Here is a 72,089-nt window from a genome sequence, read left to right on the forward strand (position 1 = left end):
TCATGGAACTTCAAGCTAAAATATTTACAAAACTATATTCGTTTTATCCTAAATAAGAGAAAAAAAGGAAAGTGCAGCGAATTATTGAGATTTTTATGCTCAACATTCAACAATATGGTCATATAATATGGGTAAAGGAATAAAAGGGGAAAACCCGAATCCACAAGGAAAAGGGTATTAAAATTTAAGTAAATAAAGAAATCAATCTCTTTAAATTTGACCAAAAAAGGACCTTTATTAGACCTAATTATAAAAGGAATGAACATAAAAAAAAGTCATTTTATACTAGTTTTCAAAATAAGTGAAATAGAGTTTAGTTTAAAGCAAAAATAGGCAAATCAGAGAAATGAGGACAGGGTAAGTCACGACCCTGAGCTTCTGCTCTCTCCATGTCAAATATCTTTTTTATAGTTTTACAAAATTGAAAACAAAATGAGGACGAGAGGAATCAAACCTAAGAGCTGTGTACGCTTTGCACACACCCTTCCACTAAACTACTGCTTTATTATTTGGAAGGGTATTCAAAATGTTAGATTTGACATATATATAATGTGGAAACGATTTTCAAGTCATATCTTTTTCCATTTAGTGAAAGATTTAGTCTATAGCCTTTAACATACTTTTTTTTTTAATTTCATATCATTTGAGAGATTTTTATTCTTACACATAAAAAAAGGGAGGGCCAAGAGGTCATCTTTTTCTGTTCAATTTGTAAGTGGATATACAAGTAAATTAGGAACTGAATATATCTGCCAAACAATAGATGAAAGATGCTGACTGCTCTTGCTCTTGCCAAGTCTAATGTTAATGAAAGAATTCCCAGACATCATTACCAATGACATTGAGTTTACACCAATCAAGCCTAATGCTAATATGAAGAAGATACAAGGGAGAAATAGAAACAACTACCAATGCGATAGACTTCACAACATATTGGACATCTTCAACAAGATTTACTCGTAAGATTAAAATTTCATTGCCAGAATATCTTTACAAGAGTAAACACAAGGTTTATCATTTGTATTATCTTGCAAAAGAATACTACCATTCGGTTACTGTACAGAGCTCACTACCATACACAAACCTGCTGAATTGAGTTTAAAAACTACATCTCCAAATAAAAAATGGAGAATCGACGTTCCCAAAATGCTCATTGTAAAACAACCAAGTTTAGACATGCTGGGGACTACTTGCAGCACCGTCATCCTGGAAATGAAACAAAATAAATGAACTCGGAAATAATCTATGTTCAGATTTTAAATAGTACGTAATTAGAATATTCTACGTAGCACCCAATAGATATTTTGGCAGCAATACCTCCACTGCCAATCTGAATTGGAACAAATCAACAAGGCAGCTACCTATTCTACTATTATAACAGCAAAATGAAGTTCACCAGAAGCAGAAAGTGTTAAATCAAAAGCATGCACCGAGTACACGCCATAGTTAAAGGAGCAATGTCAGGGTCAAGGTCACTCCGGGGCTAAGATAGAAATAGGGAGAGAACTCAAAAGAACGGAAAGGGGTGGCAAGTAGATCTGAGAATTCTATTAGTTTGTTTCTATGATAAATTTCTTCGAAGTAATAGTAATTGACAGGACCTTGTTGGTAAGTTCTACAAGATCATGTTATGCCTTCGAAATGAAAAATAATTCCAAGTCCGTCTTTTTCTACAAACAAGAAAGCTAAAATTAATGCAACAATCATATATATATACTATATATATATATTAAAAGTGGAAAATTACAAAGTGCACCGTTGGATTACCATTTTACCCCCTACACTAAATCAAAATCTAATTAACTATCTAAATACAACAACAACAAATACATAGCCAGTGAAATCCCATAAGTGAGGTCCAGTAGAATGTATGTATACCTTAACGCTACCTCGTGAAGGCAGAGACATTGTTTCTAATTAACTATTGAATTAATTAGAAGTCCTATTTTATTTATGCAAAAGATGAATTAATCCGAAACCCCACTATTGTGCTTTAATTATTTAATCATGGCATTATAAGTTCTCTTATTTACTACAGATTATTGCAAATATTATTCACATTCTCTCATGCTCTTTAGTTATATCATTATAAATTACCTTCAGTTATTATTAATTATTTCTATCTTTCATCTTCCCGTATATTAACTTTTTCCAATTAAATTTTAACATTCTTATATCAATGTATATGGAGCATAAAATATTACATAAAATTAATTGCTTTAAATATTAATACATCATGTGTAACACTAACTTCCACAATTCCTATCATTTATCTTTTCATTTTCTTAACTTGGTTTTTCAAATTCTAAGACTTTTCAATCAGTAACCTCTTTGTTAAAATTAAATATAGGTTAAAAGGAATTCCAAAGAACATTAAGAGACACTATATCAAGGCAACAAACAGTTTTCATTTCCCTCAAAGTTGTTTTTCTTAAAAAATCTAGCCTTTCCATTCATTTTCCTTTCTATATTCCTCTCCTTTCTTTTCCCTTAAAGAAAATTTTGTGGGAACTAAAAGGAAGTAGAAGACAGAGAAGTCTTATGTAGATGTCAGAATTGAATAATCACCAAATTCAACTTACTTCAACTTTCACGGGATAATATATGAAGACTACTATCTCCATCAGTAACACTAGCAGAGGATTCATGAGCTAAGAAAAGGAGGAGGTTGGTTTCTTTGGAAAGTTGATTTTGAAATTTTAATTAATTGATTCATTCTTATAGTATTTTGTAATCACAATTTTTATAGATAAAAAGACAATACATACGAGATAATGATGAGGAAGATGGTATGTTAGATCTTAGTTTCTCTATATTTTAAATGGGAAGATTGGCATAAAGTTCATTTATTTGTCAAATCATGCATTTAATGTATACTAGTTTCTTGACATGTGTGTTGCACGTGAATGTCAAATCATGTAATATACTATTTGATATAAGAATAATATCAATACAATTAAAACAAAGCTTTGAATACTCTTCGGGGTGGCTTAGTGGTTTGAGCTTGGGACCTCCATGTTGGAGGTCTCAAGTTCGAAGCCCCTTACCAGCGAAACCATGAGGTTTGCCTTCTGGGTCGAGCTCGTTGCACCAGGCTTGCCTAGTGCGAGTTACCTCTCCTACGTGGTTTACGAGCTATTGCATAGGAGCGGATGTTTTACCATGTGCGCACCAAAGGGTAGCGGCTACGGATTTCCCTTGTCATAAAAAAAAGAAAGCTTTGAATAAATAAATATATATGACAGAATGAATTACAAGTTTCTACGATAGATCAACGTGGATCCTCATATGGTAAATTGTTGTCGAGGTCAAAATGATTAGATATCATTCGAAATTATTAATTCTCTTATCCTAACTGCATTGTGATAATCAAGATGGTTGCAGTGGCACTATGGTTTTTACAACTATCATGAATATTGTCAATTGAATAAGTCATTTTTTGAATCATTACTATGCATTTTTGATAGTCGCACTACTCCCTGACAGTGAATGAGGTTGATATACATATTGTTTGAACCTTATAATGACCTCGTCATTTACCATGAAACAATATTTGGTGCCAAGAGTTTAGCATTAATGATCACTTGACCAATACACTTTACTTATACATTAAGCTTATTCATTTATCAAAACATTTTATATAATGAAAGCTGTAAACCTAGTTAATCCAATAGGAAAGGTAACACTCAATTGACAAATAAGCAGTTGATTTGAATATTTATGCTAATCTGAAATTACATTTGATATTAACCTTCAGATTTCTATCTCTGTTGTCAACAAGAGAAGTAATTGTGATTTTGTGGTAACTTCACTGATAGGCCAATCTGTTGTTAATTCTGCACTCAAACCTTTCATGTTATATGACATTTCAGTTTTTTTTCCCCAACTTCTATCCTTTCTTTGTGCTCATCTTCCAGCTATATGTAAGTGATCACCAATAATGAGAAGGAAATTGAGTAGTATACTTAAGTAGTACTTCAAGATTAATCAAGGTTTTATAATCTCTTTGTAATCCCACTTTCTCTAAATAGACAAGAACTCCATTGCCTACAACTTGTTGAGGCAAAAGATTGTATAGTATTCTAAATATAAACTCAGTAAGAACATAGACACCCACTAGAGAAAGAAGGATGAATCAATTCTTGTGCCATCCAACAATCCCCCCCCCCCCCCCCTTCGAACTTCATGTGTGCTTTAATTGTTCTCATACTCACCTATAATGGGAAGAAATTTGAGTACTATCTCTGCCCCAATTTATAAGACTACTTTCCTTTTTAGTCATTCTCAAAAAGAAAGACATAGTTCTATATTAAGTAACAATTTAAATTTAAAATACCTATTTGACCATTATTGAAATGATCTATAGCTACACAACCATCTATGATTTATTTTAGACCACAAGTTTCAAAAGTCATTCTTTCTTTCTTAAGTCTGTGTCAAGACAAACTAACTCATATAAAATGGGACGGAAGGAGTATTATACTTCAAGATCCAAGGTTTTATAATCTCCCTCTCAATTCCAAGAAAACTATAAATAACTACATTATGTACTTGTTGAGGAAAAAGAATGTAGTTCTAAATATAAACTCAATGAAAAAGTTGTAAAAAAAAACCCTATTGGAAAAAGAGGATGATGAAGTCATCCTTCACACTGTTCTCCCAAATTTTATGAGTGGTTAAATTATATATTAGTCCTCTATCCTTGACATGTATCTCTTCATGCACAAACAGTGTTTTGGGAAGCGAGAAGCGGAAAAAAGTGACGAGGGCTTGCTTCACAGAAGCGTGAAGCGAAGCGCGCGTTTTTTTAAAAAAAACGACATTTAGTATAAAAATAAAAAAATATTAAATAACTAAATAGAGGTAATATAGTCTTAGATTGAAAGAAATTACATAGGCAAAAATACTCATAAGTCATAACATATAAAACAAAAAATCAAAAATATAATTAAATCACAAAGACATGAATGCTTCACACCTAATCAAACCCCAAGTGGTTAAATTATAAAACAAAAAAACTGAATTCACTTGCTCATTTGAGGTTTCAATCATGTTTGGACATCTATTAAATGTTAGGTTAATATGTTTAATCGTACGAAAAAACAAAAGTTGATGCTTGTGGGTTCCTAGAACGACCTCACGTTAATATACAATAATAATTGGATGCATAGTCATATTTACGAATAGAGTTTTTGGTCATAAACATCCTTAAACTATAAACTTAAAGTACATCCTTAAAATATCTTTTAGGCAAAAAAAAATATCCTCGAAATATTTTGAAAGTTAACTTTCATCTTTGAGTTAGATATTGTCAAAAAAAATTAAGGAAATCCTACAAAAACATGTGCAGATTATGTGAGTATCAACAAAAGTTTTCTTGCATAATTTCATTACTTGCTATAAAAAGCATCCGAAAAAAAGAATATAAAAAATATCAAATACCATTACTTCTTGAAACAAAAATGTTTGGAAGATGCACGGTTACATGACCTACTCGTGTTCTCATCTGTCAATGGAAAAAACCTAGAGCTTAATTATCTTTACCTTTTACAAAGTTAAATTGTAGTTGAATCAATAATTTTTTGGGACAGTCTGATATTGAGGTGATCAAAATTCTGATTACGTCTCACATTGAAGTTTCATTCTCCATTACTAGAAGGAAGTCTTCAGCAAACACCACTTCTAGAAGATTCAAATGAGAAGAACCACATTTCAAAATGTGCTCTAACGTGGGAAGTGCGCCAAATCTTATCGACCCAATCTTCTCTCTCCTAAAGTTTGCCATCAACTTTCTCCGATGACTTCTCTCTTTTCTAGATATGGGAGAGAAATTGTTTTTATTGCAGGTGACAAATCTTTTGAGTTATTGAACATTAGTGAAGATTGTGATCGATGGTTCACTCTGATTGAACATGGGAGGAGACTTACTGGCAGTATTAGAATCGATGAAGCAAATCAGCGTTGGGTGTGAAGTGAAGCTCTGCTTGAAGCTTCACAGGAAAGGGGAAACTGATGCAGAAGGTAGGCGAGAAAGAACCAATGCGACTCATACAGGGTAATCCAAAATTTCAGCATCTATGGCTGGTACGTGAGAGTAGAAAATTTGCTTGGGGAGAAAGAAACATCAGAGATTATCCCGGAGAATGACTACAAATGGTGTGGGAAGATAATGCAGGGAAGATCAAAAAGTTTCTGGAGAAGGCTGTAAATCCACGATTTCAGCTTGCAGATTCAAAGGCAAAATCATATTTTCAAGCAACAAAAATTACTAATTGGCCAAATAACTCTGAGAAATCTTCAGAGTCCCAGTCAATAGAAAAGGAGAATTCTCTTGTGAAGTATCTAATTGGCACATTCAACGACTCTTAATATCAGCTCTAATCAAGAGATAATTCAAAAACACAGATGGCAAATCAGTGCAGGGCGTAGAGTCACTCCATAAATCACAACAAATTTCTCTTCAGCTACACTCCAAGCAGGAAGCTATACAAGTCAAAATGGTGATTGATTTTGGAACGAAAGGAGGCTAACTCTCAATTTGGTGGTTAGTGACTGCTGAATCTGAAGCAACACACAGAGACGCAGGTCAGAGATGGGTGAAGGTGTTTGGGAACCCCTTGCATGCTTGAACAACTGAAAATATCAGGAAAATAGGAAATCAGTGTGGGGGATATGTAGACATTGATGAAGACACAAAGAACAGGAATCAACTTATTTGGGCTCGCGTCTGTGTTCACTCCGACATGGAATTTCAAAGGAAGGTGGATTTAGCGGTTAAGGAGCGGAAATTTGACATTTCCATTATGTCCGATTCTGATGTCGTCGCGGGTAAAGTCAAGCATGATGTCTTTACCTCTAGGACTCCTGCAGCTATACCTATAGCTGCACCTGTTTTCCCCAACCCTAGAGAGCAACACGTGAACAACAACATGGTCAACAGAAACCGAACTTTTTAAAAACGGTGGGTCAGGACGAAAATAAGGAGAAGGGACCTTTAATATATGCAGAGACCTAAAGAAGAGGGGAGCAGAGGGTCAGCCAAACAACACAAGATTTGGAGAGCTATTGGGCCAGTCAATAATGCTAGAACGCCTCAAATTAAAGACACTCTGAAGCCTAACCAGTTCTCAGATTGAATTCTGAATCAAACGCAGAGAATAGAGTAGCAGGGAAACAGACAGAGAAGCTGGTGATAAAGCAGAGAACTTTAAGAACATATCACGCCCCATAAATCCCTCTTTATTACCAGAATCAAACAAAGTAACTGCCTCAGATTCTGATTACTCCATTTCCTCGAATAGGGATTTTCTCTCTCCTCTGACATGAAGAAAGCTCTCAAAATCAGCAGTTGCTGGAAAACCCTGTTGAAAACAAGATGACACAGTGCGCAAAGATTGTTATGGCTGAAGCATGGAAGGCCTTTGGGATGAATGCAAATGGGTTTGAGCACGAGATCCTGGAGATGATCTTACGTATGGAGCAGAAGAGAAAATTACAACTTCAGCAACATAGGGAGAAAAAGAAAGATGCAAAAAATTCCAAGAAAAAAGGGGATGGCGAAGTGAAAATTTTGATTTCCTCAGGTAACTATGACAAAGGGGTCCATAATGAGGGAGAAAAAATCATGAAGAGTAGGAAACTCAAAGCACTGTCCGAATAAAGTGAAATCATAAGTTGGAATGTGCGGGGGCTTAATGACAATTAAAAAAAAAGATCATTATATCATTGGTCAAGAAGTGGAAGCCAGATGTTTTATGTCTACAAGAAACAAAAATTGAAGGATGGCCTACGGTTATAGCAACACAGATTTGGGGATCTAGATAGGTCGACTGGATGTAATTAAAAATCATATGGAAAGAGAGGGGGTATCAATAATATTCTGGGAAAAGAGGCAATGGAATTGCATAGATTTTTTGAGAGGCACATGGTTCATCACTGCAATGTTTGAAGGGTTACAGGAGATCTCAGATGGTGCTTTACTGGTGTATATGGGCCACATTCAAATTGGGAAAGAACATATTTTTGGGATGAATTAGCTGATATTAGAATGTAACGGACAGATTACTGGGTAGTGGAGGAGACTTTAATATCTGTAGATTCGAACATGAAAGGTTTAATTGCATTAGAAGATCAAGAGCAATGAGGAACTTTTCAGATCTTGGAGTTGATTGATTTACCTCTTCAGGGTGCTGATTACACTTGGTACAGGGGTGAGGAGGATTCCACTCAAGCCTCCAGAATAGATAGATTCCTGATTTCTACCGAATGAAGTGACAACTTCGGTTAATGAACTTGCGCTTCCCAAAAGTAACTTCTGATCAGACTCAATGTCTTGGAGAGTGCTGACTGGTATGTTAACCCGTCATACTTTAAATTTGAGAATATGTGGCTACAACATGATGGTTTCATTGACAAAGTCAAAGAATGGTGGCAGAGCTATAATGTTAATGGTTCCCCAGATTACATACTAGCTCAAAAACTGAAACACTTGAAAAGGGATATCAGCAAATGGAATAAAGAGGAATATGGCAAAGTGGAAGTCAGGGCAAGCAAAGCGTTGGATGAACTTCTAATACTTGAGCAGGCAACTGAAGGCAGAATGAAGACTCTAGAGGTAAAATATCAGATTTTGAATCTCAAACTAGAAATTCAGAGATCCGCCAGAGCAGAGGAGGCCTCGTGGAGACAAAAGTCCAAATGTTTCTGGTTTAAAGAGGGTGATAGGAATACTAAATTCCTCCAAAGGGTTGCAAGTGACAACAGAAGATACAATAGAATAGACAAATTACTAGTGGAGGAAGAGATAATAAAAGATAAAGAGCTTATAAAGAAGGAAATACTCAGCTTCTCTCAGTCTCTTTACAGAGGAAGAAAACTAGAGACCTAAAACCTCCTTTGAAGGGGATGGGATGCCTAACAACTAGGGGTGTCAAAAATGAACCCAAACATAGGTAACCCACCCAACCCCCCCAGAATTTGAAGGGTTGGACTCAAGATAATTTGAATTGGGCTCAATCTCAACATATTCAAGCTTTAACCCATTTGAAGAGAATTCTCAATTGAGCCCAATTGAATCTCCAATTTCATCCCGTTTTAAAACTTTTTCTTAAGATATGTTCTTATAAATTGAAGGTATGAATTATTATCTATGCAACATCTTTAAGGATTTATCTATCCATTTTCTTACTTTTAAAACAAAAAATTCTTGAGCGAAAAATTCAAATTGTGATTATAAAAGTTAAATATCAATATGTTAAATTATTGAAATTAATCGGGTCAAATGGGGCGAGTCAAGACCCAACCCGTTTGTTAGCCCATTTGAGCCCAAAGTAAACTTGGGCGGGTCAAGACCCAACCCGATTTCTATTCAACCCATTGTAATATTTCCAATTTCAACCCAATCCGGCCATTTGACACCCCTACTAACAACCGAAGAAAAAGATGGTTTGAAAGCAACGTTTGGTGAGGAAGAAGTGCTAGGTGCAGTCACATCTTGTGCTCCCGATAAAGCCCCTGAACCGGATGGCTTTACCATGGCCTTTTATCATTAGAATTGGGATACAATTAAGAATAACGTACTTGGAGCTCTCAATCACTTCCATTACAATTTTCATATGGTGAATTTTTTTTAGTGCATTTTCATTGCCCTTATACTAAAAAGAAAAGGAGTTATCGCGCTAACCAACTACAGACCCATTAGTCTAATAGGTTGCTTCTATAAACTCATAGCTACGGTGCTGACGCCTGGCTGAAAGACTTAAAAAGGTGATTGTGGCTAACCATGCAGCAACACCCAATGGTGTACAAAACAATCCACACTTCCCTACAGAACTGGATTATGGAAGGTCATTAATACCTTGTAGGATGCCTTTTCTCAAACAAACTCAATTTGAGGCAGGGAATGGGAACCATATCAGATTCTGGCTAGACAAATGGACAGGACCCTATACTTTGAAAGAAACCTTCCCAAATATATTAAACATTGCCAGACATCCTAATTATTGTATTGCTCAGTATAGGGATGGCAACTCTTGGAACCTGAACCTAAAAGAAATTTGCAAGATTGGGGATTTGAAGAGTTATTGGATCTGCTCAAAAGCTTAGAAAACAACAACATTAACATTCAGGGCAATGATAAGTTAAAATGGAACTCCAACAACAAAGGTTTATACAAAGTCAAGGCAGGATATGAACACTTGAGCTCCAATAAGATGATGTTTGATCTATGGCCCTGGAAGTTAGTCTGGAAGACTAAACAACCCCCCTAAAGTCTTGTGTTTTACTTGGACAGCCTAAGAAGAAGCATGCCTCACTCAAGACAATCTTATGAGAAGAAAATTTCAACTGGTCTATAGGTGTTACATGTATCAGTCGACTTCAGAAAACATCAACCGCCTTATGCTTCACTACCCTATTGCAACACACTTTTGGAACATGTTCCTAGCGCATTTTGGTATAAGTTGGTCCATGCCCTTCAATATCAGAGATGCCTACACTAGTTGGAGCTCTATGGAAGTTAGAAAATCCATCAGGAAAATCTGGATCATGATCCCAGCTTGGTTTTTTTGGGTTATTTGGAATGAAAGAAACATGAAATATTTTGATGGAGTTTCAACTCCAATTTGTAAGCTTAAGGCTAGTTGTTTGGTCAACCTTTTTAGTTGGGCCAACTTTTCCCTGTAAATAACTTAGATCACTACCTGGATTTTGTCAGCTCCTTAGCTCTATAAGTTTTTTCTGTTCTTGCTGAGCTGACAGATCCCCCTTTTGTATGTTTGCATCTACTGGAGGCCTTGATGAAATCTCACTTGCTTCATCAAAAAAAAAAAGGATGTTTTCTGCTAAAAATGATATTTTAAGGATAATGTCTAAATTTAAAGTATACTTAAAGAAAGATTTTGGCCAAAAACTTTTTACAAATATGTAGTAGAATGCCTAACACATATACAAGGTCTAGATAAATGCTATTGGGTTCCTCATACCACATTGTGGATCTACCCATGTATCCATAGTAGGTCCAATATTTACTAGAAGTTCTTTTAATATTGTAGAAGATTTTTTTGCGATTTCAGTACTAGAGAAACTAATTTTATAATGTTTGACTGAGAGATTTAGATGGAGAATCATGGACCGCAATGCAATTGTAGTTGTTCCATGTTGTACTTGAAATAAAATCAGAAAGGAGAGAGGCTGGAACGTGGTTGGCATGGGGGACAGAACCATAGGTGAAAACTGCTGGGATTGGGTGGTTAATTTTAACTGGTAGATAAAAATGATTAATGAGGTTAGATGTAAAAATAAAAAAGGCAGAAAAAGGAAAGAGAAATATCAGAGAAGCAAGCATCAATACACCCTTGAAACTCTACGTCTACTATCAATTCAAATAAAATTAAAAAACAAGAGAATGGAAGTTAGTCAAGGTCGAAACTTGTCTTGTTCTCTACTTTGACTGAACTCTTCCTGTTTCCATCAGCTAAAGGCAGATGTAGGCATGTGATTTTAGACCCTCTCTTTGTTTTATACTATTTTAGCATTAAATATTTCTTTTAGACTTAATCTCGATATTTAGAGTTTTATTTCATTTTACTTGTGAAAAAACGAAAATTACAAACAAACAAACAATGTCATATTTTAGTTTAGATACGGTTTAGATAGATATCACAATGATTTCAAGACCAAAAGAGAGTGATGGTTGGCAAAGTCAAACTGAAATAACACACAGTTTCATCTCCAAAAGTTCAACAAACAGCTTGATGACAATTGATGGGGTTTTATAGGACCTCCAATGTTCCACCACGTCTACATCATGTTTACTTTTCATTTTGGGAAATAACAAGATGGAGCATCAATAGTGAACATAGGCTCTTTCCCAGCTTAGGTGTCGCAAGATGTTATCTGATGAAACTAAGATAAAAGGTGAGAAACTAGCTAGCAACTAAGATGATGGTACAAAATTTCATTTTAGCCATGTTCCCTAGATAAATGTAAGTACTTTCACTAAAAAAACCGCAATATGAATACTTCTACAAATAGACATAATTTTCTTCCTATTGAAAGCTTAAAGCAGTTCAAATGCAACAGAAAAGGCTTGCACTTCTCTTAGAGGCTAATGTTTTGCAGATTTGCTTAAGACTAATGACAATAGAGACTACATGGTCAAAGAGGCATAAACGGCAATAAGTCCAAAGCCTTTTCAGCTGTAAAATTGGTGATATTACAATAGTAGAAAGTTGGCTGACTTGTAAAATCTTGACCAAGAAGGTCTTTGGAATAAGTATTCCAATCTTCATTGTCATTTGAGACTCTAAATAATAGTGGATAAAGTTGGTCTGCAATCATTCCACAAGAATCAAGATCAAATGAATGTGCATTCTCATTCTCGCAAGCGGAGATGTACTTCTAACCGCTCTGTAACCAATGATCGGGTGAGACAGAAACTATGTAGTTTGGATTTTATGGTCAAAAAGAAGATAAGATTCTTGATTATTCAGACCTTGTTCATTTATTACAGATACAGGACTGAATCACAAAAGGACTGTCTCTTGCTTAGTACTGAACACTTAAAAGTTGTTCATAATTGGCACTACAAAAATTAGTCTGATTATGAGACCCAGGAAAAACTTCCAAGATACAATAATGAGATTCCAATGATAAAAATGTTCAAGGGGAGACATCTATATATGGGCCTAAACTTTACCATCACTGTAAGGTCCCAGAGACTCAAACTGCTTTTCATGATTCAAAAGTGTCGTTGAGCAATTGTTAACTGTAGCAACTAATACAGAGGAGGGAATTGCAATCTTTAACAACATTTAAAGCATATAAAGTCTAAAACTAAGCATTCTGAGGAGCCAACATGAGAATGTCAAACATATTAAGGACAACTCACGTCGGTGATGCGGATAGATCTGCTCATTGATGGCTTAAATTAAATTGTTTTCGCCATAGAAGGTGATCCAATCACAAAGCCATTATTTTGACTACCCTAAAAACAACAGGAAGAGGATATAATGACCATCAAATATAACATAAAAAGTATCATATAGTTAATCATGACTCAGCAAAATCTCAAAATACAGGAAAATATACACTCAATCTCAAGAGTAAATACCAAAGGAGGCATGCATCTTTTAACAAACGCCTGCAACATTTACAGAGATGTATTATTCTGCTTTTACATTCTTCAGAAATACTCCTTTCTCCAAACTTAGGTAACATGCTTTCTGTTTTAGGATGTCCTATAATTTATCTACCATTTAATAATTCAAGTTTAAGTCAAGGTGATTCCACATTAAAATTAACTTTTGAACTACTAATTTAATATTGTCATTTTAGGTTTCTGAACGACTTTTAAGAAAGACATTTAAATGTCGTTACACCAAAAATGAAAGGTTATGATACAGTTCCATTTAATCTTTTGAATGGAACTGAAACTATCTTCAAAACATATATTGTTTCTCTCTCCATTTGGTCCACCATATACTAGGTGGAATTATTATCCACCACTTCTTTTGACGTTTGCTTCCTACTCTCCTAATCCAGCAGCTAAGATCTGTTTGTTGTATGTTCTAGAAGTATCCACTTAGTTTCTGTGAGGCTAATAAATAATGCCTTAATCTGTGAAGTAACTTTGCAATGTAGGAACAAATGGTTGTTAGTTTCCTCAGCCACATGCACAGGATGCACCTAGATGCTATGTGGAAATCTCTCCTTTGTAATCTTTCCTGGGTAAGATATGCTTTTCTAACTACCGACCAATTTAAATCACTTCACCCTTGGTTAAAGCCATGTTTTTATATACCTGCTTCCACTTTCCATGGGCTTGTCTTACAACTTGATTGCTTTATCGCTTTCTTCCTGTACAGCTATTCACTGAAACACTGTCTTCATTGTCATGCTTCCACCTTATTGTATCAGGCTCTGAAGTGATACCATTAAATCTACTCAATTATTGCAGCATCTCAACCACTCTCTCCACTTCCCAATCATTCATCTGTCTTCTGAAGGAGATGTTCCATCCTTGAGGAGATCATATGTCAACTATTGTTGCATCTGGATTGTTTTAAAAGGAGATTAGATCAGGATATGAGTTCATTAAGGCCTCATGTCCAATCCAATTCTCTTTCCACAGAAGGATCTTGGTGTCATTCCCCACTTTATAATGTAATCTCCTAGCGAGGTTGGACCAAATATCCCAACTGTTCTCAACACTTCAACACCATAAATGCTAGATATTGTGTTAGTACACTATTGGTAATTCTGCCCAGTGTTGTGAAAGGCGCTCGCCTCGTCGCCAAATTTGCTATAAATTATCGCCTTCCACAATGCATGATCCTCCCTGGAAAATCTGCAGAGCCACTTCATCAGCAAGCAATCGTTTTGCACCTTCAAATTCCTGATACCAAGACCACCAAAATGCCAACTCAACTAAGTAGTCGGCCAGTTAGCCAAATGTATTCCTTTCCCTTTTTATTTCCCATCCAAAAAAAAAATTCTCCTCAACTTATCCAACCTCTTCTGCACCTTGGAGGGAATGGGGAATAATGACATTACATAAATTGGTAGTAGATCCAACACTGAATTTATCAAAGTAATTCTTCCTCCTAGAGAAAGGTATTGAGTTTTCCACATTGGTACCTTCTTTGTCGTTGTCTCTACTATTCAATCACAAATTTCAACTCTTTCTGTTGGTTGCCTGAACGCATGCCTAGATACACTATTGGGGATTGATCAATTCAACATCCCAATATGCGAGCCAGACTCTACATATGTGATACTGCTTTGATAGGAAATATACTGTTCTTCCTCCAATTTACACACAGAGAAGAAGTAGCCTCAAAGATCACCAAAATCATTCTCATAAAGCTAATTTGCTCTGCATTAACTTCATAGAAAATAACAGTGTATCATCTGCATAAAGCAGATGGAATATATGCATCTCCTGTCCTCAATTGTTGCCTAACTTGAACCCTTTAGCCACTAGCCACCCTCATCATATTGTTGAAACCCTCCATGGTTAGCATGGAGAGGAAAGGTGAAAGAGGAATTCCCTGTATGAGACCTTACTATGTCAAGAAGAGGACTTCCTTTGTTTTCATTCTCATAAAGCTAAGTTGTTCTGCCTTAGCTTCATAGAAATAACAGCCAGTGTTATCAAAGGCGCGCTTACCCTAAAGTGAGGCTCAAAACGTGTTCTGCGCTTCGACTCGCTTTATATGCGCTTCAATGTTGTCATCAAGGTTCTAAGACAAATATTTCCTTGCCAATAAGCCTCTTAGGAAGAAGTAACACTAAATAATTGATATTTCACTTTATCCTGATTTTTTTCAATTTCTTTGGTCATATATTTGTACTCTTTTCTCCCTGTGCGCCTTTTTCTTTAAAGCTCACGCTTTATTTGCGATTTATGCTTAAAGCCCCCACGGACCTTAGAGCTTTTTTGCGCTTTTCGCCTTTAATAACACTGAATTAACAGTACAATCTGAATAAAGCAGATGGCATATATGCATCCCCTGTCCTCAATTGTTGCCTAACTTGAACCCTTTCAGACACTAGCCACCCTCATCATACTATTGAAACCCTCCATGTTTAGCATGCAGAGGAACGGTGAAAGAGGATCACCCTGTATGAGCCTTGCTAAGTCAAGAAAAGGCTTCCTTACTTTCCACTCATAGTAGTCTTAATGACTAGTACTTTGAACCCTTAAGAAAGTAGGTGCAGTGAAGGGTTCGACACTTGCTCCCTTCGTCTTAAGTGCATTTTTATTTATTTTTTCGATACAGAACTCTTAGTCAAGCTGGAGAGATTGAATATATTTGTTTCAGGTTCCATAGGAAAGAGAGGAGCTACCATCCAATGGTACTTTACAAAAGTATGGTCACAGGGGCAAATACCTTCTCGAGACTATTAAAATGAATTCGTAGCACATAGGGGCCATTTGGGGGAAGGGCTCTTTACCAAGGATTCTCCATTCTCATGGCTCAAGAACCTAACAATCTTGAAGCAAAATACAATCTTCTTTAACCACCTCTCAACAAAACCCATTTGATTAAGAATATTGAAAAGGAACTCCTAGTTGACATGGTCATAAGCCTTCTCAACATCTACTTTATGCCTAGTACCTCGATCTTCACCTTTGAGCCTAGAGTCCAAAATTTTGTTGGCTATTAGTGCAGTATATGTGATTTGTCTCCCTTGAATGAAGGATAATAGATGCTTGTTTAACAACTTGCTCCCTTCATTATAAGTAAGGTTCATTCTACTTTTTTGATTCAGAACTCTTAGTCGAGTTGGTGAGACCACTGTTATCAAAGGCGCGCTAAGCGAGGCTCAAAATGTGTTCTGCGCTTCGACTCGCTTTATGTGCGATTCAATGTTGTCATCAAGGTTCTAAGACAAATATTTCCTTGCCAATAAGCCTCTTAGGAAGATATAACACTAAATAATTGATATTTCACTTTATCATGATTTTTTTCAGTTTCTTTGGTTATATATTTGTTATTCATATTTATATTTATTAGTCTTGGACTAAACATATATATTTGTATTTTTTCTCCCTTTGTGCCTTTTTCATTAAAGCCCGCGCTTAATTTGTGCTTTGTGCTTAAAGCCCCCAAGGACCTTAGAGCTTTTTCGCGCTTTTCGCCTTTGATAACACTAGGTGAGAGTGCTTTTTTGTTTGTGGTTCCATTGGAAGGAGAGGAATCATTATCCAATGGTATGTTTACTGGAGTAAGGTTGTTGGTGGTTATAACCTTCTTGACACTATTAAAACGGATTTGTGTCACGTAAGGGCTATTTTGGGGATATTGTTCTTTACTAAGGATTCTCCATTCTCATGGCTCGAGAACCTAACAGTCTTGATGCAAAATACAATCTACTTCAACCCGTTTCTATAAAAACCCATTTGTTTAAGAATATTGAAAAGGAACTCCTAGTTGAAGTGGTCATAAGCCTTCTCAACATCTACTTAATGCCTAGTACCGAGATCTTCACCTTTAAGCCTAGACTCCAAAATTTCATTAGCTTTTAAGTGCAATATCCATGAATTGTCTCCCTTTAATGAAGAATAATAGATGCTTGTTTAGCAACTTGCCCACCTCCCTCTTCAACCTCTCTTTTAGAAGCTTAGCAATAATTTTATAGATCTGAAATCTCTAAAGTTCAAAGGCCCTGTTTTCTTGGGAATAAAAGCAACATATGAAACTCTTCTCAAACAATTGAACAGATGAAGCTCTCTCTATTTATGAAAAGAAATGGAGAACTAAATTTCAATATCCAGATATCTCTAAAATTTGAAGAGTTCGAATTAAGATTGGTGTCATGAATTATATTGGCATAGATATTGTGATCAAGCACTTGATATCCTTCCTCATCATTTGTTGCTAGTCTCCAAAGCCCACTTTAATAGAAGGCTCTTCTTGTGGGCTTTCAAATTCTTAATTGTCAAACATCCTTGTTTTTGTTTGGTTATAATAGCACCCCACTTAACCAAATGAAATTTCTTTTCCCCTTCTCCATTACCTTGCCATAGAAAATTTCTTCTCGTAGGATCTAGCTTTCTAATGATTTTCCTAGGCATAGAAAAGAGGGGACATCATATAGGTTGGCCTGGCCTCAAGAACACTATTGATCAATATGACTCTACAACCCAAGGATAAGTATTCACTTCTCCAATACTAACTTATTTTAACTTTTTTCCACCACAAAGTTCCAAATGCTCAAGGGTTTACTCTTAGCTCCCAAAGGCATGTCAAGATAGGTGGTGGGAAGCTCCCTATCTTGCCACCTAAAATGTTTGACAATCAGTATATCCCAGTTCAGCAATTCATAACCTCCTCTTGCAAACATTTAGAATGATTTCCTTCAATAAATGTTGCTATTTTTGTATAATGCCCCAAAATTATACCCATTTTCTAAGGTTGAAAAGTTTTGCTCATCAAACACATTTAACTTATTTCCGAATAACCTTTATAAGATTGATAACAACAATTATCAATCATTAAGCAACATTCAATTCCAAATATCTGCGCAGTATGTTATAGTAATATTTCAAGAAAAACAAAAAGTAAAAAGTTATAAGTTTGACCTCTTCCTCCATTCTATATAAAAGCCATACATGTAATTATCCTCATCGAGCTAATTATGTCAAATCAAACTAAAATATTTCAAGAAAAACAAAAAGTAAAGTTGTAAGTTTGACCTCTTCCTCCTTCTATATAAAAGCCATACATGTAATTATCGTCCAAGCTAATTATGTCAAATCAAACTAAAATATGCAATGATGATTCAGGAAAGGAAGATTATTATTAGTATACGCATTATTAAATAGCCTCAAAACAAAACCATATATTTTTTTGATAAAAAAGTAAAGAGGATAAAAATCAAAGCACATATCTTTAGCTATGAACTCATTATGCATATGAGCAAGTATTTTTCTTCTTCACTTCATCTTTATTTTCCTCTAGTCAAGCATAACTAGGTCAATGATTCCTCCCATCAAGTCACAATGTCAGTATCCCAATTATATCATGCTTTTAATAAGATTCCACATCCATTATGTTCAATACACTTTATCAAAAACAATTTGGCAAATGAGTTGTAGGAAATGCAACGGAGTGTTCAGAGACATCTAAAACAGACTATATTCAATGTCCACATCACTTACTCAAATAATCCAAAGCAACTAAAACATGACAAATTCAATTATATATAAAAGGATTACAGAAAAAGAGGAAGGGAAGTGCTAAAGTGGAGCTGCGTACCCTGCAAAAATATGTTTCGTCTTTACCATCTTCGAACAAGGAGGAATAATATGCAGGATCGTATACAGAACCACCTAGAGCATCATCAGAATTGGATGGCTGTCTAGTAAGAGGAGTTGCAGGATTGAGAAAACTGTTTCTCATATCACTATCTGCCTCTCGGGGAACTGAACAGTCCATATAAGAAACACCGAGCTTATACATTTGAATCCACAATAGTGAAGATGATAATCTCACACAAAATCCAATAATTTGCATGGAGAGAGTGAGTTTCACCGAGAAGATAACAAGGGTTCCATAAATCCCAGAAGAAATATTCCTGCATGAATAAATGAAGTTCAGGAAGAAAATTTTACTTTTTCTTAACATTTCAAGAGTTGTGGTAAATTTATTGTACAAGGATGTTTGAGAACACAATGCATGAGTGAAGGCTGGCTCTACCTGCAATCTTATACAGTGATGCAGCAAGCGGTGATGCTATTAAGTCAAACTAAATATATCCATGAATTGACCAATAGAACAGCTTACAGTAAACAAATAAGTTGAGCTAAACCAAATTTTTAGGATTGAGAAAAGGCAATTCTTGTAGAAAAAGTAATAACGTGAGGAAACAAGAGCTCATACTACTTCAATAGCATTTGATGGAGTGTTATATAAGAAATAAGAAAGAGATGACTTTGGAGATCACATTGGTCCTTAAAACATAAAAGAGGAGGCCTCACCAGAAACCTCCTTTACAAAGTATAGTAGACCATCTAGATTTTTTAAAAAAAAAAAAAGCTTGTGTAATGCCCTCAACTTCTAAGCAAAGATTCGAACCATCCTCCATATGTGTATAGGCACATCCCAATGATTTCTAAGTTGTACATATATGTTAAGGTCCTTTACTAAGTGTAGTTAGTGTATCAGATGTGGTTCAAGGTTGTAGGGTATCTCAAACACCAAGCCAGTTCAAAACATTTATATCGGCTTAATAACAACCTGAATTCAGATAAGAGTCAACTTCAAACAACCATATCTCTAAGATTATGAAAAGTTAGGTGACCTTTGATCAATCAAATTAGAGGATTGTGAGTCTTCTTTCCAATGCCGCCCACCATTCATCAATCGATTATGGATGATTTAGGAGAGATGCCCCAACCTGCCTAATAGATCGAGCCCAACTCCGTGACCAAGTCCGTGTCATGGAGAGGAAGCGGACCTCACCATCCACTTCAATAAAATTTTGCCTTCCAGCTCCATGACACAGAACCAACTCAGAGTTGGCCAAAATTCGTCTATTTTTGTTTTTCTTTATTAGAATGTTTTCATCTTAAAACCTTTGGGGAATTATCTAAATAGCCCTAAACATGTAGAATGTCAGTTTGTTTTCATAATTCAACCAATGTTACCAAAGGCGAAAAGCACAAAAAAGCTCTAAGGTCTGTGGGGGCTTTAAGCACAAAGAGCAAATAAAGTGTGGGCTTTAATGAAAAAGGCGCAAAGGGAAAAAAGAATATAAAAGTTTAGTCTAAGACTAATAATTATAAATATGAATATCAAATATATGACCAAAGAAATTGAAAAAAATCATGATTAAGTGAAATATCAATTATTTAGTGTTACTTCTTCCAAAGAGACTTATTGGCAAGGAAAATATTTGTCTTAGAACCTTGATGACAACATTGAAGCGCACATAAAGCTAGTCGAAGCGCACAACACGCTTTGAGCCTCGCTTCAGGGCTTAAGTGCGCTTAAAGCGCACCTTTATAACACTAAATTTAACCCTCTAATTCTCTCCTAAATCTCTACTCTCAACAACTTCAAGAAATACCAAGGCTAGGGTCCATCTTCCAAGATTCTCCATCAAGCTTCGTCACTAAGGCATATGGACTTCAATGAGGAATTCGTTCCATCCTCATGTCCATAGCTCCTAAATTTTTATGAACTTGATTCCATAATCAGGGTTATCACACTCACATTCAAATTCTTCATATTTATGACCCGACTTATATGTAGGCCTTCAATGAGGAATTCTTTCTCATGTCCAAATTTATTAAGTTTCTATGAACTTGATTCCATAGTTAGGGTTGTCAAATCCACATTCAAATTCATTCATGACCTGAATTGCATGATTTCTTGAACTATCTATTCATGATAATGGAATATTGACAAATGCACTTAGTTCTTGGCATGTTATTGTTTATCATTCGTGAACCTTATATATCAAAACATGAATTTAGAGTATATGCTATTAAGAAAGCTATTTTGAGATATTACAAGATATGCATTTTTCTTGAAATTATCTCATGATTTAAGTTGTGCACATGATTTGAAAAGATATGTTTTAGAAGAGATTTCAGTATATGAATTTAGAAAACAAGATTTGAGCATAGCCTCAAAGCAAAATATGCTTTAGGAAGAGAGTTTGAGCAAGACTCGTGATAAGCTTATGGATAGTATATTTTTGGGAGTAGTATTTAGCACCAAGGTTCTAGATAGCCCAAGTTCTAGAATTATGTGCCCCCACAAAATTATGTTTGACCACTTTGTTAATCGACCATTTGGCCCTAAGAGACTAAAGTTAGTGGATTTTTCTTTGGGTGTTGCCTTTATTTAACTGATGTTACCTCTGCAAGAAACACGAAGAGAATGGAATCCACTCATTCTTTCACTACTCAGTTGCCAGACAGCTTGGGGATTTGTTCCTTAATTTCTTTGGTTTAAAATGGGTCATGTCAAGCTCAATGAATGATTTACTACAGTTGGGTATTAAAGGAAGAAACAAACAGATAAAATATATCTGGAGAACTATCCGGCAGGTGTGTTTTGGGTATTCTGGAGACACAAGAATTCTAGGTGGTTTGAGGGCAAAGCAAACCCTTCACATGAAATGAAATATAAGTGTCTGTGAATGCTAGCTTTTTGGTGTAAACTTCATGATGTTTACGAAATACAGATGATGATTAGATTTCATTAATTCCTTCAGGAATAGGATCTTTTGTATAGAGGTTTCCCCTTCTTCATTGTTACTTTTGCGTAGGGGACAGCCCAACCTTGTACATTCCAATCAACTTCCTGGTGTCTAATTTTTAACAAATCTATAAAATTTCTAGCTACTGGCATAAAAAGAAATACTAAGGCACTCTTTATTATAAAATTCTCATCTAGGATCAGAAGATATCGCCTTTTTGAATAGTTAATAACCATTATAGGCTACAGTTCCTTCGTTTGATAGAGAAATTTACAAAAGTAATGCTCCATCTTGAACGGCGTAAGGCAATTATAATCCTTCAGTATAATCCTCAGGGAGCTAGAAAAGTATTGGAATTCCATAACACTACATTTCTTTTCACTAGTAGACACCCATTATTAGTTCCTTGTCTGTTAAATCGTTCTTTGGCGCTTGCATTGAATAGTCTCTAAACCAAAGCTCTGTTTCATATTCTTTTTTGTAGAATAAAAAATTCAGGTCAGTCCAAATTAAAACTGTCCATCGTTAATTTCGTTACCAAAGCACAAGTTTAACCCTGGTGTAATAAATGAAAGAACAAGTAACGGTGGAGCATCTCTTTAGAGCCTTACATCTCTGTCCATTGTTAATTTCGGTTTCAATTATTTGTCTCTTACATAGCTCCAATCTTCCACTTAACCCAATGCATTTAATCGTGGGAACTATTTAAAACTTCAGCTTTCCTCCATATCAGTTAGCATCATACATTTTAATTGTAGATCCTCATGAATTTTAAATTTCATGTCGGCATATGCATGAATTGAAGCTTTGTAGTGAATCTACAACTATAACTAAGAACTTACAAAATTACGGTCTTTTTTGTTACTCGAACATGGTGGTTTCAACACCAAATAAATTCCTGAAAAAATTATGTTTAAAGGATTAAAGCTAGAGATAACAATTTACATATCAATTTGAACTCAACCATAAGCCACTCACTCCATGTCTAATGAACATTCTTGTCCAATATCTTATTCAACGACCAAATATCCACACAAATAGTCAACTCTAACAAATTGCATCTTCAGAAAATACTTAATTCGAAAAGCAAAATAAAGTTAATATAGATGACATTATTTTGATGAGATAGGAAATGCATATATCAACTAGGAGGTACTACATAATTTATTGAAATAAAACTTATTTAAGAATGGATTTTCAAAAGTCAAATTAGATGTTGTTCTTTTCATAAAAAAAAAAATCTCAAGAAACTATGGACCCCTAAAACATCTCTTGCATTCATTAAGGTTTCACTTCTCTGGTGTTCAAAAATGTTTATATTTAACAAGCAGAAGCAGATGGTAATATAAATTATGTTTAACCTAAAAAGAAATTGAAATGAAATAACCGTAAGTGGTTTATAATAATTCCATAGAGTTGAAGATTCATCATCCCATTGATCTGTAAATTACCATTTTGAAAAACTAAAGAGTATGAAATGAAACTTACCAAATTTCGGATGCAAAAAGGATGAACCAAGAAATGTCCACTAAGATTGCAGAGAAGAGAAGTACAGCGTATGTTCTACCAAGACTCTGACTGCTACTCTCAATAGCCACCAATGCGAATAACCCAATACCCAAATTGATTAATGAAACACCGTTGTATAATGCCCCAAGAGATCCAATCAGTGCACAGCCGATCTTGTGGAATCAAAATAGAACAGAATTAAACACCAATTTATTTATTTAGCCAAAATGAACAAGTCAGAAAATACCTGAACATAGATGAGAATAACTGCGAAGGATTGAATCCTGTCATAATCACGTAGCCACGTTTGTATGTGAGTCGTAAATGCAGAACAAAGCATCATATACAAGAAGAAATTCCACTGGACACTATTAACTGAGAAGAACAAAACAGATGGGGAAAAGGATGATCGGGGTTCTACATTGAAAGCCCCCGAAAACCGTTCGATTTCGCTTCTCACCAACGATGTAACAAAGCGACGACGCCACTTCCTCTTATTGAACACTACCGCATTTAAGGCAGCCCTGGGCAAGGAAAACCCGATTTCTGGGATGTCCCGTCTTTTCTTTCCTCCTTCAATCAATAAAAATAAATTCTCTAATTTTTTGCGGTATTCATTTAATTATATGATGTTTCTTTTTGAGTACAACCCCAAAATAGCCAAATAAATAAATAAGAAAATAAAAAAAAAATAAGAAAATGATCAATAATGTAATAATGTGTTGTTTGGTTATGAGACAAGTCCAAAATTAATATATGAACATATCCTTGGTAGCTAGATAAGTTCCAAGTTATTCATGTAGAAAATTAATATGGTGTTTGACTGACAATTTAGAAACCCACATAATAATACATTGTATGAGGAATCTTTTATTATTTTATGCAAGACAAAAGGAGGAATAATTAATACATGAATAACTAATGTCTGCATAAAATAATACATAGATTTACTCATAACTAATACCTATATTATTAACATCATCATAACTCTAACCAGCTACCGAACGACCCTCAGTAACTTTGGTTATTCATGTATTAATTGTATATCATGTTTGGTTTTCAAATAGGATTAAAGTTAGAGAAAAAGACATAAAGTCGTCACTGAAGTTGTTTCAAATTTTCAAAAAGACACCTTCACTTTGTGAGCATTTTACTACCCCACAAAAGTATCATATACTTTGTAAATAGATCATTTGACATTCTTCTCATAAAGAAGTCAACACATTTTTAATTAAATTTAAATATTAATAAAGTGAGGATAATACGACCAAATCTTAAGAAAAACACTGAAGTTTTCTTTCTTTTTCATTTTTTCAGATTCTCTCTTCTTTTTAATTTAAATCTGCTAAACATTAAACAAAAATATTGAAGGACTACCTGAACCAATAAAATATTAAATATTTTCTTTATGTATTTGTGATTTTTTTTGGGAAACGCACAATTAGGGATTATTTTAGGTAAAAAGTGTTAGAATAGACTTATCATAGTTAGTTGTGTTAAGATTTTGTATGGTTATATACTTAATTATTGTGTTGTAGAGTAGTTGTTATTGTCAGGTTTCGTGTTATCGACTTAGTACTACTCTTAGTGATTCTGTTGTAAAGTATTATTATACATTTGTAGGCTTCGGATTTGTACATTTATAGTGTAATATTAGTTTGTACTGTACATATGTTAGGACTATGTTCGATTAGAATATATTAATTTGCTAGAGTTTGTGCGTGAATGTGTGGTTGAGTTTTGTTTCTCTTGTTTACATGTTTTTTCTTTCAAGAATTTTCCTATATTTTTTGTTATGATGACTTTAAGATGGTATCATGAGGCCAAACTGCATTTGGTCCCCTACTTGAATGCATTTGGGGGGGGGGGGTGACAGAATTCCTAGAATAGATGTTGATAGAATATCTTACTTTGAGTTCAGGGGCTACATGAAAGAGCTAGGGCATACACCAAAATGTGACTTTTTCATAAATAAAGATTGTTTATTGGTCCTTATGAATTGTGAGAGGTGACATAATTTCTAGAAGTAGATGTCGATACAATGTCATACTTTGAGTCGAGGGACATAAAGGAGTTAGGATATACACTATAATGTGACTTTTCCACTAAGTTGAATGATTTACGGTCCTTATGAATTGTAATAAGGTTATATTTTACATTTTCAACATGATAAAAAATGTGTTGAAGTTGAGGTGCATGTTTCTTATGGGGTGAAAACCTTATCAAGCCCCACGTTAATTGGAGTTTGTCTCCAATGTAAGGGACACTGAGGTAGGTGAGGAATATTTGAATGAGGCTTAGGCCTGTAATCCCAATGAGAAACTCCTTATATATATCCTTCCAACCATAACACTCATTTTGAAGATCCTCATGCCTCATCCATCTATTGTAACTCCTCTTTCCTATGTACCATAACCTTATCCTATAATAGATCATGAACCAAGTGATGATGAATTGGAAGATGATTCACGATTTGAGAGGATATTGTAACGCCTCAAGAATTGGTTGTTAAATTTAGGTTGAACAGTTGTAGGAAACTATAATCCCTCGAAAATGACTTAGGTGAAGATAGAGTCTAACATGACTTCATGAGGTTCTAAGATCCTAAATTTGTCTATAATATGGTATTGAGGCAATTTCCAAGAGTTAAGTTGCATTGGAAGTCAAACGTCAAGGGACGACTAAGACGTTCAACGACTAAATTGCTTATGTGCCTCATGTGTGGTTATGTGTCTATATGTGTTTTTCATGAGTTAATGAGGTCCTTAAATGAGTTATAATAATGTTTATAGGCTGTGTATCAGGTTTCGTGAAGTTTGGAGGTCAAACGTCCATGATGTTCGAAAGGTTTGCCTTGAAACGACCTTGTGTGTCTTGACATGTTTCATCGAGTTTTACGTGTTCGTTTTGGATGAAATTGGTGTAAGTCCTAAACTCGTATACGAATATATTTGGGTTGGAAACATTCAGATGAAAGTCCCCAAGGACCAACCAAGGGTCCTTGAGGAAGGAACCTTCTCAAGAGCCAAGACTACCCAAAACAGTCTCAAACGATGGAGGCAGTAGACGACTCGTTGGCCAGTCAAGGCCCTGTCGATGGGTGTCGTGGGTCAGGAATTAGGCGTGGGAGAAGTCCAAGCCAAGGACCAGCCTCATTCCCAAACCACGGACCTATAGGACAATCCGTTGGTTAGGAAACGAACAGTTGTTTGGCAACCATTTGTGAAGTTGTTTTCTTGCGCAACTTACTGTTAATTCAAGGGGTGAAATGATAATTTCACCCCACGTCTAAATTAGAGAAAGGATGGTTACTTGGGGGTATTTTATGTATTTTAAATGAGTTTATAAGTCTTAAACACTTGGAAGAATTTATTTGTCAAAAGTCAAAACCCAAATTCTCTTAGAAATTCTCTAGAGCTCTATTGGAGCCAAAACTCTTAGTAAGTTGTGATAGTTCATATTCTATGTATAAGGGTTTTAACTTTTTCCATATCTTTCGTACTTTTTTTTATCTATCTTGGTTTTTGTTATTTTAGTTTCCTTACTTGTTATATTATTTTTCATGTTTTTAAGAATAAAATATTTTTTTATCCATTTATATTTTTTTGTACAGAATTTTAAAAAGTTTACTTAATTTGTTTGGATCTTTAATAAATTTTATTTTATAAATATTATTACTTCGTTTTTGCCAAACTTCAAACTTTTTTGGTTCAATCATTCTTCTATTTCATCATATAGATTTATGTTTTCTTTAGTTTTTTACCCAATTTTTTCATTGGTCTCTGAATTTATCTAAAATTATTGAGGTATAGTTTTTTATCCTTGAAACTCTATTCATCAAGGAGCTCAACATTCAAAGAGTTTTCTAAAGTTTCTTAAGATGAACTTGTCCAATTTTATGATCTATTCATGGGTTCTTGCATTAAAGGTTTTAAAGCATTGTATATTGATTGAATTGTTGTTAATTATATGATTTTAACTCAATTAACCTATGAACTCATGTAATTGATGAACCCTAGTTTTTGACTACTTTTTGGGTTAAGTGATATTGCCTTAATGCTTATGAATTCTAGTATAGTTATCTATGGGCTATTGAATAATGTAAGAATTGTAGTCAATTGATGTATAGGTTGTCTTAGATTGATAAATCTATATTGAATTGACCTAGATTAATTGAGTATTATAGTTTTTGTATTGAATTGATGTTCATGGTCATGGGTTAGGGTCTTATGGTATTGAATTAATTGATTTAGATTTGGATCGAAGTGTTGAGAATGGATTGGTGATACGCTGCCCTAATTCTCGTTATTTTAAGTAATGTAGCTCTTGAATTATATTGTGATTGGTATGGTCCACTTATGGTAGAGGTGCTATGTGAATGATGTAGCCTTGTCGGCGTTAATTTATATATTATGATGATCATGGCCTTGTCGACACTACTTGAAGTATTATGATGATTTGTGTAGTTGACTTATGTAAAGTATGAGCATATCTATCTACATGTGATTAATGTGAATGTCACATCCTGAAACCACACCCTAGAAGTTAGGGGCAATCTCGGATTGCAATCAGCGTACTTGAGCTCTCAGAGGTCTCGTACAAGCCCTTACATATCATTCATCGCATAAACATAGTGAAAAAATAGTGTGGAATTAAAACTTTTCACAAAACATATCATAGTCTTTAAAAATCTCTTTCATATAAAGTCATGGGAAATACTAAGTCTCAATCTCATCAAACTTAAGACACAAGAATACTTGGGACAAGACCCATAGACAATACTAATATAGAAATACTTAGTCTATTACAATACTTCTAATAGAAAACATAATAGACATATATGTCCTCGAGTCAAATGAGAACATACTTTAACTTCTCTTGAACGATGCTATGGTCCAAGTCTTCACTTTCCAAAAGATCCTCACCTACCAACAACAATAGAAATAAATAAAAGCATGGATTAATACAACAACATGTATTAAGCATGGCATGATACATAAAAATCATGAAACGGATATTTAGTAGAAATATGCATCTTTTCATTTTAAAATTATATTATTATCATAAGAACAACATTTAACAACTTAGAAAAACATAAGATAACATTTAAGCAATTTAACATATTTTTGGAAGCACTTTACATTAGCTTCACTTCACTGTATACTGAAGTCCTTCACTATCACAGTGAAGTACTTTCTCTTTACTTTTAACTTCTTCTAGCATGTAGTCTTCTCACTAAAAGCTATCCTAAGACCCAGTTAAGAAACACAAAGAGAGACCACCCATACAACCTCCTTAAGCATACCTAAATGACCCTCAAGAACACTTATAATAAGTCACATACACACTTACAAGACATCAAAGTATCAACATATAGATAATATGACATTTCCTCATCAAAGGCTATCAAAAGACTTACTTAAATAGATCAAGAAGATAACTTTTGTGATTGACCTCTTCAAGACTAACTAAATAGTCCTTAAGACTTCCTAAGTTTGGATCATGTCCATATAATCAACATCTTCCCTAACTAGAGTCATTCTTAAGACTCATCTAGGTAAGATACTAAGTGACCATTCCTATGACCCCTTCACACCTTAACTAGACAACCCTCAACTACTCTAGATGAGTACTTATTCCATTTACATACTTCATAACATAAGTCATTAGTTCATTTAGGAGACATTCAACACATAAAAGACATTCAAGTAATGGTCTTGGACAAGACCTAGGAACTCTAACTAACACCTTCAAAGCCTATTGTGCAATATATAGATAGCGTCCCATACCACCACGTAAACTTCATAGAACTTCTCTAATAATAGTAAGTATCCCACATGATGAGAATAGACAATAACCGACATAGACCATGATAGCTAGATATGGAATCCGGAGTTTTAACCTACTCCGATGAGGGTGTTCTACTTGACAAGGGTAGAACTAGGACACATCCCATGTAGGCACATGGTTAATGAATATGAAGGGCTTTTATGCACTCTAGTCTCATTCTCAAGTAGAGGTACATCATACTCTAGTCTCATTCTCAAGTAGATCTACTTCCCATAACATAATCACTTGGTGCTAGCCTTGATTCTCATAGAGTAATTGACACTAAAGGATCACATGAAGAGGTTCCTTATCTAGTTCATAACCCAATAACATTCACCCTACCAAAGAGGTCCACTAGGGATACCTTTCAATGGCGGCTAAGATAGCTCATTATGACTTTCCTAAGGGTTAATATGATGCCATTCCAGCCAATTAACCTTAAGTCCAACATTTTTTTACATGAAGGATACCATTACGGTTCTCAACTTCAACATTCATAATATAACCTTTACCACGTATATGAACTTCTTAACATCCTCTAAGGTATCACATATCTTTCATTCATACATGACAAGGGTTCACTAAGACTGCCTAGTCAAGGCATATCATAACATCATAACATTCATACATATATTAAGTAAGGGACACAAATCTACCAAACAAGACACTACATTCTTTCACCTTATCACATATAACATATTATTCTTTAAAACACTTAGAATGACCCTTATCATATTTATGTCACCCTATACATTACTACAACATCATCAATGTAACCATTATTGAATCATATAGTCAAGTAGGAACAATCATGCATCAACTCTAAGACTACACATATAAGCACATAGTCATAGTCTAACATGATCTCCTAATATACATCAAACTTTAACATTACTAGCATGTAGGTAGATATGATCATACTTCACATAATAAACTATACAAATATCCACATTACTTTAAGTAGTTTGCCGACAAGGCCATGATCATCATATTGCATGAAGTTACGCCAATAAGGCCACGTCAACTGCAAGTAAAGCACATAATACCGCCACCATAAGTGGACCATACAAATAAAAACATAATTGAAGTATAAAAAACATCAAAATAAAATAAATAGGGCATATTACCACCACCACATCCTCAATACCTTAATTCGATGTCAAATCAACCAATTCAATATCATAAGGTCGTTACTAATAGCCATGAACAATAATTCAATATAGAAACTATGATAATCAATGAAACTAGGTAAATTCAATAGAGATTCATCAATCTAATACAATCTATATATCAATTAAATACAGTTATTACATCACTAGATAGCCCATAGAAATCTACACCATAATTCATATACATTAAGTCAATATCAAGTAACCCATAACATGGTCAAAATCTAGGGTTCATCCAATTCATGGGTTCATAGGTAATTCAGGTTAAAATAATCAACACAATATCAATTAAATCATTATTCAATGTTTAGAAATCATTAATGCAAGATCTCATGGTAGAATCATGAAATTGGACAATTCAACTTGAAAACTTTAAAAACATCTTGAGAATTGGGGCTCCTTGATGAAGAGAGTTTCAAGGATCAAAATCCATACCTTTATGAATATAATTCTTCAATTTTCTGAAGAATATCCACTCAATTCGTCACTCTAAGCCCTTCTTTGAGTTTGGACATCAATGGAGTCCTATAGAGAATTCTAAGGGATTTGGGGTTTTGATTTAGAAGAATGAAATCTCTAATTGTTAAACACTTATAGACATGTTTAAAATATCCAAAATAACCCTTAAGAAACTCAAAACCTTCTATTTGTAAGTGTGACAACTTCACCCCTCACTTAACAGTGAAGTTGCGCAGAACACAACTTTATAGATGGAAGGGTCATCGAAGGCCCATCCCTTGACCAACGGACCGTCCTGTTGGTCCGTGGTCTGGGACTGAGGCTGTTATTTTGCCTCTCATATCCCACTACTTAATCCAAGTCAATCACCCACCACCAACGAGTCATCGAATGACCCACTGGACGTCGATTGCCAACCGTTGGTTAGGTTGTCTTGGCATCACTTTTGGGTCCTTCCTCAAGGACCCTTGGTTGGTCCTTGGGAATGTTTACCCAGATTTTTCCAACCCAAACATGATATAATATGAGTTTATAACCTCTCACATGAATTTAATCCAAAAATAACATGTGAAACTTGACGAAACATGCTTAGACACACAAGGTCATTTTAAGGCAACACTTTCGAACGTCATGGATGTGTGACCTCCAAACTCCAAGAAACTTTACACAATGACTATATATGCTATAATAACTCATTTAAATACCTTAAACCTCATGAATCACACATAAACACATAGAATCACATATGAGGTACATAGTTTACTTAGTCGTCAAACGTCTTGGTCATCCCTTGAGTTTGACTTCCGATGCACCTAAACTCTTAACACTACCTCAATAGACCTATTTAGGACCTTATACCATCAAGAACAACATGTTAGGATCTATTTCACCTAAGTCATTTTCGGGGTCTTACAGTGAAAGTATACTATGACTATGTTCTTTTGAGTGTAGTCTTAGATTTGATGCATGATTGTTCCTACTTGACTATATGAGTTAATTATGGTTATATTTATGGTGTTATAGGATGACATAAATATGATAAGGGTCATTCCTAAGTTCTTCAAAGAATGATATGTTATATGTAATAAAGTGAAGTCTGTTGTGCCTTGTTTTAATAGGCTTGTGTCCCTTACTTGATACATGTATGAAGGATATGTGAATATGAGATGCATTACTAGGTAAACTTAGTGAACTCTTGTCATGTATGAATGAATGATATGTGAGACCTTAAATGATGTTAAGAAAGTCATGTACATGGAACCTTAAACCTAGTGGTAAGGTTATGAACTTTGAAGTCGAAAGACGTAATGGTATCCTTTAAGTAATGAATGATGGACTTAGGGTTGGCTGGATGGAACGAAATCATATCATCCTTAGGAAAGTCATGATGAGCTATCTTATCACCATTGTAAGGTAGCCATAGAGGACCTCTTTGGTAAGGTGAATGTGATTGGGTTATGAATTAGATATGAAACCTCTTCATGTGATCCTTTAATGTCAATTACTCTATGAGAACAAAGGCCACTAAGTGCGTATGTTATGGGAAGTAGCTCTACTTGAGAGATTAGAGTACAATGTAGCTCTACTTGAGAATGAGACTAGAGTACATAAAATCCCTTCATATTTCTTAACCAAGTACCTTCATGGGATGTGTCCTAGTTCTATCCTTGGAAAGTAGATTACCCTCATCGGAGTAGGTTAGAACTCCGGATTCCATGTTTATCTATCATAGTCTATGTCGGTTATTGCCTATTCTCATACTGTGGGACACCTACTAGCATTAAGAAGTTCTATGAGGTTTAGGTGGTGGTATGAGACCCTATCTAGACATTGCACAATAGGCTTTGAAGATGTTAGTGAGAGTCCCTAGGTCTTCTTCAAGACCATTACTTGAATGTCCTTATGTGATGAATGTCTCTTAAATAAACTAAGGAATGTAATGACTTAAGTTAAGAAAGCATGTTAAATGAAAAAGTACTTATCTAGTTAAGGTGTGAAGGGGCATAGGAATGATCACTTCGTATATTAACTAGATAAGTCTTAAGAATGACTCTAGTTAGGGAAGTTGGTTGATTATGTAGACATGATCCAAACTTAGGTAGTCTTAAGGATTACGTAGGTAATCTTTAAGAGGTCAATTATGTGCATTATCTTCTTGATTTACTTAAGTAAGTCTTTCGATAACCTTTGGAAGGGAGAATGTTATATTATATATATGTTGTTGTATTAAGTGAGAATGATTTTATCCTAGGTAATCTAAATTATCTCTTAAGTGTGTGTGTAAGGGATTGTATGGGCGGTTGCTTCACAACTCATTCAAGTAGGACTTAGAATTACCTTTGGTAGGAGGATCTCATGTTGATGTTGTTGATGTATTGTAAGTGTGTAATATCTTATTATAGGTGGTCTAAAGGATCATTTAGGTGTGCCTAGAGAGGTTGTACGGGCGGTCTCTCTTAATCTTACTTAAGTGAGTCTTAGGATAGCTTTTAGTGAGGGAAAGACATGCTATAAAGTGTCAATGGTGAAGCTAAGAAACTTCACTGTGCAGTGAAGGAACTTCACTGTACCAATGATATACTTCACCGTAAGATTTCTTAAAAATGTTCTAAATTGTTTAAGTGAAGTTTTATGTGTTTCTAAGGTGTTAAATGTTGTTCTTATGATTATATTATGAAATTTTTGTAAAAAAGATGCACATTTCCAATAAATGTACGTTTTCATGATTTTTATGCATTATCTCATACTTAGTACATGTGGTTGTACTAATTCCATGATTTTATCCATCTCTAAAGTGATTTGTAGGTGAAGGTGATTTTGGAGATCTAAGCTTGGATTAGAAGATCGTTCAAGCAAGTTGAAGTATGTCCTCATTTGACTTGAGGGCATAGATGTCTTTTGTTTCCTTTATCGAAGTATTGTAATAGACTTAGAAGTACTATATTTCTATTGTGTATGGGCCATGTCCCAAAGTACTCTTGTGTCAATGATTTGATGAAATGAGACTTAGTATTTCCTATGATTTTTATATAAAGAGATTTTTAAAGACTATATAAATACTTGTGAAAAGTTTTAATTCCGTACTACTTTTCATAATGTTTATATGCGATGAAAGATACGTAGGGGCTTGTACAAGACCTCCAAGAGGTCAAGAATTCCGGTGCACGACCTAAGGAATGCCCTAACTTCTAGGGTATAGGTGCAGGTCGTGACAATAACAAAGTTTATTCTAGCATATATAGACCTGTCAATGGCCCGTAAGGAGGTCCACGGACTATAAAAGTGTACCGTAGAAATGATTTTTAGAAATTGGAAAATATCAATTCCCAATAAGTAGACCTACAAAAGAATCGCACGAATTGTATGGTGTGTTGATATATCACTTAATGTCGAGAAATCAAGGATTGTATAGATGATTAAAAATTTCTAAGTAGATGATCCTTATATAAGAGAAGATTCTTATACTAGATTTAACACTCTGAAAGTCCATAATATAAAACTACTTAGAAAGTGTTAGAGTCAAAATATTAAGAAACAACCATGACGTCCGAAAGCTAGTGTAGTTGAACTAGTAAGACATCCTTAGGTTTTGTGAAGGGTTGAAAGTGTTTGATGGAGTATAAAACTTGTAGAAATACTTTAAATAGGTAAAAATATGTATATAAGGTGAAAACTTCCAGGTACGAACCCCCAAGGATCGCCCTAGGGGTCCACAAAAGGACCCCGCCCTTTGCTAAGCAAGCTGCCAAGCAGCAACCAAGTTGGCCTTGGCAGAAGTGTCTCCGCGTTGCGGACATGGTCCCACAAGTACCAAAAATCTTGGTATGCATCACGGACACGTAGTGCACTCTTCTGGTTCAAAAATTAATTTAGAAAATCTTGCAGCAATAGCTTCGCGATGCAGACTTGTTTCCCGATGAAAATTTGAAATTTAGTATCCAGTTTGACTTCACTAAAAGATAAACTTCAGTGAGGTGTCTTTTAGGTATTTCATGGGAGTATTATATATTGATTTTCAATTAGTTTTACCTCACATTAACTCACTCAAAACAAATCCCCTAATCAAAAACCCAAATGCTCTCAGATCTCTCTACTTTCTCTCTCTATTCATCCTCCATTGGAAAAACAAGGAAGCTTGAAGAAGAACACAAAGTCTCCAAGGTTCTTACTAGAATTTTGTGGATAAAACTTCATTAAATTATGAGTTCTTCACTCTTGGGATTCCTTTACCCAAGAGGTCTTTTCAAAGTTGATTTCTAATCACCCAATTCCAAGGGTTTTCTTCTACAAATGAATTTTCTTCTAAACTTGAAATTGATGATTAATTATGACAAATTGGGATTACCTATGACTAATTAAGTGTATATTTTTGATTAATTGGTGTTGATTAATGCATATTTTGTGTATATCATGTCTTTTCTCCAATTTCCCCAAATCTTAGATCTTGCTTATGAATTGATGGTAATTAATGAATGTATTGATTGTTAGACTTGTTTTAACTATTTTAATTCATTCATGGACTGCCTAGGGTCATGTATTGTTGGTAATTGATATGTTTCTTGAATAATTTATGATGAACCCTTTTCCCCTAACCCTAGGTTATGAATTGATGTTAAATTGGTTAGTGACGATACAATTGACTTAGTTCTTGTGTTGATTACTATTATATGATGTCATTACACCTATTGATGGGTGAATGTGGTTTGTTTATGGTAAGACCATTGAAGGAGGTTTATGGAGGTGAATTTGTGAACCTTATGATCTTAAATCCTTTACTTCAATTGTGATGGCTAGTACTTGATGATGATGTTAAATTGAAGTATTGCATGTGATTAGATTTAGTAGGTGACAGTATGATGAATGTAATTGAAATGTCTTGACTATGTGAATTTTGAGATTATAATTAAGGTATGATGATATAAGGTTGATTGTGAATCACTTATGTGACTTATTATGATATGGTGATGGTGTTAATCTCAAAAATGAAGGGTGAAAATTAAAGGACATTCTCATGCAAATGAGCTAAATGATATGCTTCCAAAGGAGTTACTCTTCTATGACCTACATTAAGCTAGGATTGTTTAGTAAAGGCTTAAAGACATTTCAAGAAGGTACTTTAGCTTAGCACCGAGTGAACTAGTTATGAGAGGTGTCCCTTCCCAATGTGGGAAGGTAGGTTCACAATGGTTCTCATGAGGTAGAGATTGTCACGACCCGAAAGTACCCCCTAGAAGTTAGGTTAACCCTTAGGTCGGACAATTGTGTGCTTGACCTTTTAGAGGTCTTTTACTAGCCATTTGCTATCATTTATTACATAAGACATGCAAAGTAGTGCGGAATTGAAACATGACATTTATAATAATAAGGAAATATTTTTTATAAATACTAAAGAGTAGTCTCGTCACAAGTCATCTTAAAGACACAACTTAAATATCTTAGGGATACGAACCTTTACATTGAATGAAAATACATAATAAGTCTTAATAGTAGAAACTAAGAAATAGAACTATGCCCTTGAATATTTGAGGACACACTTAGTCTTAAGAGAGTCAATTCCCAAGCTTTCCTTCTAGTCGTCAACTTGCCTCCAACATATAATCATAAAGTATAGAAAAGTATGGGGTTAAAACATGACAATGTACTAAGTATGGCTAATGCTTAAACATGCAAAAAGGGACGTTTTAGTAGAAATAAGCTTTCATGTCAATTAAGTAAAATTTTCATAAATATAGAAGTAAATTAGCATATATATCATCATTTAGTACATAAGAAAGGACTTTCATAATTTTAGCATAAAAGACCACTTTATAGTAAACTCCAAAATATCACAATGAACTCAACTTTACAGTGAATTTACATTACTTCAACTCACAGTGAACTCATTTCCTTAGAAGTTTCCCTAATCAAGGTTATCCTAAGACTCACAAAGGTCGACATGAAGGAACCTCCCATTGTCACGACCGAGGAGCACCTTTAGAAGTAACATGTCGTACTTAACCTCTCGGAAGTCTTATACACTCCCATAGTTATCATTCTTCGCATTCTCATAGGTAAATTTAGCGGAAAATTTAAAACTTTCTTAGCACATCATATGCTAGAACAATACTTCCATTATAATTAAAATATCATAATACATAGTTAAAGACTCTAGTCTCTTTTTTCCATCCTAGATTCAACATCATTAGAGTTCATTAGGGACACGACCCTTGTAACATAAATCATAAGCACAATACTAAAAGACTTTATAGTAAAGACACAATTTAGGAAATCCTTGAACTTAAGGATTCCTTTCCTTGAGCTTGAGAATCACATATCAAGCTCCTCATCATCTAAATTCATCCTTTAAGCATCCATAACCTACACTTTGTGTAAAAAGGTAGAGAAAAAAAGGAGCTATTACAAGAATGCACTAAGTATGACAACCATGCATTAAAAAGGGGCATTTTACTTGAAATCATGCACTGTGCCTTTTTAATAAATCTTCATAAAACTTGATGTATTAAGCATCATAAGACATATATACTTCATTTAGGCATATATCATAGTCATAATATCATATAAAATCACACATAACATTTAAGTCACATTTTGACCTATTTTATAGTAACCACAATCCCTTTACAGTGAGCTATTTCCTCTTTACCGTGAACTTCTTCTTAGTGTAACTTCTTGACTTTCCCCAAGTAACCCTCTAGTGACACTTGGTGCAATGTATAGATAATGCCTTATAATGCTATTCATACTTAGGCATCACATTAAGTCCACAAGGAAACCATACCTACAACCTTTCAAGTCAACACCTATAACTATAGGACTATTTCATATAATAAGGCACATACCTCACATTAGTCTTAGCATAAGACTCCATTTACAATCCTAATCTTAATCTACTAGTGCAATGTACATGTGAAGCTCCATAACCTCACACATACTTAGTAAACCTATCAGAAGACCATAAGCATCATAACATTCACTTCATACATTTACATGACAAGCATAGACACCTTGATTCATGCCAAACAAGATCTTAATAATATAGTCATTAAGACCAACTTTATGCACGTACGGGTAAGGCCACATCATATAGACTCATCCCATGCATTTCATCACAACAAGTAGACCACACTAAAATGTCATGCTTAAGGAACATAAACATAGTCACATGCATTAGAACACCTTCCTAGGACTTCCTTTAACAGCTACTTGTGCAATGCATAGGTGAAGTCCCATACCCCCACCTACACTAAGCAACTACCCTTAGGTTATCCTAGTTAGGGTCCTATTCATTTACTTCCGTTGTCCATTTTACTTTAGGAAAACTATAGCCTTAACCGACACTAAGACCATCGATGCTACATGGAATTTAGTGTTGTAGATCCTTACACCGATGGAAGGTGCTCTACTTAGACAAAGTAGAACATTAACACATGCTAGCATACTAAGTGAAATCACTTGCTAGATCCTATGTGGCTAGCATAGTTTATGGAACTAAGAGATATTATATTTGGACCCTCTCCATGTCCATGAACAATGTAGTCCTTATCTCGTGAGAAATCATGGGTGAATCTTCCTCAAAGGGAAGTCAACACCTCATGTGGAACCATAGGTGAATTTTCTTCCAAGGGAAGACAACACCTTTTGAGAAACCAATGGTGAATCTTCTTCAAAGGGAAGCCAACACCTCTCACTGTCTAGTTCACTCGGTGGTAAGCTAAGTTCCCTTTAATGAAAAGCCATTATTATAATTACTTTATAACATATAGGCTTAGCAGAGTTAATCCCTCATATGCTTAGCTCATAGGTCATATATGATAGTTCATCAACCTGAATCATGTGAGAAACCCTTTCACATGGACATACCATATTCAAGCACCTATCTAGTTTAGGGTACACTTGAGCACACCATTCAAGGCCCCCCATTGACTATATCATCATACATGTATGGGTGTATACATTTATGTGAACATACCTTTCACATAACACATTAAGGTCACACATGTTCATACATCAATGCATAAGTATATACGTGTAAATATATGAGAAATCCTTTCATTTACACACTTTAATACACTATGCACATTCATACATCATCATATTATACAGTTAACATCATAGGATATAAGTCATATTCATAACATGTTCATTAATTCCTATTCATGTACTTAGAAGACCAACCTAGGAACTATCCTATCAAGGTACACATGTGCAATGCATAGACAAGGTCCCATACCCTTTCCATACTAGTACACCTATCAAGTCATCCTAGTGAATGATACATCACATTACATCATAGAATGGATAAAACAACATAAGACACATTTATTCAAGACTTACTATATCATTACAGTAAGCATTAGTCATTATGCACATTTACAATCTTTACTTCACATGGAACATTATAAGACTCATCATAGTCAGCACATATACATAAACTTAACATAACTATTTACATGCTCATGACATTAGCAACACAACCTAGATCATACCTAGACCAGGAAACTATGCATAGGCTTCACATAGGGTGATCATCACCATAACACATGTATAACGCAACTGCCTTCAAGGCCATATTCACATCACATATATATTGGCAATAAAGTAAACACCGCCAACATAACGAGACTATACCACATAATGTCATACAAGGATTCATACACTATTAATATTATAAGAAAGTAAAGGAGATAGGCAATCTTACCAATTTCTCATCCTTTAATCATCATGGATTAATACTCCTTTTTCATCAACAATACAATATAAGGAAGTAGGTACAAGTATCTTTACATAAATGAGAATTTACATTCCTGTACTATAAAGTCAAGATTAGTGAATACACTACAGTCATCAATCGATAGGAAGTAGAGTAATATTGCTCACTAACCAATTTCCCTAGCATTGATTATCAATCATAGTTCATCAATAATATGAATGTAGGGTAGTAGATAAAGAGGTATCCACCTAAGCTTGATCATGCTTCATCTACCTATAATTGAGATGACATGATGTACACTACAATGTCAATCTATAGGCTAGAAGAACCTAGATCAATCCTTACCAATTCGATTGAATCTATCATATTGGATCAACTATGCTTTATTTATCGTCACATTACATTGTAGGCAGTAGCTAAGAAAATTCATCATGATCGAGTCACATAACAACCATTCTAGCATCAAGATCACAAGATATTACTTTATAGACTAACCTTATCCAAACCTTCAAACATTCATACTCATGGATCACTCATAAACAATTCACCATCAATACATATACTAGGCAGTAGATATAAGCATATTAACATCATTTAAACACAATTTGATTTGCATAAGATCAAAATCACAAAGCCCATAAACGGCTAAAATGAGAGTTTGAAGAGAGCATGGGTACATCATGCAATTACGTTGAAATTCATGTTACAATCATCATTTAAACATCAATTAATAATGAGGAAACCTTTAAAAGAGTTTTGAGAAAGAATCCACGGCCAAATTTAAGAAGGAGAAGTTTGATCATACTCTCTAGATGGAAGATTAACTAGAGATAATGGATCACCATACCTTTATTAGATGAAGTAATCACGAACAGTTGGTGAAGAACCCATGGAAATCCCATCTACAAGCTGACCTTGAGCTTCACCTTCAATGGAGAATTTTAGAAAGGTTTCTTTTTGAGAGGGAAGGGTTTTAGTTTGAAGAATGAATTGGGAATGGGCTAGTCATGTTTTTGATCACCTAACTACACCCAAAAATAACCAAATAAACCACCTAGGGTTATTTTAGCACGTGGGGTGAATTTCCCATTCTCCCCATAATAAGACAACATGCATAGCAGTTTTACACAACCTCCATCGACGGTCTCAAACGACACAGTAGGTCTATCGACGGACCGTACTGCGGCCGTCATTTGGGACTGAGGCTTCTCCATTGACTTGATCCTTCACCAAGATGAGTCTTGGACGATGCCTCACCATTGATGGGGCATAGGTGAGATTACTGACCATCCTTTGTCTCGATCGATTGACACTGCCAAGGCAGAGTCTCGACAACCTTTGGATCCTCTTTGAGGTCTTCTTATGAGGTCCTTGGGGAGTCGTACCTGGAAGTTTCCAATGTAAATATAAACCTAAAAAATTCAAGGACCTTCCACATATTTCACCCAAAAGAAACCCCTGCAATAGCTCGAAACATGCTAGGCACACTCAAGACATATACATGCACGTCTCAAGGGATAACTTTCAAACGTCTTGAATGTTCTTGGACGTTTGACCTCTAAACTTAATGAAACTCAACATATTTCCTATAAAAATCATTATTACACACATATAAGCACATAAAAACATCTAAGGTCTCTTGGGGACAAGTCGTCGAACATCTTTGTCGTCCCTTGACGTTTGACTTCCAAATGACTTGAAATCACTAATGCATACTTTAAACACTTAATTAACAGGTTAACAAGCTTATACAAACTTGTGAGGCTCTAGACATCCTAACTCATTTTGGGGGTCTTACAATATCCCTCACTTGGGAACATTCGTCCTCAAATGATAGTTAGAACACATTAATCACAACAAGAAATTCAATAATCGTAGATCAAATCGTAATATTCATAATATCATCACATAAAAGTCGATGCACCAAACACAAACTTTAAACCATTTAGCGCTAAATGCAATACAAGCAAGCAAAACCTTTATTCACCCACTCTTTAATACATCAAACACATAGGCTCTTGTCATGATCATAGGAGGAACATCCTTATCTTAATAATAACATATTATATTTCAAGTCATTATGAGATTATCATGCAACCATCTTTAAATCACACTTAGCAGATTCAACAACACTCAAGAAACAATTTGGCACTCATACTTCAATGCACATAGACTTGAGTTAAATAGGTCAACAAGGGTCTTTATTAATTAGACCTACTGCCATGAAGGTCTTACTCATCCGTACCATGCTTAGTTGTGTCCATGGAGGAATGCCCTTCTCCTTAACACAGTTACATGTCTCATGAGTTCATAGGCAAGCAACGCACAAAAGGTCAGTTCACTGTAAAAACAAGAATTTCTCAACTTTTAACCAAAACATGCTCTCAATTTTCTTCCTAAGGTAGTCAAAATGGTAATTAACACCACACACATCACAACAATAGGAAGTCATTTCACATATTTCAATCTTTAGCATAATTGTAATACTCTGAAATGTCAAGAACTAATATAGAGTCTAACATGAGCGTATAAAGGTTTAAATACTATTTTATGACCTAAAAAACGTTCAGAAGTCATCCGAGAAGTTTTAGACCCAAGACGCCAAATGACGTCCATTATGTCCAGAAACTAGCCTAATTAAACTAGTTGACGTTGCTATGTTTAGGGATGGTTTCAGAGGTTCAAATGAAGTCTAAAACTTGAAAAGAGACTTTGTTTAGGTAGAGTGTAGTATAGAGAGTCTAAACGTTCAATAACAATGCCCCAAGGACCACCCGAAGGGTCTTGAAGGAGGATCCCAACATGGGTGGGCAGGCTGCCAAAGCTGCCTGCGAAAATCAAGAATCATTGGGCTGCTAGGTGAAGCTTGGCCCACACGGACCTCACTATCCCAAAATTTATTTTTGGGGAATAAAATGTGTGTTGGCCACGAGACACTGAGTCACTTCCTAGCTTCGGTAAAATCGTATATTTGACATTTAAACTTCACAAAAAGACCAATTTAATTGAGCAGTGTTTTGGGTAATTTAGAGGGTTTAATATATATATATATATATATATCCTAAGGGTCATTTTTAGTCATTTAAACTCTCCCAAACCCAAATTCCCAAAACAAAATCCAAAAGCTCTTACCTCTCTCTACTTTCTCTCTCCCCAAATCCTCTTTTGAAGAAGGAAGAAAGCTTGAAGAAGAAGGTCAATTTCTATAGGATTTCACTTCAATTTTATGGATTGATATTCATTAAGGTATGCTTTCTTGAATCTTGGGATTCCTTTCCCAAGAGGTCCTCTCAAATTTGATTTCTAAATTACCTAATTCCATGGGCTTTTCCAATTTCATGGGTTTTCTTCTAAAACATCGAATTGATGATAAATTGTGATTTACTATGACTAATTTAGTATATATTGTTGATTAATTGATGTTGATTGATTGAATTTCATGGTGATCATGTTCCTTTCCCCAATTCCCCGAATCTTGGATCTTGGCCATGAATTGATGGAAATTGAAGAATGAATTGATTATTAGACTTGTTTTATCTATTCCAATTCATGTATGGATTGACTAGGGTAATGTAGTGTTGGTATTGGATCTAAATGTTGTTGAATTCATGATTAACCCTAAATCCCCAACCCTACTTTATGAATTGATGTTAATTGGGATAGTGATGACGCAATTGACCTAGCTCTTGTGTTAATTACTATTGATTAATGTTACTATACCTATTGTTAGATGTAATTGGTTGGTTGATGGTAAAACCATGATGATGGATATTGAAGGAGATTGAGTAAGTCCTTATGGTCCTACCCTTTACTTCAATTATGACGGCTTATGATTGATGATGTAGTTTATTTGAAGTATTACTTGTGATTTGCCAAAGTAGGTGTTGGTATGATGATGAATTGAAATGTCTTGACTATATGATTGTGATATTATGCTTAATATAAAATGACATAATGTTGGTTATGAAGTACCTATGTTCCTTATAATGACGTGATGATTATGTTATGCTAATCTCACATCTGAGGGTTGCCATAAAAAGGATATTCTCATGCAATTCCTAATGAGATAATGACAATGACTATACAAGGGATTAAACCCTATGACCTACATTAAGCTATGATTATTAATTAAAGACATTTCAAAAGGGACTCTAGCTTAGCACCGAGTGAACTAGAGTGAGGAGTGTCCCTTCCTACATAGGGAAGGTAGGATCACCAAAGTACTCTTGAGATTGGAGACTATAATGCATGTAGCATAAATTGGGTCCCAACTACATCTCTTAGTTCTTGAACTATGTTGCCCCCATAATAATACTATCTAGTTGATCCTCGTAGTTTCTATGTTCATATTTTGGTACTACCTTGGCAAGTAGTCCGCCTTCTTTTGGTGTAGAGTTCCATAACACCAGATTCCACATTAGCTCATGTGGTCTATGTTGGTTAGCAAGTTGTTCCCAAAAGGTAAAATTAACTAAAGGAATGATTTCCAACTAGGACAACCTAATGTGTTTAGCTTAGTCTAGGTAAGAGTATGAGACTCTACCTAAACATTGCACTAGTTAGATTTGAGAGAAGTCTTAGTTAGATGTTCTTATGTATGATTATGCTTCTAATGGTATATGATATGTATATGATGAACTTGGACATTGTTGATACTATATATTAATTAGTTTCACTTATGAATATTTGTTGGTCTATATTGTTTAGGTATGATAATATGTACTCCTAAATGCCATGTTATGTGAAGTGGTATGTTGATCACGATTGTTGAGTTACTTGATCGAGTAAGGTTATGGGACTTTGCTTGGTCATTGCACTTGTTGAATTGATAGGGGTTCATGGGTAATTGTCTTGGTTTGGGTATGTTATAATGAACTCTTATTCATTCTTGTTGAGGTTATGATTTGATGGTAGAGTTGCTTTGACTATATGTCTACTTACATGATATGCATGTTGACTTGACTAGTTTTGATGTTATTGGTCTTGTGATGTTCATGCCTGACTTAATGAATGTGTCTAACTAATTGGTATGGTCTTCTCAAATATGCATAAGGTTTTCAAAGGGTAAAATAACATGTTTTCATGAAAGGTATCTTTTTAGCATGTTTTCAAGATATATGTGCATATGGTATCATACTTAGTACAAGTGGTGTACAACCCCATTTCTTTCTTTTCCCCAACATTTTAGGTTTCGATCGTTGAAGGACTTTTGGATATGACTTTGAATAAGACTTGGAATTCTTAATCATCCAAGTTGGGTAGGTCCTCACTTTTCGAGGGCAATACCATTTGATATATATGAAGTTGTTTAGTTTTAAGACTTATTGTTCTTTCTATTTCATTTGGATACTAAACGTTGTATGACCAATATGTGGTCTTATTGTACTGGGCGAGGCCAATTTGATATACTCTTATTATATGTTTATGAGGTGAGACGACTATTTAGAGACTATGTTATGTTCTATATATCTATGTGCAATAAAATTAGAAGACTAAGTAATCTTCTTATACGAAAGGTCTATGTATACTCGATATGTATATTATGTGTATGTAGAGGTCTATGTAAACCTCCACGTAGAAGTAACGAAAAGTTCTAATTTTCCACATTTTTGACATATGAATGTAATGATGTAAGCTAAGGGGCTAGTATTAGTCCTCAAACAGGACAACGACACAAGTTACATCTAGCAGGTATTCCCAGATGTGACAAACTTGGTATCACAGAATGAGGTTGAGTATCTTTAAGTCGATGTCTCTCTCAACCACGTCTATGTAGGTTCATATTCATAATTGTGAAGCGCGCCATACTTATGAATAGGAATCTTTGTGATGCTTAGGAAACTCTCACTTTATTGGAAGTCCAATGTCGTGCCTTTAGAGTGTTAGATCTATGTGCTTTTGCATCTAATCCTATTATTGTGATTATAGAGAATGAATACACGAAGGAATGCGACATGAAGACTTGATGAAGAGATTTCCAATGCGGGAGTTCCTCCCCGTGGTGATCAAGTTCCTCCTCTTGAGGAAGATGTGAATGATGACTACGCCCCGGTGAATCCTCCTCCTTTGACGGATGAGAACATAAGGGCCACTCTCTTCCAAATGGCCCAAGCCATTACTACGCAAGCATAAGCCGACACTACTCAATCCCAAGCCATGACGACCCAAGCTATTTGGGAGGTTGTACGCCGAGCACACCAACAAGTTGCTATTATGGATTCCCATCTAACGGAATTCACTAGGATGAATCCTCCTACTTTCTACGGGTCCAAGGTTAAAGAAGACCCCTAGGAGTTCATTTTTTAAATCTACAAGATCCTTTATGCTATAGGGTTTTCGACGGACCGTCGGTCTTTCGATGGACCATCATTGGGGTCCGTTAACAATACCTCCCCTGATTTGTCTAAGTTTCTACCCACGGGGTAGACGACGGTCCATCAACCCATCGACGGACCGTCCGGCATGACTAAAAGCTCTATCAGAATCCTTATTTCTGAAGTTCCTCAAAACTTTTCTAAGGGTCCATCGACGGACCCCCACTGATGGACCGTCACTCAGTCGATGACCCATCCTGCAGGTCCGTTGTCCTTAACAAAAACTATGTTTTTTAAGAATCCAAAAAAGTTTCTAAGGGTCCATCGATGGACCTCCAGTGATGGACCGTCGTTCGGTTGGTGATCCGTCCTGCACTTCCATCGTCTCTAATAGAACCTTTGTTTCTGCAATGTCTAAATAAATTTTCTAAGTGTCGACCGATGGACCCACACTGATGATCGTCGTTCTATCGACAAACTGACGATGTGGTTCGTTAGTCAGTTCTGCAGTTCTACATCACCACTCTGTTTGTGTTTCCTCCTCTATGTTTGATTCTTTTGGGTGTGTTGCATGCTTACATTGGTACTAATAACACCTCCTTGCAGTTAAACATGGCACCCAAGTAAGACTTTGTCTACTATCAAGGATGTTCCAAGTCTGTCGCCCCTTCCCGTCGGTTGGTGAATGGGTCATCCGATTATGTACACGACCCTGAATACGTGCCCATTAAACCTAGAAACTGTCACGTGCTTCTAGGACCTCTCGGAGCACGCCCAAGAGGGTGGCATCCGATGTAGTCACTGCCTCCAAGTCTAATGAGGAGTGCACCCTGACCGACATAGTTTGGGTGCTGCTGTAGTTTCTGAGGGAGTGTCTGGCTCTGCAGGGGCTTCCGGGTCTGAGGAAGCTTCATCTTCACATGGAGCCACTGCTCCAGCTACAACGGTTCACTCTACCTCATCTAAGAAGGTGAAAGTGCGGATTCCTGCACCGGTTGCTGATCAGCCCAACTAGTGGTGTGCGAGGTTCAATATAAGATATACATGGATGCGAAGCTGCTCAATGATAAGGGGATAATGAATCAGACTCTAACAGTCGAGCGATGAGTTCTTATCGGGAGTCTTCCCATGATGCCAGATATACATAACCTTTTCACCCTCCATCAACTAAAGTGAACGGGTAAGAGTTTGGGTCGTTACACGAGGAGATGGTGCGAGAGTTTTACGCCGCTTATGTGGTGACTCTCAGGGCTAGTTTGGACAGGCGGACTAACCCCGCCAAACACGCACCACTTGAGCATGTTCGTGTCTGATGCCACCAGGACCCCCATCACTCTCGAGTTTGACTATCGATGGAAGCTGGTAAAGGACGACGATTTCCAGCGTGAGAGTGTTGAGATAGAACACCAAGAAGTGGATAGCCCAAAATATCTTCATGGATTGCGAGGGTGATGATTTGGTGCTTGAGACCAAGGAGGTATAAAGAAGTCCAACCTCACATTCACGGCAAAATTCTTATGGCTCTTGGTCCGTCATTGCCTCTCCTCCGCTGCTGCTGATAATATTGTTACATAGGATAGAGCAATGCTGATAGCTGCCATGATTCCTGGGTTCAAGGTTTATTTTGGCATGGCTGTTATAGGCGGTCATTCATGAGAGGGACTTTAAGGCCACCATTACTTACCTATTCCCTTGCATGATTTTTGAGTTGTGTAGGTCTGCTAGAGTGCCCGTGTGGCACATTGATATGCTCAAGACCCCGATTGGCATAGTGGATATCAGTCTCATCCGGGATGATGCCAATGAGATTGATCCTAATAGAGGGCCCCGAGCAGAGGTGCAGCAGCTTGGTGAGAGATTGGCAACCACGGTAGAGCAAGCCCAATGGGCTGATCAGGATACATCAGAGCCTATCGGCAACACCCCTGGTTGAGTCTATCTCGGGTATTATCACATCTTCGAGCTCTTACCTCTCCACCCCATATGCAACACCGGTCATGATCGCTAGGGTCCAGAAGTTAGAGGCCCAAATGGCCATGCTTATGCATGATATCCAGCCTTGTATGCAGAAATCCATTACTGAGGCGGAAGAGCGAATTAAGTCGATGGCCCAGCGGACTGAGAGGTAGATTATGGAGGTCCTCCAGCGCTTTGACGCAATTGAGTTGAGGGTTCTCGCCCGGATAACACCTACTGTAGATTTGACGACTCTCCAGGCTGCTATGGTGAGTCTCAGAGAAGATATTGATGCCGTACTGGAGCCCCAAGTGCCCGAGTCTGAGGCCCCATCTGTGAAGCCTGTTGGGGATACAGTGATGGATGCACTGTTCTCCACCACTACGACATCATCACCTTAGCCACGTGAGCATACCAAGAGGCACCGATCTAGAGAAGGTGATGAGACTCGAGCTAGGAAGAGAGAGCATCTTGAGTTGTAGGCTGCGAGGAGAGCCTCGCTGATTGATGAGGAGGCCCGAAAGATGAGGGTTCATGAGGTGATTGCTGGGGCGTCTAGCTCCAAGATTGTTGATATTGAGCGGAGCATTACTGAGGGTGCTGTTATTGCTGTGAACACTACTGCTGGTGTTCCTACTTCAGAAGGAACAGGTTCCGAGGAACCAGACTCACCATCTTGTTGATCATCGGTGCTATGCGCCTCAGGTTTGCTTCACCTACCACTCGATTTTATATTATTTTGTGCATGGGGAACAACTGCATGCTCTTTTGTTTGGGGTAGGGTAAATAGAAAGTGAGTGATAGGGTGAAGTCTGAATATCCCAACTTACTATTCTCTTTGGGGGTTTTCTTGCTTGTGTTCTTTTCCCTCAAGATATTATTTACTTACTATTAAACCAACACGTTAGTATCTTGTACATAGTATTGATATGAAATCTGAAGCATGATGAATACATAAAATGATACCTCGATTAAAAGAAAATGCTTGCATGATTAGCATAGTGAATGATGAATGTGTGGCTCTAAGCATGACATAGAGATACACCCCTTCATGACGCTCAATCTTAAGCTCAAACTAAGTATCTGATAATCTGGTAGGGTAATGAGGTGTTAATTGAGTGTGAGAAAATTGAATAGACCACCATTGGTACTGAGCTAGAACTTGCCCAGTTAGTCCTGCTAAAAGTAATCTGTAATAGACAATTACGAAAGGATGAAAGGCCCTTGTTCAAGTTAGTCAACCTTTATCCTAGATAAAATAAAACCGAATGAAATTAATCCCTTCTTGATCCAAATGATTTGAGCTTAAAATGAACCTTTCTTTTCTACCCCAACTTATCTTCTGGCAAAAATGTGTTGGCCCTGGTCCCTTCTTGGACATGTGCACCTCAGCTTATGCCAAAATCATAAGTTGAGGGTGGACAATTAAGAAAACAACCTTGTCGTGGCATTGACCCAATCTTGGGTATTGTGTCCTTGATTCATGGCAAAGCCATGAGTTAAGGGTGGTTATTATGAGGTATGCTCCGAAAAGTGGGGCTGAAAGAATAAAGAGAGAGAAAGTAGAAAATAAAAGTGACTCAAGCAAAGTTGAAATCAATTGAAAAAATGGCAAAATTTGAAAGTAAAAGAAAAAAAGGAAGAAGAGTCACTTACACAAAAGGAGAAAGAAAGGAGAAAAGCAAGGAAAAAAATATAATAAAATTAAGAAATAGGCGGGAATAAACTATGAAAAGGTAGGATTCTTAGTTGTTATGTCAAGGAGGATAACAAGTCAGTAAAATACATCAAAATGTACCCTACCTAACCTTGATCCTATGTTACGAGCTAAGAAAGTCGTATCGTGATCCTAAGAGTCTAATACATTGATCTTGAAGTAGTGAAAAGAAGGGCAAGCCTATGGCGATAAGTACCAATGAGGTGAGAAGTTGTTTTGAGAGTGAGTGTTGGAAAAAACAATCCTTATACTCGCACTAAAATTACTGTGTGAAAAAGGAGGATATTGTTTTTAAAGAAAGGACACTAGTTGCAATACTGGAAAGTTGGCACCTTGGTGAGAATTTAAAGAGGAGAGGTTCCGATGTGTTGTGAGTCTGTGTCATGGTTTGATCCACATGAGCGAGCCTAATAGTGATATCATGCATGAACATAATGAAAATAATTGGGATTGATAGACAAATGATTGTGAAAGCTAAAATAAGGATACTTTTATACAAAGGTTTTTGTGGTGAGTCATAGTGCGTCACTTGAGGACAAACAACAAATTTAAGTTGAGGGTGTTGATGTACCGTGGTTTTACGATACTTTAAATGCTTTTTAATAAAGTTTTGTGTGTTTCTAAGGCCTCTTTGAAGTAGTTTTAATGTATTTTCTTTGTATTGGCAGGAAAAACTGTCCAGAATGAAAACGCTGAAGATGTGCTGAAAATTGTAGAAAAGATGACCTACGGAGCCATCGACGGTCCCTCTACCCATCGATGATTTGTAGGTGGCAACTGTCGCCATGAAGATGTTATGCTGCTAAGGAAAGATCATGGACTTCTGACTAAGTGTGATGCTACGAAAGGGATGACGTTCCGTCGACGGACCATCTTGTGATCTGTTGGTGTTAACAGAATGTAGCCTCAATACCTGATTTGAAAAGATTCTAAATGTGGAGTAACGAAGGCCATCGACGGACCATCGTCCTATCAATGGACAACCGTCTTGGTCTATCGATGGTAACAGAGAGTTGGAGAAGAAAGCAGTTGAAAATAGATTTGAAGTATGCACCGACGGAGGTGTCAACCATCCGTTGTTACCTCAACAGTTTGTCGGTCAGGTCATCGACGCGAGACGCGTTTTTTGACAATTCTTTATTTAGGTTTCCCTTTATGTTTATGATTCTTTTATTATAAATAGGACCAAAAACCTCATTTTTGGAGTTAGACTCTTGTTTTCTTTTTTCTGATTTTTAATACTGGTTGTTGAATATTGGGTTTTGGAAAATACTTCATTTTTCAAGAATCATTTATTAATATATTTTCTCGAATTCAAGTGATTTTCTAGATTTTCTTCAATCTCATCACAATATGTACATGAATTCTTGTCTAATTAATATGAATTGTGTAATTATGAACATGGGTAACTAAATCCATAACTAGGGTTGTGGGAACAATGGGTAGTTAACGAAGTAAAACTAGCTAAAATAACAATTCTTGAATAGTTTCTTGCATGTATTGATAATTCGTTCGTTTAGAAGACATTTTAACGAGTGCATGTGTTATAACTCTCCTTGTTGCTACTTGCCGAATCAAGGAGGTAGATAATAAGAAAAGAATTATTAGTGTAGATTTAGTATATACTATCTAATAGGCTAGTGTCGATTGGTGCGAAGTAATAGCTAAACCATACATCGATTATGATGCTTAATATGAAGTAAAAGGTAAGGTTTAGTAAAGTACACACGCGTAGCCGGACCAAGGTGCAGAGTGAAATTCACCCATTTCCGGACCAAGGAATTAGGGATACATAACTTACCACTTTGAATGAAAGATACTAGGAAAGAGTTGTTATAGCTAGGGTTACTGTGTTATGAACCTATGGGAAACACTTACACCCTAGTTTCTCTCATCATTTAATAAACATCAAATAATTAAACTAGCTACTTGTTTACATAGACTTAATAAATTACTTTTGTTACACAAAATCCCCCCTGTAATTGTTTATTTTTCGAAAAAGACTTGACTAAATAGAAGTAATCGTAAATTAAAGTCAAGTCTAAACCATTTTCCTTGTGGGAGCGACCCCAACCTAACATTTGGTTTCTTTACTTGATACGACCGCTTATACTTCTTTAGGGAAGTATAGTTTGAGTGTATCAGCCATTAATTAGTGGATTAGTGACTTGGGAGGTGTTCAAAAAGGTTTTTCTTGATCAGTTCTTTCCTAGGGAGAACAGGGGAGCTAAAGTGGTGGAGTTCATCAACCTTCGCCAAGGAGGTATGAGTGTGCTTGAATACTCTCTTAAAATTCACTTAATTGTCAAAATATACTCCTTTTTTAGTTTCCGATCCTAGAGATGAAATGAGCCATTTTGTGACGGGGGTGTTGGTGATTTGCAGGAAGAGTGTCATTCATAAATGCTACATGACAATGTGAACATTTCTCGCCTCATGGTTTATTCCCAACATGTAGAAGAGTCAAGGGCTAAGAGTAAAAGTAGAGATGCTAAGAGAGCAAGATCTTTTGATAGTGGTTCTTCAAAGAATAAGCTTGAAATTCAAGACAAGCCTAGTTTTAAGAAAAGGGTTTCTAATCAAGTTCCTTTTGAGTTTTCTAAGGTTATGGATGATAGGGTGTCTAACCCTAATCCTAAAAAGGTAAAGGTTACTAGTTCACTAACCGAGAAGCCAACTTGTGAAAAGTGTGGCAAGAAGCACTATGGTGATTGTCTTAAGGGGACGAATAATTGTTTTGGTTGTGGTAAAAGCAGACACAAGGTTAGGGATTGTCCTAATATAAGGGGTCAAGACAAAGGTAGTGGTCAAGCTCAAGCAAGTGGTTCAAATGAGGCTCCAAAGAAAAACCACTTCTATGCTCTCCGCTCTAGGGTTTGAGCAAGAGACTTCTCCTGACATGGTGACCGGCTTGTTGAAAGTCTTCTCTAGTAATGTATATGACTTACTTGATCCCGGTGCTACCTTATCATTTTTTACTCCTCTTGTATCTAAAAAGTTTGACATTTTGCCCGATATATTACACGAACCTTTTATAGTGTCTACCCCGGTGGGTGAGTCGGTTGTTGCAAGAAGGGTGTATAGAAATTGTCCTATAATTATGCCCAATAGAGCTTTTTATGTTGAGCTAGTAGAACTTGATATGATTGATTTTGATATCATATTGGGTATGTATTGGTTGCATGCTTGCTTTGCCTATATAGATTGTCAAACGAGGGTGGTGAAGTTTAACTTTCCAAATGAGCCCGTTTAAGAGTGGAAGGGGGGAAATTCTATTCCTAAAGGTTGTATCATCTCTTGTCTTAATGCTTGTAAAATGATATTTAAAGGGTATTTATATCATATTGTAAGAGTCCAAGATTTAAACTCTGAAATTCCTTCCATAGAGTTGGTCCCCGTAGTGAGGGAATTCACAAAGGTCTTTCCTAATGATCTTCCCGGTATTCCTCCAGAATGGGAAATCAATTTTCGTATGAACTTGTTACCGCATAAAAATCCCATATCAATTCCTCCTTATCGGATGGCTCTAGAGGAATTGAAAGAGTTGAAGGCTCAACACAAAGATCTACTAGACAAAGGCTTCATTAGACCTAGTATTTCTCCATGGGGTGCTCCAGTATTGTTTGTGAAGAAGAAGGATGGGTCCCTTAGAATGTGAATTGATTAATTCCAACTCAATAAAGTCACTATTAATAATAAGTACCCTCTCCCTTGGATTGACGACTTGTTTGATCAACTCCAAGGCGCAAGCTACTTTTCTAAGAGTGACTTGAGGTCCGGGTATCACCAACTTAGGATAAGAGGTAAGGACATATCAAAGACGACATTTCAGTCTTGATTTGGTCACTATGAGTTCTTAGTATTGTCCTTTGCTCTCACTATTGCCCTGAAAACATTTATGGATCTCACGAAAAGACCTAGATTCATTTCAATTGTCTTCATTGACGACATCATGATATATTTGAAAAATTAGGGTGATCACATGAATAATTCGAGGGTGGTGTTACAAGTGCTTAAGGAGAATCAATTAATTTACAAGTATAGTAAATGTGAGTTTTGGTTGAGGTGGGTGACATTTCTTTGTCATATCATCTCTAGTGAGGAAGTTGTAGTTGACCCAAGGAAAATGGAGGTGGTGAAAAATTGGCCTTGAGTATTGACTCCAACCGACATTAGGAGTTTCTTAGGCCTAGCGGTTTATTAATGGAGGTTCGTAGATTTTTTTGCATCTATTGCATTCCATTTGACTACTTTGACCCAAAAGAGTAAGAAGTTTGAGTGGTCAGAGGCATGTGATAGAAGCTTTCAAATCTTGAAAAATAGGCTTACCTCCGCTTTGGTGTTGATTTTACCAGAGGGTACAAAGAGCTTCATTGTGTATTGTGATGCATCTCGAATGGGTTTAAGGTGTGTGCGTATGCAACATGGAAAGGTAATAGCCGATGCTTCTAGACGACTTAAGGTGCATGAGATAAATTATCCAACTCATGATATTGAATTAGCGGCTGTGGTATTTTCTTTGAAAATATAGAGGCATTACTTGTACGGTGTCCATGTTGATGTGTATAACGAACATAAGAGTCTCCAATACGTGTTTACCCAAAGAAGTTATATTTCTGACAAAAAAATGGTTAGAATTGTTGAAAGATTACTACATGAGTGTTCTCTATCACCCCACCAAGGCCAATGTGGTTGCGGATTCTCTAAGTTGTATGACCATTAGTAGTGTGTCTCTTATAGAGGAAGCGAAGAAAGACCTAGTGAAAGATGTTCATTAGTTTGATAGATTGGGTGTTAGATTGGAAGATTCTCTGATTGGTTATTTTATGGTCCATCATAACTCTGAATCATCATGGTTGGTTGAGGTAAAGTCCAAACAACACTTGCTCAACCATTGATGGAGTTGAAGAAATCGGTCCTTGGTAAGCTTAATGAGTCATTATCCTTAGGGGGGATGGTGTCTTGAGGTATCAACGAAGGTTGTGTGTTCCCAATGTAGATGATTTGAGGAACCGGATCCTTGAGCAAGTCGAATTGCCAACAAGTGAAAGCCGAACACCAAAAGCTGGGTGGGTTACTACAAGAAATCCAAGCTCCTACTTAGAAGTGAGAAGACATCAATATGGATTTTGTGGTAGGTTTGCCTCGGACAGAAAAGCAATATTATTCTATATGGGTGGTTGTAGATAGGTTGACCAGATCTGCTCATTTCATTCCCGTCAAGTCTACTTATTCGGCGGAAGACTATGCTAGGATCTTCATAGATGAGATTGTGTATCAGCATGGTATTCTGTTATCCATCATATCGGATAGGGGTGCAAAATTCACATCTAGGTTTTGAAGGTCATTCCAAGAAGGATTGGGTACCAAGGTGAAATTAAGCATCTCTTCTCATCCCCAAACGGATGGTCAAGCGGAGCATACTATTCAAACCCTTGAGAATGTTCTTAGAGCTTACATTGATTATTTTGAGGTAAATTGGGATAAGCATTTGCCTTTGGTGGAGTTTGCTTACAATAATAACTACCATTTATCTATATCTATGGCTTCTTATGAAGCCATGTATGATTGGAGATGTAGATCTCCAATCAGATGGTTTGAAGTAGGTGAGCCTTCACTTCTTGGTTACGATTTGATTTATAAGACCTTGTAGAAAATTCATATTATAAGGAATCTCTTGAAAATTTCCTATAGTCGGCAAAAGTTTTATGCTAATCATAGGATAAGTGACTAAGAGTTTGAAGAAGGTGATAAGGTGTATTTGAAAAATTTTCCAATGAAAGAGGTGGTTATATTTGACAAGAAAGGGAAGTTGATTCCTCGTTATGTGTGTCCCTATAAAATCTTGCAAAGGGTTGATAAGGCTGCCTATGAGCTAAGGTTACCGAGTGAATTGGCTTTGGTTCATCCGATTTTCCACGTTTCCATGCTTAAGAAGTGTATCGGTGATATTGAGTCTATTCTTCCTATTGAGGGTCTTGGTGTAAGGGATAACCTATCTTATTAGAAATTTCCAGTTCAAATCCTTGAGGCAAGTAAATAAATTGAGGAACAAAGAGGTGTCTTCCGTGAAAGAGTTATGGAAGAATTACCTAGTTATGGGTGCAACATGGTAGACCGAGGCCGACATGAAGTTCAGTTACCCTCATTTATTCAATAACTAAGTTTATTTGTTCCTATTAACAATGAAAATAATGACTAAAATAGAAGTTTCCTTGATTTTTAGTGAAAGGTAGCAAAAATGTGCATTTTGGTGTTGTTACAGTGACTTACAGTGAAATGTGCTTTCAACTTGGAAATTTTGCAATTTTACTTGTTTTGAGTTATGTTGTGTATTTTGATATGGTGAGTATTTAATGAAATGATATGGAACATGTTGTTAAGTTGAACTTTGGCATAATCGACTCATGTAAAGTATGTTGAGCTCATGTTGTTGTTGCGAGAAAGAAATTCCTCATGTTGTGACTTTCATCCTTATGTGTTAAAATTGATGTTCTGAGTCATTGTGTAAATGACATAGTGCTATATTGAATTGATTTATAATCATGTTGATGTTGTATATTGTCGGTTGGGTTGCTAGTCTTGAGTCTATCCTTTCCCTTATAAAAGTTTAGTGTCATTCGGGAATGAATGTTCGTAGGGGGGGATAATGTAACACTCAGAAAACTCAAAACCTAATGGAGAGGCTAACAAGAGTATCTAAAGTTTGAAATACTGTTTTATGACCTAAAATAATGTTTAGAAGTAACCTGAGATGTTTTAGATCCTAGATGCTAAAGGACGTCCATGACGTTCGGAAACTAGGCTAATTGAAATAATTGACGTCGCTATGTTTGTGGATGGTTTCGGAGGGAAAATGAAGTCTAAAACTTTTAAAGAATTTTTTTTTATGTATAGTGTAGTATAGAGAGTCTAAACGTCCAATAACAACGCCCCAAGGACCACCCTAAGGGTCTTAGAGGAGGAGCCCAACATGGGTGGGAAGATTGCCAAAGCAGCATGCGGAAGTCAAGAATCAATGGGCTGCTGCACGATTCCCAACCCACATGGAACTCATTGTTCCAAAATTTATTTTTGGGAAATAAAATACGTGTTGTCCCCGCAACGCGGAGCCACTTCCCAGATTCGGTAAAATCATATTTTTGACCTTTAGACTTCACAAAAAGACCAATTTAAGTGAGGGCAGTTTTGGGTAATTTAGGGGGTGACTATATATATCCTTAGGGTCATTTTAAGTCATTTATCTCTCACCCAAATCCAAATTCCCAAAAAAACCCAAAAGCTCTCACCTCTCTCTACTTTCTCTCCCCACAAATCCTCCATTGGAGAAGGAAGAAAGCTTGAAGAAGAAGGTCAATTTCTATAGGATTTCATTTCAATTTCGTGGATTGATATTCATTAATATATGAGTTCTTCACTCTTGGGATTCATTTCTCCAAAAGATCCTCTCAAAGTTGATTTCTAAATTACCCAATTCCATGGGGTTTTACAATTCTAATTGTTTTCTTATAAAACTTCAAATTGATGATGAATTGTGATTTCCTATGACTAATTGAGTATAGTTTGTTGATTAATTGATGTTAATTGATTGAATTTAATGGTTATCATGTTCCTTTCCCTTATTCACCGATTCTTGGATCTTGGCCATGAATTGATGGTAATTGAAGAATGAATTGATTATTAGACTTGTTTTATCTATTCTAATTCATGTATGGATTGACTAGGATAATGTAGTGCTGGTATTGGATCTAAATCTTGATGATTCATGATGAACCCTGATTCCCCTAACCCTAGATTATGAATTGATGTTAATTGGGATAGTGATGATGTAATTGACCTAGATCTTGTGTTAATTACTATTGAATGATGTTACTACACCTTATGTTGTATGTAATTGGTTGGTTGATGGTAAGACCATGATGATGTCTACTGAAGGAGATTGAGCAATTCCTTATGATCCTAACCTTTACTTCAATATATTTAAGATAAAATGACATAAGGTTGGTCATGAAGTACCTATATGCCATATTATGACGTGATGATGATGTTATGCTAATCTGACATCTGAGGGTTTCCATGAAAGGATATTATCATGCAATTCCTAATGAGCTAATGAAAATTACTATACAAGGTATTAGACCCTAAGACCTACATTAAGCTATGATTATTAATTAAAGACATTTCAAAAGGTACTCTAACTTAACACCGAGGAACTAGAGTGAGGAGTGTCCCTTCCTACATAGGGAGGGTAGGATCACTAATGTACTCTTGAGATTGGAAACTATAATGCATATATCTTAAAGAGGGTCCCAACTATATCTCCTACTTCTTGAACTATGTTGCCCCCATATAAATACTAGCTAGTGGATCCTCGTAGTTGCTATGTTCATGTTTTGGTACTACCTTTGCAAGTAGTTCGCCTTCTTTCAGTGTAGATTTCCGTGATCGGGTTCTACATTAGCTCATGTGGTCTATGTTGGTTAGGGCAATATGTTCCCAAAAGGTAAAATGAGCTCAAAAAATGAACTCTAACAAAGACAACCTATGGGGTTTAGTCTAGGTAGGGTTATGGGACTTTACCTAATCATTCCACTAGTTAGCCTTGAGGGATGTCTTAGGAGTATGTTCTTATGTATGAATATGCTTATGATGGTATATTATATGTGTATGATGAACTTGCACATTGATACTATATGTTGATTAGTTTCACTTATGAATATGTGTTGGTCTATATTGTTAAGGTATGATTATATGTACTCTTAAATGCCATGTTATATGAAGTGGGATGTTGGTCATGATTCTTGTTGGGTTACTTGATTGAGTAAGGTTATAGGGCTTTGCTTGGTCATTGAACTTGTTGACTTGATAGGGTTTCATGGGTAATTTTCTTGCTTTGGTTATGTTATAATGAACTCTTATTCATGCTTGTTGAGGTTATGATTTGATAGTAGAGTTGATTTGACTATATGTATAATTACATGATATGCATGTTGACTTGACTAGTTTTGATGTTGTTGGTCTTGTGAAGTACATGCCTATGACTTAATAAATATGTCTAATTGATTGGTATGGTCTTCTTAAATGTGAATAAGGTTTTCAAAGGGTAAAATAACATGTTTCCATGAAAGGTCCCTTTTTAGCATATTTTCAAGATATTTGTGCATATGGTCTCATACTTAGTACAAGTGGTGTACTAATCCTATTTCATTCTTTTCCCAAAAATTTTAGGTTCTGGTCGTTGAAGGACTTTTGGAGACGACTTTGATGAAGGCTTGAAATTCTTAATCATCCAAGTTGGGTAGGTCCTCACTTTCGGAGGGCAATGCCACCATCAAGCTATGAAGTTGTTTAGTTTTAAGACTCTTATGATTCTTTCCATTTCATTTGGATACTAAACATTGTATGACCTATATGTGGTCTTATTATATTAATGTATGGGCTAGGACAATTTGATATACTCTTATTAGATGGTTATGAGAGGAGACAACTATTTTGAGACTGTTATGTTTATATAGCTATGTGTAATAAACGTAGAAAACTATGTAATCTTCCTATACAAACGGTCAATGTATAGTCGATATGCATATAATGTGTATGTAGAGGTCTGTAAACCTCCATGTAAAAGTAATGAAAAGTTTTCATTTTTCCGCGTTTTTGACCTATGAATGTAATGAAGTAAGGTAAAAGGCTAGTCTTAGTCCTCAAAGAGGACGACGACGCCAATTACATCTAGGGGGTAGTTCCCGGATGTGAAAATAAGGTTAGCTTTCATAAACATGCATAATTTAGGGAATGTCTTTCAATTTATAGGCACACACAAGGACAATAGTTAAACATACCTTCACTTTTTAAAAGTGAGCCTACAATCATACTTCTTACCTTATCTCATAAAGTTAAATGCACAACTAACATAGCAATATGCACAATCAACATGATAATTCCATAATTTCATCAAAAATCCTTTTTCATGCAATTTAGAATCCTTAAAACATGTATAACATAGTGTTAACCAAAACATACAAAACATATAGAGAACATACAACTAATACTTTAATGCAAGACTCCTATCATGAATAAGTATCTAGGAACTCTTTAGTTTCAATCTCAAGTAAGAATAGAATTACAAGATAAAAATATCTACAACTTTAATACTCACATAATCATCCCCCACTTAGTGTAAACCCAATTAAGAGCAACTTAACCTAACCTTAAGAGGATCTTAACTTACCAACCTTCATCATCATCATTTAAAAGTGATTACCTACCAAGAAGGAATTACAATAACCTAACATAGGATCACCAATGGCATTCTAAGACTTATCATCTATGAAAATTATCCCCAATCATCAAGTTAGGTTATACTATACAACCACATAAGGTTTCAGCTATACCATAGACACATAGGGTCATACTACATTAGGGGAAAACAATAAAAGAGACTTAGCCATAATTCCTATTTCTTTTTAATGAACATTACATTAAGGTAAAAGGTCAATAAAACCCACATAATCACCCTACAAAGTAAGCACACTACCTTAACTTCTAGGATCAAGCCTACACAAAAGACTCCAATCCATGCAAAACAATCATGAAGGTTCACACATTCAAACAGAGGAAACATTCGAACCATTTAAACATATACTTAAGGTAGCATGCATCCTTAGGTAGTAGCTAAACATTTCAAGTTTAATTTAAAACATTAGGCTACCATCATGCAAAACCATGTAGTAGCATACCATTCCTAAAAAAATAAACTCATTTTTAACCATATCAACTTCTAACATGCTTCAACCATATCATGACATACATTTCTCAACATAATATGTCATTTCACATAGTTCTCTTTTAAAGCCACAAATGACATCACATCAACATAACATATCATTTCTCATATTTCACACAATGTAGCCATAATTGGTATCACATTATCAAAGCATGCGAAATTCACCTTCACACATACTCATCAAACCATAAAACCAACATAAGAATCAAAACTCACCTTTTCTCCCTTAAGAATAGATATACCATCTCATCCAAGCAATAAAATCTAAAAGACTACCGGACAAGAAAACATAAAGAGAGATCTTAAAGAGTTAAGTTCTATAGAACGACATGAGACTGATAAAGAAGGGAAACTCTATCATCCTATATTCTCTTGCTCATAGATGTGTGTGACTCACAACCGATGATAGAGAATGTCACGATCCAAAAGTACACCGGAGAAGTTATGGCATTCCATAGGTCATTGACCGGCATACTTGACCTCTCAGAGGTCTTGACCAAACCCTTTCGTATTGTTCATCGCATAAAAAACATATGAAAAGTAGTGCGTAATTAAAACATTCCGTTAAACATTCTGTAAGTCTTTAAAACTCTTTCATATAAACCATAGGAAATACTAAGTCTCATTTCATTAAATCTTAGACATGAGAGTACATTGAGACACGGCCCGTACACAATAGAAATATAGTACTACCAAGTCTATTACAATACTTCAAAAGAGAAATAAAAGATATCTACGCCCTCGAGTCAAATGAGGACATACTTCAACTTCACTTGAATGATGCTACGATCCAAGTCTTGCTTCCCAGATTGTCCTCACCTACCAATCACTGTAGAAATAGATAAAAACATGGAACTAATACAATCACATGTACTAAGTATGACATAATCCATAAAAATCATGAAAATGGACATTTATTTGAAATATGCATCTTTTCATCTAAACATGATAATATAATCATAATAATAAGATTTAATACTGTAAAAAAAACATAAGAAATCACTTAGACTATTTATCATATTCTAAGAAGCAACATTACAGTAATTTGCTTCAATGTATAGTGAACTTCTTCACTGTTACAGTAAGGTTTTGTTAGCTTCACTTTAGAGACATTCTAGCATGTAATCCTTTCACTAAAAACTATAATAAGACAAACCAAATCAAGACAAAGAGAGACGACTCATACAACCTCTCTAGGCACACCTAAATGATCCTTAAGACCTCATATAATGAGATGAACACACACTTACATGACATCAAACATATGAACATGACATTCTTCTACTAAAGGTTATTCTAAGTCTCACTTGAGTGAGTTGTGAAGCGACCGCCCATACAATCCCTTAAACACACACTTAAGAGATCCTATAGAATACCTAAGATTATAATATGTATTTCAAATGTTCAGCTTGGTTCAAAAAAAAATAGAATACCTAAGATAGAATCATTCTTATTTATTAAATCAACATATAGATGATATGGCATTCTCCTTCCAAAGGATACCAAAAGACTTAATTAAAGCAAGAAGATAATGTCCATGATTGACCTCTTCAAGATTACCTAAGTAATCCTTAAGACTATCTAAGGCTTAGATCATGTCTACATAATCAACCATCTTCCCTAACTAGAGTCATTCTTAAGACTTATCTAGGTAAGATACGACGTGACCATTCCTATGCCCCCTTCAAACATTAACTAGACAACCCTTAACTACTCTAGATAAGTACTTATTCATTTAACATAGTTTTTTTTAACTTAAGTCATTACATTCATTAGTTCAATTAAGAATCATTCATCACATAAAGTCATTCAAGTAATGGTGTTTGATAATACCTAGGGACTCAAACTAACACCTTCAAAGCCTATTGTGCAATGTCTATATAGCGCCTTAAACCACCACCTAAACTTCATAGAACTTCTCTAATGCTAGTAAGTTTCCCACATGATGAGTATATGCAATAACTGGCGTAGATTATGATAGCTAGACATTGAATCTGGAGTTCTAACCTATTCCAATGAGGGTGTTCCACTTACCAAGGGTAGCACTAAGACACATCCCATGTAGGCACATGGTTAAGGAATATGACGAACTTTTATGCACTCTAGTCTCATTCTTAAGTAGAGATACATTGTACTCTAGTGTTCTTCTCAAGTAAATCTACTTCCCATAACATAATCACTCGGTGCTAGCCTTCGTTCTCCTAGAGCAATTGACATTAAAGGTTCATAAAAAGGGGTTTCATAGCTAGTTCATCACCTAATCAGATTCACCTATCAAAGAGGTACACTTGGGCTACCTTACAATGACGACATAGATAGCTCATTATGATTTTTCTAAGGATGATATGATGCCGTTCCAGCCAATAAACCCTAAGTCCACCATTCCTTTACTATAAGGATACCAGTACGGCTCTGGACTTCAACATTCATAACCTTACCACTAGGTTTAAGTTTCCAAGAACATGACCTTAGTAACATCATTTAAGGTCTCACATATCATTCATTCATACATGATAACGGTGCACTAAGCTTACCTAGTCATGACATCTCGTATTCACATATCATTCATACACGTATCAAGTAAGGGACACAAGTCTACCAATATAAGACACAACATTCTTTACTTTATCACATATAGAATATCATTATTTTAAGCATTTAGGAATGGTCCTTATCATCTTTATGTCATCCTATACATTACTATAACATCATTGTAAAATTCTGAAAAATCATGCAATTAATGAAAAGTCCCAATAGGTTCTTAAGAATGCGTATCAGGGGTAAATAGGCATCCCAATGCCTAATATTTAGAAATATTGGGCATATTAGAAAATTATGGGCATAGTAGAAAATATTGGCTTAAAGAGTGTTCGCCAAATTTTCAAGTATCTATGAGCTTGTGTAATGAATGTACCTGAAATGAAGACCCTAAGATAATTAAAAATTCATCTTTACAAATCACATGAACTACTAGGCATCCAAGTGTCAAGCCTAGTACCATAACACATGACCATTTAAAAGGATTATGTAGATTAAACAGTGCCCAAGGACATAGTGAGGATCCTTGGGACAATAAGTGAACATTCCCAAATGAACCATAAATAATAGTTAGTGAGGAAAGTGAAACCAATCCATGTCCAAGCACATGTGCAAGCAAATATGAAGAAGCTGCCAAAGGAGGGGACCACCATAACCGAATTCAATTAGGGTAGTTAGGGCGAAAAATGTGCACAAGGGACCACTCCACGTGGAGCCTAACCTACATACAAATTCTAGACTCTAACCTACTGCCCTAAATAACTAAATAACCTAGGACTAACCGAATTGGACCCAATAGTGAACCCGACAACCTAGGACCAAAACCACGTTGACACTAACCTAGTACTAGTTTAACAGACAACATAGTAACTAACCTAGGATGTTCCAAAAGGTTAGTTATGGTCCTAACACCTTATGGGTACTTTAGTAATTTCCCTTGGTTATCTAATTGATTAATTTATAAAATTAATTAATTAATTTTTAAATGGCTAAAACCGAAAATAAAAAGGAAATTTTCAGATTTTGGTTAAGATAAGAAAGGGACAACCTAGTATTTAACCTTGGATGGTCCAAAGAGATGTTAAGATCCTAACGACTTAAGGGTACTTTAGTAATCACCCTAGGATACTTAATTAATTAATTTATAACTTTAATTAATTAATTTAAATGGGCAAAACTGAATAACCAAAAAATTTCTAGACTTTGGTTAAAACAAGATGAAGACAACCTAGTACCTAACCTAGGATTGTTCAAAGGATTGGTTATGATCCTAACGACTTAAGGGTAGTTTAGTAATAACCTTAGGTAACTTAATTTATTAAATTAGCAATTTAATTAATTAGTTTAAATGATCAAAACGAAATCCTTACACTAACCTAGTATAATTCAAGAAACATCCTAATACTTAACCTAGGATGGTCCTAAAGGTTTGATTATATTTCCGATGACTTAGGGGTACTTTAATACTTACCCTAGTTCCATAAATTAATTAAATTAAGGATTTAATTAATTGATATATAAAGTCAAAATGTTGACCGAAACCATAGTCAACACCAATTTCCAGATTTGACTAAGTGTTATGTTCTCCTATGTTTAGTCAACTTAGGAGGGGTGTTTTGGTATTTGGTTAATTAGTTTATTAAATTAACTTATTAAATCTAAGTTTTATAATTCAATATAAGTTCCTAAAATTAAAAATCCAGATCAAAACGTTGAGACTCACTATGCTAAGGCAGTAGGCGACAAACCGCAAGAAAACGTAGAACGCTGAAGATTTCTTAGGCGAATTCAAGGTTTTCTTCAAGGTTTCGTTCAAGGTGATATTCATATATTAAGTTCTACATAAGGTATGGGTTTCTCTGTTGGACTTCTTTCTCCAAGGGAACTTTCTTTCAAATGATTCAAAGATCTTGAAATCTAGGGTTGTTTCCTGTCGTTTTTGTCGAACTCCTTTCCCTAGTATCCTTATTACTATTTCAATGTTGAATAGGTCAAAAATCATGTTGTTGGTATGTGGTGCTGGCTGATCTTAATGTGTATTGTTTTTGATTAAATGATGATTAAATGAACCTATTAATTGGACTTGCTTGATGCTAAGTGTTATTATGTGAATTAAAAGAATGATACTATGTTAAAGATATGTCCGAAAATGTTATGTATGAAGATGTTATGGTATGTTGTGCATATTTGATGTTAATATGATGTTATAAAGATAATATATTCATCAAATTCTAATATGATTCTATCCAAGATGTTTAAAAAACGTTAAGCCTAAAGTTATGTTATAAGGTTAGCTAAAAACATCTCAGTGAAATCATAATTTGAGCGAATATTTGGTTTATATCAATAAAATGGCTAACAAAAACATTGTTCAAAATTTAAATGGGAATTGGCTATATGTTATATATAAATAAGTAAAATATTGGCTAATGAATAATGTATCCCAAATGGAGCATGATTGAATAAAACTCTTGCTTATGCCAACAAAACAGTTATGAAATTTATAACCAATACGAATCTTATGCCTATAAATTGTCTAACACTACATTGTCAAACAAGTTGTAGGGAATTGGCTATAACATTATGTTAAATAACTAAAATATTGGCTAATGTATAATGTATAAAAACTTAAGCATGTTGAACATGAAAATTGGCTTATGCCAACAAATATGATTATGAAATCTATGCCTAATTGCTTTTGCCAATACTAAACGTATGCCAATAAAATGGCTACGATACATTTTCTATAAGTGATGCATGTGAATGGCTATATTTTTATGTTAAATAATTAAAATATTGGCTAATGGTCCCTACATATTAAATTTAAATATGAACATACCTAAAATTGGCACATGCCAACAAAAATGGTTATGTAGTTTAATATTCAAAGGTTGAGGCCATTACTAATGATATGCTAATCTTCTGTAGTTAGTGTATCAAATGATAATATAAGAAATTCTAAACTAATTAAATGAACCCATAATAAAGGGCATGCCACTCATTGGGACAACTCCCAACATGCTCTAAAAGAATGACATATGAACTCATGAAACTCGTTGAATGAAGTGCTAATCATCCATAAACGATGATATGAATATACTACACTAAAGAAAGTAAGTAAAGTGAGTTATAACATAATTAAAGGGGTCTAAAGTAAGTAAGTGACCAGAATGGGGTGTTAAAAGAAGTGAGAAAAGTTTCACTTACACCTAAGCTACTATGTTAAAAGAATACTCACGTATGAAGGTGTTAGAATGTTTGACACCAGTCTCATTAACACCTAAGAATGATATGTAAGGAAAATTCAAATTTCATCAATGCAATGTAAGGATGACCAGTCATCAATATAGTAAATAAATCTCAATCTATAAGCAAGCCTCCATAATGCTTGAGTCAACACTAAAACATAAAGAAGAAATGAACATTCACGTAATGAGGTGAGTAATTATGTTCATATATGATGCTAATGAAAATGGTGACAACATCATAAGAGGATATGATGAATGGTGAGACAAGTCTCAACTAAGCCTAAGTAAAGGTCACTAAAAGTACTCACCTAAGAGATTGTTGAATATCAAGAGACAAGTCTCAATCATACTCTATATGTAAGTGTAAGGACAATTTACACTTAATACTAATGATGAGATGAGAAATAATATAATCAGCAATTATTCCCTCATGTTAGAAACCAACTTCTATGATGTGTGAGATAAATGCAATGGAACTTTATACTGAGCACCGATAGGATGAAGTTTAATACTCTCAATGAATCATTGCACTTGTAAGTAAAACAAGGAAAAAAGTAGTTATTTAACTACACAACAAGAAAAAAGAAAAAGACTGAAAAATAATCTAAGTGTACAAAGAGGAGCTCTCGGTCTAAGAGGATCAAAATCTCAAATCTTCGCCCAAGTTGTTCTAAAATTATGTTGACGATACTAATATATTTTCCTCATATAGAAAATAAATTTTGTGCTTTGAATTCATTAAAATACATAATATTCATACCACAATTCACAACCAACGAATTAAGAAAGTCTAGTGACTAGACTTATGTGTATATGTGCATACACCCATACTTAGTACAACAGGTGTACTAATCCCTAATATTTACTATTATATAGATGCAGGTTAAGGGATAGATTGACGACTCTTACAATGGTTGGACATCAACGTTTCTCCAGACCATTTGGTAGGTCCTCTTGATTTTGAGGATTCTATAGTTTTAGTCCAGCCTTAGTTTTAGACAAAGCTAGTGGATGTTTTCCCTAGCATTTCTTTCGTACTTTAATTTTGAATATTTTGTAATAAGGCCGTGTTTGGAAAACGTATTTATGATATATTTTTATTATGTTTTGAATTGATTCTTACGATAGTTGGTTGTTACATTTATGTTGAGCTTATTATATGATGAATTCATGAAATCATTATATGAAGTCTATGTATACTTCATACATTTAAAAGTTCTAAATTTTCTTCTAATATTAACCATATGAATGTGATAAATGCAAGATGAGACTTGTCTGCGACCTCTAAGAGGTCAATGATGCCGATTTCAATCCGGATTCAAGAATCTGGGTTGTGACAATCATGAATAGAACCATCATAGACTCATATAGTCAAGTAGAAACAATCATGCATCAACTTTAAGACTACACACATGAACACATAGTCAAAGACTAATATGATCTCCTAGAATACATAGAAGGAACCCATACTTTCAAATTATTTAACATGTTGATATATATGCTCATTCTTCAAATAAATTAACTACACAAATCATCATAGTACTTCAAGTAGCGCCGACAAGACCACGATCATCATATTACATAAAGTAAAGCCGACAAAGCCACATCAATTGCAAGCAAAGCACATAACACCACCACCATAAGTGGACCATACCAATCACAACATAATTGAAGTGTAATTAACATAAAATAAAGAGAATTAGGTCATCCTACAACCACTCCATCCTCAACACTTCAATCCAATGTTAAATAATCCAGTTCAATACTATAAGGTCCTTACCCATGACCATAACCAATAACTCAATAACAAAAACTATGTTACTCAATAAATCTAGGTCAATTTCATATATATTCATCAATTTAAGACTGCCTAGATATCGATTCAATACAATTCTTATATCATTCAGTAGCCCATAGAAAACTACACGAGAATTCATTAGCATTAAGTCCAAATCACTTAACCCATAAAGTAGTCAAAACTAGGGTTCTTCAATTACATGGGTTCATAGGTTAATTGAGTTAAAATCATTTAATGAACAAGAATTCAATCAATATACAATGCTTTAAAACCTTTAGTATAAGAACCCATGGATAGACCATGAAATTGGATAATTCATCTTTGAAAACTTTAGAAAACTTCTTTGATAGTTAGGCTCCTTGATGAGTAGAGTTTCAAGTATTAAAAACCAAAGATAAATAAATCCAATCCTATAATATGATGAAGAATATAGGCAAAAAAAATCATCTTGGAGATTGTGTAATGCTTACTCTCAAAGTCTTCATTTACAACAATCATATACTTTATTGAGATAGGCGGATCTCTCCCTATGAGAACCGTATATAAGACTTTCATCTCGTCAATTCCTTGAGTTTTGTCTTTAATGGAGTTCTAAAGAATTTCTAAGGGAATTTGGGATTTGATTTTAAAGAATGAAGTATCCTAAGTGTCAAAGGCTTATAAACAAATTTAAAATAGCCAAAATACCCTTAAGTAACCTCCCTTTCTCTTATTTGGACGTGGGGTGAATTTACAACTTCACCCCTAACTTAATAGTGACTGCACGCAGGAAACCCGTACCATCGATGGTTGGCAGTCGACACACCTTTTATCCATAAATAGACCGTCCTATCCTCCTGTTGTTTGGTTAAAATACTTTCCTTTAGGATATTTAGATCCCTAGGCTAAGTCTTTACCCACGACACCCATCGACGGGGCGTTGACTGGCACACGAGCCGTCGTTTGCCTTAGTAGTTTGGGGTCTGGTCTAAACAGACTTGGCTCTTGAGAAGGGTCCTTCCTCAAGGACCCATGGTTTCTCCTTGGAGACTTTCACCCAGATGTTTCTGACCCAAATAGGTTTGTATACGAGTTTAGGACCTCTCAAATGAATTTCATCCAAAAATAACATGTAAAACTCGATAACACATGCATAGACATACAAGGTCGTTTCAAGGCAAACCTTTCAAAAATCATGGATGTTCTTGGATGTTTGACCTCCAAACTTCACGAAACCTGACACATTTCCTATAAAAACTATAATTACTCATTTAAGGACCTCATTAATTCATGAAACACACATATAGGAACATGACCACATATGAGGCACATAGGTGACTTAGTCGTCGAATGTCTTGGTCGTCCTATGAGGTTTCCCTTCCAAATCACTTACACCTCTAGACACTGCATCAATACCACATTATAAAACATTTTAAGACCTTAGAAAATCATGAAAACCACGTTAGACTCTAGATTCACCTAAGTCATTTTTGAGGTATTACATTTTCCCCCACTTGGACAACATTCGTCCTTGAATGACACTTGCCACTCTCCGAACATTTCCAAGAATAAAAATTCAACTAGAATATCATGAAAATACAGTATGAAATCTTATAAAATACAAACATATAAGAGAACATCAACTTTACATAATCTAGAGACTCACAACACAACAAGAAACAAGAATAAATTCTACAACTCATTATGGTATAAAACTCACTTGATTCATTCCAAATAGAAAAAACTCATTTTATATACAATATCATTATCATATACATCAATTATAACCACATTACAACAATTTTAGACCAAAGTATGAATTAGTCAAATTTTGAAAAATCTCACAGTGAGCAGCCAGTGCATTACTGTGAATTATGCACATTTTCTAAAAATGCAACTTTTAGGCAATTCATGGTAAAAACATGCTACTATGTAATATAAAATAACATAAATGCATCTTTCAATATAATCATAACTTCATGGAATGAATGAATGAAATTCAATTTCAACAAGATTCCTAAACACAATGCACATGCAACCTATTGCTATGACTTTCTACTCTAAAGCTTGAGTTGAATAGAAGATATGAAACAATCAATCAAAACCCCTTTACTCACCATACTCCCCCACTTATAAGGAACTCATACCACTAAAGAAACACAATAACTCTCCATCATCATCCTCATCCGGCTTTTCTCCTCTAGTCTGGAGTGCATAGAAATGCCTCTTATTTTGAGCATCATCCTTTGGAACATTAGGAGCAACCTTCTTACCCTCTCTTCCTCTAGGATCAATAGTAGGACAATCTCTCACCTTATGGTCATCCTTCCCACAACCAAATAAACCACTAGTACCGGCTAGACACTTCACATAGTGACTTTTTCTACAAGTGAAACATGTAGGCTTTTCATTTTGAGAACCACCTCCTCTCTCAATATTTAACCTTAGCACTCCTAGGTTCTTCTTGAGTTTGAGTCCTCTTCTTGAACATAGGTTGATCTTGATCACTAGAACCACTCTTTTTCAAGTTTCTAGTCATCTCTTTATGTTAGGACTCTTCTATGTATTGGGCACACACCATGAGTCTAGCTAGGGTCATATAATTATGTAGCATGGACGTATGACATTCTTGCCTCACTAGATCAGTGACCCCAGTCACAAATCTACTCATCTCATCCCTAGGTTTGACACACGGGACGGGGCATATTTGGACACGTTAGAGAACTTCAAAGTCTATTCCTCTAACACTCATATTGCCTTGCTTGAGATAGAGAAACTCCTCTACCTTAACATCCCTCCTCTCACAGGGAAAGTAATTTCCAAGAAAAGCTTCCTTAAATTTCCCACTCAATAGGATCCCACTCAACCAACCTATTGCCTTTCTATTATGTGTACACACTGGAGAAACATCTTTCAATTAATACAAATCCAGCTCCTCATTTTCCCTAGAAGTCATTCCCATAGCATGCACTATCTTATACACCTCATCAATATACTCTTTGGGATCATCTCCCACCTTAGAGACAACAAAGATAGGAATATTAATCCTCACAAAATCTATCAATCTAGATGTCATAGTGCTCTCCACAACATTCACTCTAGGCTCCATACTCAAATTTTACTTGTGTAGTCACGACTAAGGCTTTGGAAAGAAAAGCCTCTATAATCTCTCTATTATTCAATTCCGATGGAACCACCAAAACATCACTACCTCCTTCAATAATAGGAACTTGATCACCTTGAGCACCTTTAGGAACTTGAGGAGGAATCTCCTCATGCACAACATTCTCCTCAATTCTCCTAGCCGGTGTCCTCCTCGTATTCATCTTCCTAGAAACACAAGGAAAACCATAAGAAATGAATACTCATAACTTTTACTCTACGACACGACATAGGAGTAGAAAAGAAGGGAAACTCTATCATCCTATAACCTCTAACCCATAGATGTGTCGCGACTCACACCGATGGACAAGACTCTATTAAACGTGACTTGATGAGGCTTTTTGATTCCTGAGACTACTTTCATAACCTATGCGCTGATACCAAGCTTATCACACCCGCAAGTACACCCTAGAAGTTAGGTCACTCCTTAGGTCCTGGACCGGCGTACTTGACCTCTCGGAGGTCTTGTACATACCCTTTCGTATTGTTCATCGCATATAAAACATATGAAAAGTAGTGCGCGATTGAAACTCTTCGTAAACATTATATAAGTCTTTCAAACTCTTTCATATAAATTCATACGAAATACTAAGTCTCATTTCATCAAATCTTCTACACGAGAATACTTTGGGACACGACCTAGACAGAATATAAATTGAGTACTACTAAGTCTATTACAATACTTCAAAAGTGAAATAAAATACATCTATGCCCTCGAGTCAAATGAGGAATTACTTCAACCTAACTTGAATGATGCTACGATCCAAGTCTTTCTTCCTAAATTCTCCTCATCTACCAACCACTACAAACATAGATAAAAGCATGGAGTTAGTACAATCACATGTACTAAGTATGACATAATGCATAAAAATCATGAAACAGTCATTTATTTGAAATATGAGTTTTTCATTTAAACATCATAATATAATAATAAAAATAACATTTAACACCTTAAAGACACATAATTAATCACTTAGACCATTTTTCATATTTTTAGAAGCAACATTACAGTAACTTACTTCACTGTACAGTGAAGTTCTTCACTGTTACAATGAAGTTTTCATAGCTTCACTTTAGAGACCTTCTAGCATGTAATCCTCTCACTAAAAGCTATACCAACACTCACCTAAGTAAGACAAAGAGAGACCGCCCATACAACCTCTCTAGGCACACTTAAATGATCCTTAAGACCACATATAAT

At 35.5% G+C, this 72,089-nt stretch overlaps 1 protein-coding gene across 5 annotated transcripts; it reads right to left on the reverse strand.

Annotated features, from left to right (window-relative positions):
- Window positions 1-952: 952 nt before the first annotated feature.
- LOC101268790 (uncharacterized) lies at window positions 953-23,908 on the reverse strand. 5 transcript variants are annotated; one of them, XR_003246148.2, is made up of 7 exons: window positions 23,474-23,848; window positions 23,206-23,399; window positions 18,765-19,083; window positions 12,890-12,985; window positions 3,048-3,197; window positions 1,602-1,670; window positions 953-1,206 (listed from the first exon to the last, which is right to left on the reverse strand). XR_003246148.2 is itself a non-coding variant. In XM_004228925.5 (5 exons), the coding sequence occupies exons 1-4, from the start codon at window positions 23,567-23,569 to the stop codon at window positions 12,929-12,931; spliced, it is 666 nt and encodes a 221-aa protein (XP_004228973.1). In that variant the 5' UTR covers window positions 23,570-23,908; the 3' UTR covers window positions 953-1,206; window positions 12,890-12,928. The 5 variants fall into 5 exon arrangements, 2 of the variants coding, with proteins under 2 accessions (XP_004228973.1, XP_010318511.1); XR_002027989.3 differs by lacking the exon at window positions 3,048-3,197; XR_002027990.3 differs by lacking the exon at window positions 1,602-1,670.
- Window positions 23,909-72,089: the final 48,181 nt, after the last annotated feature.

This window comes from Solanum lycopersicum, chromosome 1 (assembly GCF_036512215.1).
Source record: "Solanum lycopersicum chromosome 1, SLM_r2.1".
Lineage (NCBI taxonomy): Eukaryota > Viridiplantae > Streptophyta > Magnoliopsida > Solanales > Solanaceae > Solanum > Solanum lycopersicum.

Excerpts from the sequence above, each read along its gene's own strand:
- LOC101268790 (XM_004228925.5), bottom strand. The coding sequence starts at position 23,569 with ATGATGCTTTGTTCTGCATTTACGACTCACATACAAACGTGGCTACGT. Across the intron at positions 23,400-23,473 it reads TTATTCTCATCTATGTTCAG|ATCGGCTGTGCACTGATTGG; the intron begins GTATTTTCTGAC and ends TGATTCCACAAG. Across the intron at positions 12,986-18,764 it reads ACGAAACATATTTTTGCAGG|GGTAGTCAAAATAATGGCTT; the intron begins GTACGCAGCTCC and ends TGTTGTTTTTAG.